This window comes from Centroberyx affinis, unplaced genomic scaffold, assembly GCF_046629955.1.
Source record: "Centroberyx affinis isolate AG114_WGS23_722 - 3 ecotype Tasmania unplaced genomic scaffold, CSIRO-AGI_Caff_v1 ptg004228l_1, whole genome shotgun sequence".
NCBI classification, from domain to species: Eukaryota; Metazoa; Chordata; class Actinopteri; order Beryciformes; family Berycidae; genus Centroberyx; species Centroberyx affinis.
Genome location: NW_027281970.1, coordinates 102996 through 167500, shown reverse-complemented (window position 1 = coordinate 167500; position 64505 = coordinate 102996). Strand labels below are relative to the sequence as shown.

The following is a 64505-nucleotide window of genomic DNA, read 5'->3' as shown; positions in this document are numbered from 1 at the left end:
ATCACTTACTGTGTGTGATGAAAGTGTGTTTCATATTAATATGTCATTACCTACTCTTGAATACAGGTATTTCCTTGACGGTAACACAATTCAAAGTCAGAGAAATCAGGTTCCAGAGTAGTATTTATCAACTGAAAGCTGAGGTGAATGGTGATTTCAAGTAGGAAGCTTGTATTTAGAGTCTTTCCCTTGTGAAGTGAATGCAGCATTAGCTCCCAGAAGTGGAGAGTAACTACATGCAAATACTATTGTTATCGTACTCATGTAGCTTTTTTTTTAGTTCTCATACTTTTGCTTCTGATTCACTACTCTTTCCACCTCTCCCGGTGCTTTCTCTGCCTCCCACAGCCTGTTTCCCAAAAGGGTCTTAAAGCTAAAAACATCTTTATTCTATTGTGAGCCGATGGACTAAGATGGCGTCAATGCTCAGATGTTTTTTGGAAACCAGGTCGCTGAATTCTCTGTGGAACACACATGGTTTGGGTGAGAGTCTATTTTAGTGGGAATTCAATGAGCACCTATTTTTAGTGTAGGACAGTCAGTTCATTGAAACCAAACCTGTGGTGACAGTGCTGAGTACCAGCTGCCAATTGTCAAGCTTATTGGAAGTCTATCATTATTTCAAGGCAGGATTTGGTGGGCGACTTTCCGAAGGTAATTACAAATTACTGATTACTTGCTTATTAATATAATCAGTATTGTAATCCAGGAATGCAATCCAGTAACCTCTAGATTACTTTGCTTCCAGAATTACCGGAATATTAAGTAAAACAAACTATCTAGCTGTACCTGTATGTTTTCTTAAAGGGGCATTAAGTAATCTATGAGCTTTATTGACCTCCATTGGCGACCATAGGAACTGCATCAACACTGATCGATTTTATCTCCTACACAAGTCTCTGGCAGACACACCCCACCCTCCTGTCCCCTTGAGCTATGGCAGCCTGTAACTGACACAGGCAATAAAGTCAGGTTTTCACAATAGAGAGGAGTAGGCTAGCTAATTAGAGCAGAGATCCAACAGAACTTTCTAGTGAACTGGTAGTATATCACCATGCTAAATACTGGAGTGATAATGCTGCTTTATAATTAGATTTTTTGGTTTGAGGACGAGGCTTTTAGCATTCATATCTGAAATTCATATCTTTATAACAGCCTTATTCCAGTGTATTATCCTGTGTATTAACCTATGGAAAAGTAATGTAAGTACACAATGTACTTACAATACTTTTTACAATACTTTTTAAGTACACATGTACTTACAATACTTTTCCATGGGTTAATACACAGGAAAATACGCTGGAAAATGTTTTTATTGTAAATTGTAAAGTGTTACCATTTGTTGCAATGTCAGTCACTCTCACAGCATCATCATCATCCTTCATAATTGTGCAGTTGAAAATACAAGAAAGTGTGTGTGTGTGTGTGTGTGTGTGTGTGTGTGTGTGTGTGTGTGTGTGTGTGTAATTGTAGGCTACAGTATGTTGAGAAAGGAGGGTTGAAATGTGGTGAGATTTCAAACTGTGCAGACTTAAGCACATATCACAGGTTATTATTACTTGTTTAAATGTGGTATGAACAGTTCATTAGTGACTACCCTAATAAGCACTACAGATTCATGTGTACAGTTGTTGGCTCAATTATTTGTAAAAATAAAAAAATATCAAAAGATGCGTGAGAGACATGGATCAAGAGAGGAACGGGGCCCACAGAGACTGCTTATGTATAGGGCCAAGAATCTTGTGCTACACCCCTGTGTGTGTGTGTGTGTGTGTGTGTGTGTGTGTGTGTGTAGCAGTGTCTTAAAAACTCCAGTGGGCGGGGAGTTTTGGTTCCAAAACAGATTCTACGGGCCGGAAAGTGAGTGTGGAAAGCCAGAAATCTCAGCACCTAACTAAGTAATCTTTGAGTCATTGCTATTGATCAACAACCCTATTAGCCCCCGCAGATATATTATGGTCATTTTGTACTAGCCGGCAGTAAAAATGTTGTTTATTGCCCCTTGAAGTGTCTGTAGTCTGATTACTGTGGGTTTTTCTAAGCAGCTGTAGTCCAGCAGCTCAATGGACGGAGCGTGGCTCTAATGCTGCCAAGGCTGGTGATCTTATTCCCACATGAGTGCATAGAGTGCTAAAATGCACTGTATGCACTCATGGAACTGTAATAAAACACTTGGAGTTAAAGCGTCTAGCAAATGGCATATGTTAAATAGCATGATTAACTGCAACTGATTAAAGTTGCCCAATTTTTCTTATCAGTTCAGAATTTTTGTGCGTAATCCATCACTAACCCCGATGCAAAAGCAATGCGTCTGGCCCGCGCTTATCCTTTATTGCCCCATCGACCCGTCACGTCACATGCTAAATCCCATTGATATGTACAAGGAAGCATTGATTACATTTCGTCTTTCCATCTAATCCCGGGGAGTACATGAGCCGTTAATGTTTAAATCAAAATCAATACATAACTTAATCATTCAAACTCGTCTCTAATTTGTTTGTCACAATCGATTGCCTCGGCCCGGGCGTGCTGTCTGCCTCTCTCCCCGTCAATTAAGGTGTGATGTGAGCAGACTGGAGCTGCCTGAGGGGGGTTTAACCGCTTAATGGGGAAGGGGGTTTACAACCAGCCCAAGTGACATTATGATCTATCAAATGTTATGACCTTGGGGATATTAAGTAGAACTAATATGGAGGGAACAGTTGAGCTAGAACGTGGAGAGTGATTCCTCGCTGCACAGACAGTAGTGAGCGTTTGATGGAATGCAATTAGAACATGGAAATTGCTCATTTACATCGGTATCACTCATTTGTACACTGATATTACTAATGTATAGTTTTAATATATTATCCCCAGTAGAGTACTTAACCTCACTCTAAGGTACGGGAGCTGCTATAAATCCATAAGCCCACGAATATCCATGCAGTATGTGGCCATGGGTATGGATAGACTTAATCTCCATGGACATTTAATAAAAGGGTTAATTCCAAAATGCCATATATCCATTTTAGAAAAGAAAAAAGCTGCATTAAATTCTCTGTTCATTCGTTCAAATGTACAGTTGATTCTATACTCAAAATTTTTCATGTTGTCGATCATTTTGTAGGAGTAGAGTCTCACTTTAAATCGTGGATATCTCATTTTGGAACGTTACATTACTTCACATTTAGCTGGCACCGTTATCCAGATCCGTTTACAATGAGTGTATCTAAAATAAGCTTCAGTTCCTAGATTAACATTACAAGCGACCAGTAATAAACAGTGTAAAACTCAAAGCCACTGCATCTTGACAATGGATGAAACAAACAATATACAATAACAACAAAACTCTTCAAACGATAATCCATTTTTTTATTGACAGACCAGATCCTTTCATCCTCTCTGTTCCCACATGAAAATCCTGTGTCAGCAGTAGAGAGGCGATGATAACCTCAGGCAGCAATTATGGTTCACATAAAGCCATGCCATGAAACAACTCTTTTCTTTTTTTTTCTTTTTTTTTACTGTACTGCGTTCGTCTGAGCAGCAGTGCCCAGAGGACACGGCCACGGTTTCTCGTGCCGCACGCTCTTCCGACGTCCAACAGAAGTCCTGCACTCATTTCGAACTCATCTTTTATTAGTCCCTTTGAAACAAATTAAACGGAAACTCGTCCGTGACGTGGAGATTTAGAGGTATCGAGCCAGTGTCTTTTAACGACCTGGGTATCGGAAAGCCCGGCGCTTTGTCAGTGTTTTGAAGGCTTTGAGGGATTGTGGTGTTTGGTTCCCAGTTGCTGCGGCGGTAACAAGGGGTGATCAGTCGCTGATGGTGTCCAGAGTCAGTGAGGATCTCTTCAAAGAGGCAGAGTGCTACATACTTTACTTTCAAAAGAATGTTGTTATGTCCAGACTTGATGAGACATGTGGTACACTTGATTTCTGGGCATCGCAGTAGTTGATTTGTTACTTAACCCCTTGCACCCTGAGTTTCCTCTTAAGTAGCTTCAAAGGTAGAAAAAACATTTTGTCCTCACTGTACATATTCTGTATCTGTTCATTCCAGCGCTTCATTGAAGCTATAACACGCTTATATTGAGCAAAATATTCAAACACAAAATGCCATTTTTTTATGGCTGCACCATTACATGAAATAGGAAAAATCTAGATGTCTTGTGCATCATTTTATACACATTTCCCTGTAATTCAGCATGACATGTTTGGCATCTTTGGAAACCTTGGGATCTAGACTAGAATTTAAAATAAAGTTCTGCGGGTTTGAGCAAACCACAAAACATGTATTTGTAATGATAAGGGACTGCAGCGTAGAACAAACATAACATATTGCTGTTGTCATGTGAAAAACTCGTAACTCCGATTTTGATGATTTTTTAATTGAAGGATTCCATGGTCTTCTATGGGTTGAGAAAATTCTGTGAGCTTTGGGCTTCTGTAACCTGTTCAAAACCCATTGGATAAACTCAAAAAATGCATGATGGTCAATCTGAGAACAAGGCTCTTTTTCTTACTTCCTGGAAAGCTGGCCTTTGGGAGATACGAGGTTTTCAACATCGACAGCGACGATATACTACCCGCTGAACTCTGAGCCCATGGCCCCAAACCCCATCTACCCTACTGCAAGATTCAAAGACATGTAAAGGTCTCCCTGCCTACTGAATGGAAGTAATATGTTGGAATCGCGGTCATAAATCCAGTGGAAGTGTCGAGGCTTTCTGAGGGATGTTGCGTTTATGTACAATTTCTCAGTTTTATGTCAGGCCACGTCAAATGTATCTCGGAATCGTCTCTGTCTTTTATCTTAGGTCCGACAATACACACTACCCGCTGTGATGAGGCCAAGTGTGTCAGCGCTCACTGCAGATTGAGACAAGAGGTAATCACTCGCTGACTGTGTGAATCCATTGAGGATCCTCTCAGAGAGGCAGTCTCAATCTTTCTATGTCCTGTCGTGATGAGAGATGTAGTATACTTGAATTCAGGGCATTGCAGTAGTTGATTTGTTACTTAGCAACATATTCTACCCCCCTGAATTTTGAGCCTGTGGTATAGTTTCTGAACTCACAGGCACAAAACCCCATTTACCCTGCTACAAAATTCATGTATCCGAAGCTGCTTTGATCTATCTTTTCCTACAGTATTATCATTATGAATTAAATAGTTATGGTATCTTTATATAGTACTTTATCTACTCTACACTTAGGCAGTAAAACTACAGTTGAGTTCACAGGAGTTCATTTCCGAAACACAGTATATCCATTTTACCCAAAGTTGTTCATCATTCTATGCCTCTAAAATGTAGAGGATCCAGTCAGGAAAAAACATGTTATCATTTTGTCAACCAAGGGCTTGACTTACCTGTCCTTTAAAATGGATTCATGTCCACAGATCAGTCAAATTGCGGAAAGCCTCTGAAATCGTAATTGTTCCCTACAAGGGTTGAATCCCACCCAAAGCTGTCAAAAGTAAAGAATAGAAACAAAAAAGGTAAGTGGACTGCCCTTTCTCCGTTTTATAAAAAAAAGTACCTTTTTTCAATCTTGAGTGCATATCTCATTTTGGAACAAAACTCTTAATATGAAGATAACCCAATCTGCCATGTTGTGTGCTCTGTAGTTTTGTTCTGAAACTTGTTCTGACAGTTAAAGAAAAGCCCTTAATGCATTTAAGGAGTACCGACTCATCGTTGTGATGAAGAAACTGCACGCATGCAGTGTGACAAAGCATGATATAAAAAGAGAGCGGTGTACTCACAAGGTGACAGCTTCTATTCTCCTTAATTGGAGACAAATCTACTTAGGGGGTCCATGTGCTGATGTGTGTTGCCGGGGCCGTTACAGATGAAACGTTTTGTCTCTTTTCACTTCTAACCGTTTGCAATGCCCCCTCCCCCCCCCACACACACACACACGCACACACACATCTCGCTCCACACACACACATATCTCGCTCTGCATTCACAAGGTGACGCAGAGATATGGCAAGTGAAGTTAGAGGAGGGCGGGCAGGGGAATGAGCAGCGGCCTTCGTCTTTGAGTGGAATCGATTGCTTGTACATGTCGAGGGAAATGAGAGAGATCTGACCACCCTCCGATTGGCTGGACTCACTCATGGACAGAATCATAACGAGGGAGAGAGCTTAGAGCCTGTGTGGTTGCGTGTGTGTGTGTGTGTAATAGGTTGATGGTAATAGTGTCCACATTCTTTTTTGGTTCTGTGGGTGTGTGTGGTGATGGATAGATACATGGCCTTTGTGGGTGAGTGTGTGTGTGTGCGTGTATGTGTGTGGGCTGTGCGGAATGCCCGAGGGGGTGTGTGTGGGTGTATGTGATTGTTTTTAGATGTGCGTTTTCCTGTGTGTGTATCTGTGGCTGTGAGCAGCTTTGTGTGTGTGTGTGTGTGTGTGTGTGTGTGTGTTGGCATGCAAGGGATAACTTTTTCTCTTATCTTTCTCTCATGTTTTCTTCTGTTGTGCATCATTTAGCATGTTCACAAGCTCCACCGGAGAATATTTTAAAAAGGTATCCAGTCGTCGAACAATATAAATCTTTAAGTGTGATCTAACTAATGAAAAGGAAGCTGGAAATGCCTGCTAAGGTATATCGTAATCCACTGGAGAGGGCAAACCAATTGAGTTGCACCTCTCTGGATATTGAATTATTAACCGTAAATGGACGAGCTACTGTATGGTAGTGCGGTCTCAGTCGTTTCATCTTTAATGACGGGGGGGGGGGGTTTAAGAATCGTCGCAATAGGTAGTTTGAACCGTCTTTAAGCACCGCTCAAACATGCCTAACGCTCGCTGAGCTCAATTTAAGGAACTACCAGAGCCGAAAGGACTTCCATCCCCTGACTGGGTTAGCGGAGGGGCAGAGACTTAACGGGAGGAGACGGGGGGGGGGGCAGAAGGGGCTGCTGGGGTGGTTGCGCTGGAAATGGAGGCCATAGATCTGTTTGTTTGGGGATTAGGTCGGGATTAGGCCCCTAATACCCTTCCCCTCGTGTGCATAATTGAAAAATGTGTCTGCCCATCGAAGGAAGATGAGAGGCCGCTGAGCTTGAGCCCCTCGCAGCGCTCGGGAGGAGAGGAACTTTTCACAATGCGTTTTTTTTTTAAGTCGAGCAAAGTCCACAATTGAATTCCGCTCAATTGCGCAGAGTCGGTCTGTCCCTCCGTGTCTGTGAGCGAGGAGCTTTCTGACTGCGGCAACAATGCGAGAGACAGCTGCATCCAACCAGCTCTTTGTTCTTCGGCCGTGAGGATAGAGTGGCTGTCATTCGAGTCTGTAATAGAGTGCCTGTCTCCTTGGATGCTTTGTATTTTTTCCTACAATACTGTGTACTTTATCCACCCCCACCCCCCCAACTACACTAAGCACAGGCATTTGCTGGAAATTTCCTGTATGGTTTTCAGTACGCAACACCTCGCTACACGGCACAGCCATGTAATTGTGTCGCTAATGCAGAGATCCACGGGAACGTAGAGGCCCTGAGCACACTCGAGGTGTCCAGAATCCACTGTAATTGTGTTTTATATCCCTCTGCTTTTTGGGCGTATCTGGTGCTGAATGATGACATCGCCGGCTGGATGATATAGCGAGCAGAGATGTATTACTATAAATCAGATCAAACAGTGCTGTAGAGCTGCGTGAGGCTTGAGCGGAGAGGTTATCTTTTATTTGTCAAAAGGACATGTAAAGATCTCCCCGCCTACTGGATGGAGGTAATATGTTTGAAATGCGGTCATAAATCCGGCCGATCTGTCAGGACTTTTTGAGGAATGTCGGGTTTATCTGCGATTTCTCTGTTTTTATGTCAGGCCACGTCAAATGTATCTCGGTATCATCTCTGTCTTTTATCTTAACTCCGACAATACGCGCTACCCGCTGTGATGAGGCCGATTGTTTCCGGCGCTCGCCGCAGATTCAGCTATCACTTCTCTTCCCCGCTGCTGAAGAAGAACAGGAGTGCAGTTCGAGAACAGATATGATTGCATTTGGACTCTGACTTCCGAATACCACTCATATTACAGGGACAAATAGGATTGTGTTATGTGTTTGAAAACTGAGGCTGAGCAATGAACCGCAAACATATTTTCCCCAGATCTCCAGATTTTTTCATTGAGGCGGTGGCAGCATGTAGGCAGGAATCTGGTGGTATCTGGATTTAGCACTAATAGACAGCAGTATTGCTTCAACTTTTGGTGGCTCAGTGGCAGTGGTTCTCTATGTGGGGTCCGGGGACCACCAGGGGTCCTTGAGGGGGTTCCAGGGGGTCCCCAGCAAACTGATGACTTGTTAAACTTTACAAGAATTTAACACAATTAGAGAATGTAGAAGAATAACTGTTTTGATCATAGTTTCACTGTTATCTCTCGCCCTACAATACAGATAGTCATGGAATTCTGGACAAAATCATATCTGACAATAAAAATATTCTCAGATTTGGGTTCGAGAGACAAGATTTGATATGAAAAAGGTTGAGAATCACTGGTCTAAGGCATGTACCTAAACGCAACGTTCTGGGTTTGAATCCGGCCCAGGACCTCTGTCTCATGTCCTCCCCCTCTTTCTCCCAGTCTTTCCTGTCTCCCTCAACATTGAACTGTCTAATAAAGGGGAAAATGCCAAAAATACAAACAACTACTTTCACGATGCCCGTTAGCAAGGCTGCACACTATAGTAGCTCCCTGTTGTGAATGCATGTAACTGAATGAATGTAAAGCAGGTTGTTGCTGGAAAAAAGAGCAAACCTTCCCTGAATGAATAAGTGTAAAAAAAAAAAAAAAACCCGCTAAGATTATCTTTGTCCATTGGCTAGTAATAGAATTAAAATTATCTTAGATGCTTCTGGGAATCCCGGACAAGCAGCACTAAATCCCTGGCTCCATTCAGCTGCAGCTGAGGTGTGAGCCTCAGACTGCAGACCGTATCATCGTCCCGTTGGGCCGCCAAGATAAGGAAGGTGTCTGTGGAGCCTAAGATATTTGATCTCTTCTACAGTTAATTATGAGTTAAGCTATTAAATAATCCGTTGTATTTGCTCAAGCCTAATTAATTACATGCATGTGGCCACTGAACCGCAGTTATTTAATTGAAATGCAGATTTGAAAAACTGAGTTTGTCAGGATGGCAGGAATGTTTTCACCTTTTGAAAGAGTCTGAGAGGCGTGTGATTAGATGAGAGTGAGTGATGACCTTTTTTGAGTTTTCAGTACACCTTAATTAAAATTCATCCTCCAACGCCAAAAGACTTCTCTCATTTGGGCGATGTATTCCCTTGAATGGAAAGGCCGATTAAATGTGACCAATGCTACATTTAGCAAATGAATAGCCAGCGCTATTTTACTTGGCCGGGGCTATATGAAAGTCACAGTGAGCAGATTGAGAGTATCAGCGCTCTTGATTTGATACGGTCTCAAATTGGTTAGGTTAGCCTCCAAGAAACCACCTGAGCTGAATATCTTTTCAAAGCTCATGAATAATGCGAAGCAGCAAACCAAGTAGGAATGTGTCATTTTCATAATAACTTGCATTGCTCATAATAACTGCCACGAATCTTCAAGTTGTGTAAGAACATATAGTGTACAATTGATGGGTAAGGTGTAGATGTTGTAGTACTATAAGATGATGATGTTATTGTACGCCTGCTGTTTGTAGGATTGTACAGAGGTTTTGCTCAGAACTATGGGCTTTCTGATCAAATTTCCCCAAAGGAACAAAGCACCTTAAACAGAAAACAGGCTATTAACCTCGACTTTTTGCAGTCTCCTCCAGCTTGTGGCTCTCTCTATCATCACTACCATTCCCCCTGGCTTGCTACACCCGCTGATTGCTTGCATGATTGTATGATGGAGAGATGGACCACAGAAAATTTTCCTCTAGCCTCCAGGTTTGGTTTCATCAAGGTTATTTGTACAATAATGGCGCATGCTGCAGAAGTCTTACTGTTCATGTTATAGAACAGAATGCGGCGGTTGTGTGTGTGTGTGTGTGTGTGTGTGTGATTGTATGTGTACATGCCGTCCCTCCAGTGTAGCTGCAGGTTTACACTGTGCACATTATGGTCTTATCAAGCCGATGACAATAGACACACTGCATGATGGTGGCTGCAGGCTGCTGTAATTGGAACGGACAAGGTCAAGTATGGCACTCCCAGTTTTGAAGAGAGCAGAGTGTGCTTTTCTCCTACCCTAACTATGACGCCTATACAATCTGACATCTGTTGATATAACACCGGGGCCACGCTGCCAGGCAAGTATCGGGCGATAGCGGATCGGTGCCGTATAAATCTCCACTCACCGAAAAATGAACTGGACGTGTTTACGTAGCAGAGAACTGAGGAAAAGTGTGAAATGTCTTAGGTGAGAAAACATGTTTACCAGTAGTGGGAAATCAGGATAGCATATTTCATCAGAGATCATAACTTTGTAAACATGTTTACTCAACAGAAGTGTTTGTGCTGGACTGATAAGGGTTTGTCCTAAAACGTTATGGAAGGCATCAGGGACCCTGGGCATGTTGGCAGTTGGCATCGGGGGCCTCAGAGTGGCATTTTAAGAATGCTAAGGGTGATGTGAAATTCGTATAAACAACTACTTCATGTTTACAGCCTTATGGTGTGCTAGGGTTAAGATAAGAGTTCACATGAGGTACATAGGAATCTAATATTTTGCTGTCAGGGTGATTAGTATTCTGAGAAAAGGTAGTGTGACGCATAGGCTTAATGACTTTGCATTATTCATCAGGCCTGTGTGCAGACGCTGTGGGAAGCCCCTGTGTTTGTTTGGAGCCCATGGGAAGCGGCTCCCCAGGAGCTCCTGCTGAATAGCGGTTGTCAACCTTTTTTTTTGCTGGCAACCCCTACGATCAAAATGCTGTCGTCAGCCAACCGACATGGACGCACATGCCTGAAATGGCGAACTCTGACTTAAGGTGATGTTGAATTCTGTTGCTCCAGTAGCGACGATTGGAGAATTGCATTTTTTTAATCTCTCCATTCACTGCCGTTGTGTGGCGAAACAGGTCTGAAAATCACACTTCTAGCACTTAAACCAACACAAACAAAGCAGATTCTGACAATAAAATTCAGCTGAATTTGTTTTACATGAATCGCTTTCTTTATATTCATAAAACCTTTCAGTTTGAACAAGTGTAACACAGAAATTCTTCCAACCGGATTTTGGTGTTACATAAACTGAACGCCGAAAGGAGAGAGAAAAAATCTCCAATTTTAATTTTGATATGTTTAAGTTTGCTAACTTTATCTCAAAAGCCTGGAAAAGAAGGCACGATAGATTGTTTAATTAATATTTATTTTGATTTTTCACTAACACATAGTAAGCTTCTGTCAGTGATTTAGGAGTTCTGCCCTACTCAGTGATGGTCTGAAGATTTGAAGGTGAAAGATGCTTTAGTTTCTTTATTTTCTTTCTCTGTAGTTTGACAATGTATACGCTGTACTCTGGTCCTGGCTTGTTTGAATTTATGGTGTCTTGTAAGCCCATGCGGGCTGGGCATACAATTGTATGCACGACACAATAATAAAATTTCATTCGTTCATTCATTCATTCATTGAGCACCAGAGCAACAGATAACAGAGAATCACCGATTTGGGGGTTATATCATGTCCAGGAAGCTGCACAACCCAAGGTACTGCCAAAGTTCAACATCACTTTAAATGGCGGTGGCCTGTAGGTCAGAGGTACACAGATCACAGAAGGTCACAGACCTCCTTGGGGCAAAATGCAAATCCTTTACCTGTTTGTTTATTATAAGTCACTACGTATAATGATGTCAGCTAAATGCCTACAATGTGGATGTCTTTTCCCCTTTTCTGGCTGTTGCATGGAATTAATTACAGCAGGAATACAGAGGCTGTGTGCATGTATTACGTAACACAAAAGTATTTCTTGTGAAGTTGTCATAAATTGTGTGTTTGTGCATTGGAATATATTTTTTCCACATTCCTTATATCACCATCTTATATCAGCTTGTGACCGTTCTGGTGGTTCTAATCTAATAAAAAATGTGGCGAAACAATTGTTGAAGGACAGATACACACAGAGAGCTGGAATGAAACACTTACTGTAAACACACTGGTTCCAATTTCCGTCGGCATCCACATCACAATTTACTCATGTTTTTTACCTAGTTGTCTGTCTCTGTTGCCTGCACTGTCGACACACTGTAAAATGCTACAATTTCATAACTGTATTAACACTAGCAGACATTAAGACAAGCTGGTACCAACACTAGGAGGTTAGCTGTATCCTTCTTTTCATGGTCCTTGTGTATCTCAAAATCCAGCAAACACCTAGTTCTGCTGATGTGCGGCAGTCATGCAGTAAACATGTGATGCACAGCATGTTAGCAACAATACTTCTGCAACCTGAATCTGAAAATCCTTTTCTGTGTCTTGTGATGCATTAAATCTGTATATTTCCTGAGGGTGAGATTTAGTCCCCCTTTTGTTTTTTGACTGATTCTCCCAGATTGTGAGTCAGTGGATCACGGTGCGTTAGATACCATGGCTGAACACAATCTTCTCATTGTCACATTGTAAGTAGATGGGGAATCGGAATGAAACATGACGAGGCATCAATAAACATAAAACAGCCTATTTTAGTCAGGCATGCTCGTGTCTCTGCGTGGTCCCGCATTGCAGGACTCCATTGTGCGGCGGATGGATGGAAATAAACAAGCAGGACCACGGCTCTTTATAATGAGTTTTGTCTCAGGAGATTATGAATGGAGACACTCCACTGTGGTGCTATGTTAAGAAAAGCTTTTCTGCTGGGGAATTGGATATGCGTGTTTTTTTCAAACCAAGAGGTATTAAAAGTAATTATACCAGCAAGATAAACATAATTAGCACAACATGGAGCTCCATGCCTTGTCCCGTGAATTTTCCACCACTAATTATCTTGGCATGGTTCAACAGTTTGTTGGCCTGTTATCGACAAAGATCCATGTTTCTGCGGGCATTGTCTGTCCGTGATACTTAGTGATACTTTCTTTGCACTCTTGACTTGATTCACTCTTCCACCAGTTATCACTGAGCTAATGTGTCTTCAGAGAAATGGCTAACAACAAGGCCATTTTACTTCATCATTTATTCATCGGAGTGTGCATCAAGTTTACCATGAATGAGGAACTCTTTAGCCCTGAATCTTTGCTTACATTTGACTCTCACCGCAGTGACCCTGGATGCAACAGGGAATTCAAGTAGCAGTGCACTTGACATTGTTTTTTCGCCGCCTCTTAGGCTTTATATGGTTACAGAAAGATTGTGGCTGGTTTCCAAACTTCCCTCTCGCTGCCTTCGGTGATGACAGCCAACAATGTTCCCGCATGTCGGCGACTCCCTCGCAGAGTCAAGTCAAGTCAGATCTATTTATAAAGTGCTTTTAACAACCAGGTTTGTCACAAAGTGCTTCATGGAGGAAGAAAGGGCATAAATACAGAACAGCAAAGATAAAAACAAAATGAACAGGCACATCACAAAGGGGATGAAGGGACGGAGGGATGAAGGGACGGAGGGAGACGGGGGACAGGGATACATGGTGACATCAGCTAACGACACCCCCTGTGTATCTGTGGGTCACAGGCAGAATAGGGGATTCTTTACGTTAGCTGTTGTGCAGATCAGCTGTGTTTACAGTAAGGGTGTCAGTAACTATATTTACTTATTTAAAGTCAGTCATTTCTAAAGTACACATTTTGTGGCTCTGCATAAGCCACAGAAACTGGACCACGGTAAATTGACAAATTACTACACTACCCACAAGCTTGAGCGAGTTCCCACAAATTGGAGAGGTTGCTGTTACCATGGAGACGTTACCTGCTCCAAAGTTGCTTTTACTTCTCCATGTGTGAACAACAGCGCTGACCTGCTGGTTGGAGTACCGTAAAGCAACCCAAAATAGAGCATGGGAAATTATAATTGAAAACTGTTTAGTTTAGTTTATTCAACAAAGACAAGAAGCAGGATTACCTTACAGCTTATTAGTCAAGGATAACACAATAAAGTCACAGACTTATTTCCATTGTGGTCCTTGATTTGTGGTTCTAAATCATGTTTAACAGCACCAAATTATTATTTTCCCATTCTGGCAGCTTTGGCACTGGCAAATACACTGCAAAAATTCTTTATGCAGGAAAAACCCCTTGCTTGCAATGCTATATGGGATGAGTACTTCATTCCCTCTTTAAAAAACGCTATGTCTTGTACCCTTGCCTTTTTTCATTTTTCATACATATATATATATATATATTTTCTGAATCTATTGTTATAAGCTTGTGATTCATCTTGTAGCTGGCTGGTTTGGGTAAAAGCTTAAAACCCTTTACATCAGGATCTTCTGAAATGTACCAAAAAAGATGTAATAACGTTTCATCAAATGAATTACAAAAGGTCCATTCAGGTTATATATTTGATATTTGAGCTTGTATAAGGCTAGACTACTTTTTACAGGTAAAAGAGACTCCAGTGACTTTGTGAATGACTATGAAGTGTCTGGGTTCTGTTCCAACAAATGTTATTAAAAAGGCTATTCCAGTAAAAAGATAACGGCTGGAGTGGTAGTCAGGTGAGGAGATGTAAGAGGGCGGGTGGGGGAGGGGGGAGGGGGGTTACGGTGACATCACCCAGCAATAGCCCCTACACTTGCTGTGACTCACAGGCAGGACAGGGGGGGGGGATGAAGAGACAGCGGGACGGATGGACAGAAGAACAAAAGCGGTTCTCGGTGCCGTCCCGTCCCGGCGCTGCCGACACTGCTGCCTCAGCCCCGCGTGTCACTCTGAGCGTCAACTTGATTAATGAGGCCCCGGCTCCCATGAGTCCCTCTCGCAGGGACACCGCAGATCAATACGCCGCTCGACACCCTCCTTCCCTCCCACTGTAGGGCCGCTCGCAGGAGTGAAATGATTGAAAAGTCCGAACAATGGTTCTGCGTTGCTATCGCATCGACTCAGAAGCGCTGTAAACGCCTCGAAACAGTCCGAAGTTTGATGTAGCGGTTGATAATAATCTGCATCTCAAGAGAAACCCGGCGTGCGCTGTGGCTTGTTTGTTATGAAACACAGAACAGTATGAGAGATGCTTTTAAGCTCAAGTGTCCTCCCAGTACAAAAGCATGTGCCGGCGTGTTCTCCAGAAACGTGTCAGTGTGTGATTTTTGTCCCGTTACTCTCTCTGTCTCAGTGGATCTCCTTAATGACCTTTTTGTTTCCCTGTTATTTATATTGATACCGCCTGTAAAGGTAAACCGTTGAAGGTCTCGCCGGGGTTTTAATTGCTTTGCTTTGGCAGGGGCACAAGTCTGTCTCCTGCCCAGATTTGGGAGCAGTCGGGGTCGATGGCTCCCGGTCGATATTGCTTTGTGTCAAGGAGAGAATGGGGGGTAGACAATGTCGGTATTTACGAGCCCCGTATTGGAAAAGGATTTTAAACGGCGGGGTGATTGTTGATATTGGACATCTGTGCATTCTAAATGGGGGCAATTTTATTCCTGCAATTTCAGGGACAGAAAAGTGATGCCAGTTGACTTCCTGCTTGCTGTAAAAGCCCGTCCCGCTGCAGGCTGCGGGAATCCAGTGGAATCTCCCCTGGCTTTTGCTTTCAGAGTCGTCATTAACACCACAGGGGTGAAACAGATCAGATTTTCTATGTATTCTTAACTGTGCTGTTCGTCCCTCAAATTTTCCCTAATATTGGAAGAGTGAAAAAAGTTAATGTTTCCGATCTGTGACTAGCCACGTGTTTGGGATCCTCATGACACTCAAGCAGGCTGAAAATCCATCCCTTCTAGAAATATCAGCTCTAATTCTCTCTTATTTTTTTTTTTTTTAAACCATCTTTTCCCATGATCAATTTATGATCGCAGGAATATCATGAGGGCAGTATTGCTCTGACCCCTTGCACTGTTTACAATTGGTTGCTTTAAATTCTGGTCATGTAGGAATTGCAGTTTATTCTACTGTTGAAATCACTGTAAGTTGCTGGAAATAGAAAACATCCTCGTTCGGGTAAAGCTCCCCAAACTTTACTGCATCATTTCTTCATCATAAACATCATTTCACCCAACCGCATGAACTTTAAGTGTTCATGCGATTTGTTTCAGTAGAGAGAAGAAATAGACCCTACACGCTTTACTGTGGTCCCACCATGTATAAATTCATTAACACCCCTGAAAGTGCCATTTCGACAAGTGGCGCTTTAGGTGTTGGAGTGGGAGTGCACCGGCTCTGCTTCTTCATATTGTTTGATTATTTCCTGCACCTGTTACCGGGGATTGGGATGTGTGAGTGTTTGTTCTTTTTGTTGTCACTGGAGAAATAAAATTTGTTATTTACTAAGAATAGTAGAATAAAATAACTAGAGGGTATATTTAATAACAGCCTTGTTTCCGCATACAGATATAGCCGTTTTAGAAGTCACACCTTTTTGCTGCAAACTCGCTGCTCTACTGCTGTGAAGGAAAGGTGTGGATGTGTTTGTTTGCTTTTTAGGTGTCAGACGGCACATAATAATAATAGTAATAACTTTATTTGTAAAACACTATTTAGAACCCTTTACAAGGCGCTTTAGCAATCAAATTAAAGTAAATGTCATAGTCATAAAAACAAATTAAAACAAGTGAAACAAGAAGGCACCACAAGATAAAAGGATACGAATAGAGGGTAAAAGCAATTTATTCATTCACTCTGCGATTAACTGTCTCTAATTGTATGTCACTTAACAATGAACATTACCTAAGGTCTTTTGAAAGTCTTGAGGATAATGTGAAGAAATAAGACATGAATCTAGAACATCCTGGTCTACTTTTGCCTACATAAAAATGCAAAAAAGTTAATTTGAAATGCCTCTCTCTATTACATTTGGCACAGACAGTTGCTGCTAAACAAAGTGGTAGTGACAGAGTGTCCCCGGAGGCGAGGAGTACACATACCCAATCATCTGGAATGGTAGCCGCTCTGACAGAGACACCGAGGCACGGACCGGAGCTGAAATTCCCCAATCTTGTCAATATTTTAGTACCCAATTTATAATTATCCCCACTAGCTTATACCTTTCCATCATAGTGCAGCTCATCCTTATTACCAGCATGTTACATCATATATAAGGCTGTATGGGTCGAGGTCATATGTCAGTTTATGTGTTGTGGACCAATGCACAACACACACACACACACACCCACACACCTTTCAGCCCCCCTACACTCTGTGGCCACAGAATTCTTCTTTTGCCTGCCAACATCAAAGTTACATATCCCTGAATTATATAATCCTTTTCCTTGCCCATGGGAGTCTTTTGAATAAGCCTATGGCAAGGCCTCATAGTAAAAAATATTAACTTTCAACTTTATTCGGGTCAACAGTACACTACATCCCTTATTTTGGGCAAACAAAAAAATAAATAAATAACCATGCTGGAGTGCATTTAAGAGCTCATTTCTGAAAAGTCTTTTGGGAGTATTTTATCAGACTTCCCTAGTAACTCTTTTAAATTGAATGCATTAAATCGGGCTTTTTCCTTTTGAGCTAAAAATGCAAAAGGGCTTAATATCCTTAGCAGAAAAATAGCATTATGTGCAGTCGCAAAGCCTTTTGTCTCTTTTTTTCGAAATAAAATGTTTTGCCGGTCCAGAGATAAAGCCTTCTGAAGGGCCGCTGTGGCGCGGTTTGCTGCAGTGTGTGTGGAGAACTTGTGTAGAGCAGCGTCACAGAGTGCAGTTCAACATGTAAACACTCTTTATTTCCCCTTCATGATACAAACAAAACCAAAGTCTTACACAGTGGCTCACTTGGGCTTTGGTGTAGCAGGATCACGGCTCCCAGGGTTTTTCTCAGTATGTGTTCTTGTGCATTCTTGTGTCCTCCATGACCCATTTGAGGTAATATCTAACAGCTGAAAATACTATTTTACAAACAGAAGAATGCTGAGGACGGAGGATGGATAAAGATCCTGGAAGTTTACTTGCCACCTGAAGAAGCATCGCATGGCGACTCGGTCCCAAAGATTCATTGCGAGAGCGATGCATCACATCGAAACAGGGTCACAGTGTAAAGAGATTTGTTGAATCAGCTGGTAAAATGAACATCTGTGTGCATTAATTAATCATGCAATGTCAAGTGCACAGCCCATCTCACACTGGAAAAATGCTCTCTGCTCCTACATTCATGAGAGCTTCGTTCTCTCCAAGATAACTTGGGAAAAACGTTCTCCACAAGGAAACAAGTATCCACTTGGCTTTCTTGGATTTGATAATCACCTCCAGTCTCCTCCACCTTCTGACATACAGAAGGGTCTATGTAGGAGAGGGTTACTAGGGTTCAAGTGTCGCTCTCCACCTCAATGCTTGACTCCACCCCCGATTCCCACAGGGACTTTGGTATTATGTGGTTCTAGTTCCCCTTTTTTAGCACCATTTTGAATTTGCAGGGTGATTCATGGGGACTAGACACCAGGCAAGTTCCAACTGACATTTTGCTCAAACATGAGATATAATGTGTCTCTACAAACAGGTTTACATGTGTCAGACAGTTTTGAAAGCATTCATTTAAGTGGTTAAAACGTACACATGCAAAACTACTATTTTTTTCACTGTAGAGAATGGCACTACTTGAAGGCTCAGTATCTCAAAACTACTCTGCATGCAGATGGAACCTCATAATTCCAAGCTCATGAATTGGTTCCACGAGGCATCTGCATATATACACTAAAGCTGCATTCACAATAAAACAGAAACTCTAATTTCTTTAACTCTTTGAGGCACCGTTTCTTGTGCCTTTGCAATCTGATCTCGGAGGAAATCAGATTCCATGAGGTTTTCCTCTGTTGAGACAGGGATGACGAGCAGATTTGGATCAGATTTGGGCCTCAGAGAGTCAAAACCTAGATTCCGTGTGGTTTCTCCTTCTTTACTCAGCTGTGAGAGGATCAGACCTGTGTCACAAAGACTTAAAATCAGATCTTGTGTTCTTGTGCAAATCCAGCCTAAATTGTTTGTTTCATCACAGCGCTTCGAACCAACAAATAACAGGTGTTTTCTCTTTTACCATTTGTTCAATTGCGCCCAATCTGTGCTGGATTTAGATAGTGTTTTGGTGAAAGTGTTCCTATCCTCTCCACCTCTCTCCTCACCTTACTTGCTATGCAGCCGCCCACTCTGCACTCTCACATATGGAAACAACGTAAACACACACATACACACACGCTTGCGTGCACATACACTACCAGTCAAAAGTCTGGACACACCTGATTGAATGTTCTATGTTTTTCATTATCTTAAAGCCATTTTGATCTAAAGGCTTCTGCTTAAATGCTTGAAATGTGTTTCTTAGACAAATATAAATAGTGAAGTTGAACCTATGTATGAATTTCTTTCCAAAGCCTTTGCCTTTCCATCAAGGCAAAGGGCGGCTACTTTAAAGAATCTAAAATATAAGATAGTTTTGATTTGTTTAATGCTTTTTTGGTCACTGCAGAATTCCATTTGTGTTATTTCATAGTTTTGATGTCTTTACTATTACTCTAAAATGTGGAAAATTATTAAAATAAAGAAAAATGTGGTGTGTTTTTTGACTGGTAGTGTACACATTCACAAAACACTATAAAGGACCGAAATTGGAACATATTTGGAAACATATTTAACTTTATAGTTTCTCCATCCGCAGGAACTGTACAATCTTCGTCTGGCAGGCTACTGTGCCTCGCTGTACCATCTATTCTCCTACCTGACATTATCATCAAAGACGGCCTGTCTCTGTAATCAAAAGCCAGATGGTAATCACTTGATTAAAAGTGCTTATGGGGTGAACAAAACACCACCTTGCGTCAAGTGGATCGATGACTCGAGCGGTGCTGTCTCGCTCGAAATAACATTTGAGCTGGAAGAGGTTGAGCCAGTCAGTTACAGTGGAAGCCTTCACAGAAACCCCACATTTATGCATTCCTGCTGCATTTATCCTTTATTGATACTGCAGACAATTCTCTCTCCAATGTCAGTAGAACCAAATTAGTAACACAAACTCTAGTATTTCTCAACAAACTAGATGCCAGATCATTTAGCTTGAATCTTCCTACGGCTGAAATAAGAGCAAAACTCATCCTTTTCCAAGCAAATGCTGTTTGTGATGAAGTCAAAGAGCAGCAATATTTGAGCAAACATGCTGTAAAGCATATGACTGATTTTACTAATTGGCATCAGAATCAGAAACACATTATTCGCCATGTGCAATAAATGAACAAGAATTTGTCTTGGTGGCCTAGATGAAGGAACATTCCTACATTCCACATGGCAATGCCCTAAACTTCAGGGGTTTTGGCAGGGGGTGTGTGACACCCTATCCAGTATTCATGGTGTTATCTTTCCATTAGATCCGGAGGTTTGTTTACTGGGTAATTTTACTAACTCCAACCTTAAAAATAGCCACGCTATAAGGCTCACAGAAATTTTGCTGGCCATTGCTAAAAAATGTATTGCGTTAAAATGGAAATCGGATGCCCCCCTCCCAATTGGAATGTGGCTCTCTGAAATTAATAGCTGTATACCCCTAGAGAAAATAACTTACTGGTTGAGGAATAAGAGTAAAACATTTTACAAGATATGGCAACCCTTTGTGGATTATATGGAAAACCTCCCATCACACCAGATTGATTGTGCCTCTGTATAGTCTTCCTGTATTGAGGATGTGCTTGACCATGTGATTCTTGAGGTGTGATGTTGCCCTGTGTCTCTCAATGTTTTGTTTTGTTTTGTTTAGTTATATTATTTTGTTGTTATTGTGGACGGTGTCTATTTGATTTAACTTTGATTTGTTTATTGATTGCTGTCTTGTTGACTTTGTACTGTCATTTGTTAGTTATTTGCTGTTTGTTATTGTGTTTGGTTTTGAAAAAGCAAAATAAAATATTCAAAAAAAAAAAAAAAAAAGAATTTGTCTTGGTGACGTTAGTGATAGTGAACACTGGGTAATTACAGTCAAATTGACAACTTATAAAAGTCCACAGTAACACAGTACAGTTATAATATAATATGATGATAATATATATCACTCAACACATGAGCGTTATATTCCAAATTGCTCTATATTGATATAGGAATAAAACACATTACGTGAAGGTTTTTATCCAACAGATGAACCAGTCTCTTTAAGAGTGTTACAACTTTGTTTACCAATGGTTTAAGCAATCTTTTCACAAGTAATTTACCATAACTTCAAGTAGTTCCTGAGTAGATATCTCATTTTGTAACAAAACTCTTCATATGCACTCGGTGTCAGCAGCAATAAGGCTCTCTGCTCTGCCCTGCCTGGCTGCAGCAGCAGTAGCAGAGCGCTGCGTCGCCTACACACTCACATCCATGCCAAGAGAGAACTCACTTCCAATTCCTCTCCTGTGCTATGTGTGTGTGTGTGTGTGTGTGTGTGTGTGTGTGTGTGTGGGGAGCGACTGTAGACCGGCGGTCCCTCATACCACTGAACAGTTAGAGTACACCGCTCTGTCTAGGGGAGCTGTCACCGTGCCTGAGAGAGTTTCATCATTATTGGGTTCATGGGAGAGATTTTGTGAAAAAACCTAAATGCTGCTTCAGTGGATTTTATTAGCGCTGGGTTACAATGGAGGATTTCAGTGTCACGTGGTCTAAATGCTGTTTCAGAGAGTTTCATTTGTGTTTCAGTGGAGAGTTTTAGGGTGAGATCACGTTTACAGTTTGTTTTCTTTGGTCCGAACCGTAGTGGAAAAGTTTACTTCATTGCACTTGCGTATTTGGTTCGTTTAGGTTCACACTACCCAACAAGTGAACCAGGGTTTGTAAAATTTGAATTAACTCTGCAGCTTTAGTGTCATGTGGGGTAGCAGGGCGGCATAGTGAGCAGGGAGATCACTCTACAACAAGATGATCCAGGTTCAAGCACCTGACCTCCCTGCAGAGAGGGGCAAGAGAAATGAGAATTTCACTACGGGGATGAGTGAAGTATTACCTAACAGAATATTTTTTATTAACATGATGCATTCGTATTGGTTTCAAAGGAGAGATTTTGTGTCATATAGTTTAAATGTTTCATAAAATTGCATTAGTGTTGGTTCAGTGGAGAGTTTTAACGTCTGGTGATCTAAATGCCATTTCAAAAGCTTTTCCACCCCAGCAAGAAAACATTTCTGGGTGAAATGCCGGTGTGGACGACTGGACGGAGGCTCTCAGCATTCCTGTGTTCGTATGAGTGAACATGAAGAAGCTTCTCTGTGTTCCCAAACCTGGCAATCTTCAGTAGGCACTTCAAATTGCTTCTGACACAAAGAGAGCCTAGCCAGTCATTTGTGTCTGACTTGATCTGTCTCTACAGGGTGGCAGTGTATTACTGGGTATCTGTGCATGTGTGTGTTTCAGTGTGTGTGTGTGTGTGTGTGTGTGTGTGTTTGTATGTGTGTATACAGTAGGGCATGGTACTAGCTGGGTCCAGGCTTGGATCAGGTCAGCTTGCCCCTGTCACTGTGTCCCTCTTCCTCATTAAAAAGACGCCTCTGGCTCTAAACTCATGACCAGAGAGCTAAACTGGGAAAGACCTCCTCCAAGTGACAAGGACCACATTAATACTGTGATGCGCTCTGCTCACTAGGCCACATTAGCCAGAGAACAGTGACGTTATAAACAACACCAGCAATGCCAGCAGAACGGAGGGGGGGAAAAAGGAGCGGCCGAAATTCAATTTCAAAGTCACTCTTGCACATCGACATCAAACCCAGCACAAAGCCCAACCTTATTCCGTTGGATGTAGCCAAGAGATCGAAAACGATAATGTGCTCATGCAGAATGATATTGCTGTGAATGTGTGCGAGAGCACAAGAAAGCAAGTGAGAGAGATAGGAGAGAGGAGCGAATCTGTCAATACACATTATCATTTCATCCCGATCTCACGGAGCATAATGCTCTCTCTCGCGTCTCAGATAAGGGGACGCCGAAAACCATCGGTGCATCTTCTAATCTGCTCCCTTACATAATGAAACATCAACTCACCTACTTGCTCATCACGGGTCATCTCCCAAGGAGCGTGTGACCACAGAGCTTTGCCAAGCAGTAACATCAAAGCCCCGTCTATTTTTATCTTTTGGAACGACGCCGTTAATTAGGATGCGTCCACAATCAGTAATTAATGCGGAGTAGAGTCTTGGCCAGTGAGGGCATCTGCAGCAGAGAACACAAATGATAACATAACTCGGTAATGACACTGCCGTCGCGAAGCCTTGAAACCATCTCTCTGAACAAAGAGAGTTCCATTTGTCGGTTTCAAGGTTGGTTTTTCGCTCTCATTGAAAAGTTTTTTTCACTCTAATTGTCTGCTGACCTGTGCCCTCCAGGTTAAAAACACATTCGGAGAGCTCTCCGTAAAAGTTATAATTATGTGCTGGCAATGGATTCACAGCCCAGGCGAGCAATCAGCGTGTCCTCACTCTGTCACCTTCTGTCACAGGCACACGTACAAGCACACACACACACTCTCACACACACACACACACACACACACACATACACATTACAGTACGGACAGGCAGTTACACACACCAGAAGTCACACCCTACAGAACAAGGACACACACAAGCAGACAAACACATACATTCGCATTGTCAGATAGACACACACTCACTCATGTTCATGCATATGGCAGATTGGAGTTTTAGTTCTGCAAACATTTCTTGGCTGCTCTGGAGGCAGAAATAATCTCATTGGTTGAGTTAAACCTCAGTGGGTGGAGCCAAAGAACAACAGTTTTTCTGGATAAATAACATTAGACTGAAGCCCAGTGAAAAAGATGAGGTAAGAGAGGAGGAAGCTAATATTATGAAGCCTAAATGCAGTCTAACCATACTAGGTTATCTAGGTTAGCTAGTTAGCCTAGCTGACCTTCCAAGTTCAAACTAGCCATACTAGCCTATAGCTATCTAGGTAAGCTAGTTAGCTAGCTGCTGACCTTCCAACATCATGAATGTCATGGCCATTGATGAATGAAAAAGTCACTGCCATTTATATTTTTAGTTATATTTTATCCAGAGTTCCTTCTTTGCCATTCAAGTTTGTTTACCTGCGCTCTGAAAAACTGATTATTTGGCTCCGCCCACTGAGGTTTAACTCAGCCAATGAGATTATTTATCAGAGTAGCTCTGCTTCTGAGAAATATTTGTAGAACTAACACAGCTGACAAATGTGCAGGTGCATGCTTTGCGCTCACACAAGTAGGCAAACACATAAAGATGCTGACAGAAAGACACACACATTCACAGTCACAGAATATCATTTTCAGCACACACACATAAGCACACACTCGATCTTGCGCACACACACACACGCACACACACACACACACACACACAGTGGATGAACACCCTGGGGAGGTGCAGTGGCCCTGGTGAGAGGGAACACGGCTACCTGGCTCCCCGCTCACCCTGCTGTCAGGAAGAGGTTCGGCTTCAGCAGAGAGCATGTTCAGAGCTGTTGAATCTCTGGAAGGTGAGAGAGAGAGAGAGAGAGAGAGAGAGAGAGAGAGAGAGAGAGAAAGTGTGAGAGAGAGAGAGAGAGAGAGAGAATTTTGGTGTTACAGTAATATGCACACTGTAGGTGCAGGCTGGAGTAAGAGAAATAGTAAGAATGAGTGTGTGTGTGTGTGTGTGTGTGTGTGTGTGTGTGCAGGGAAGAGAAACAGAGGAAGAGAGAAAAGAGAGAGATTGTACATGTGTGTGCTGTATCTTGGTATTGGTATGCGTACTGTACAAACAGTGCATACAGCAGGGAGAGAAACTGCTCTGTGCATTTTGGTATTTGTGAGTATCCATGTATGCATGTGTGTGTGTGTGTGTGTGTGTGAGAGAGAGAGAGAGAGAGAGAGAGAGATGGAGAGAGAGATGAGAGACAGAGAACAAACCCAAATGTTTCTGACAGATATTGCTACTTTATTCCAGCCTCAGTTTATAGTGCTGTGTCTTTGAGGACAGAGAGAAAAGAACAGCAATGCAACAGAATAACATCATCATCATCATCATCATCATCATTATCATCAGAGTAATATGGCAAAACGCTTTGCCAGAAAACAGCCATATACCTCAGTAAAGAGTGCCAAAGGCCAGTAGTGACAGTCGTTACAGTATGTTCACATGGTGCAGTTTGCCTCCGCAGTATCTCCGCTTGGACATTCCCATCCAGATTCTGTATTTTTAGATTGCTGGTGAACCAAATCTGAACATCGATTTTGTATTTAGCCTGCCAGGATGTTAGCCATATTGGATTTTACATAATTGGCTGTCTCCGCTGTCAACCAACTGTAAAGCGATAAGAATTTATTACTTTGTATTGCTAACAGGCATGAAAAGACACCGCCAGCCGTGCCACAGCAGTAAACTAGCTGTACTATCCGGATGACCTGTGTGTATCTGGTGCTTGTGCTTCCACGACGTCTTCTGTGTGGCAGCGGCCCAGTAAATATGGCTGCAGTCACACTTGCAATTTTCAATGAGATTATTGGGATCGGATTCTAAAGATTGGATTTCATGAGATTAGATCACTGTATGTCCACACTTGGCGTGAAAATGGCTGTTTTGTGTCTGCGTTACCTTTTTCCCGCACTCCCACTCCGTCTCTTTACATCGATTGTGTGCACATTGTTGCTGGATTATGTTCAGACTGCATAGATGTTCCAATCACAATGCAATCCAGACCACTTCCATATCTGGCCTTGAAGATCCCATACCAATGTGAGCAAAATCTGATTTCGGCTCCATCCAGCCCTGTCACTTGATGCACCCAGGTGTGATCAGATGATAAAAGTCCCATTGAAACGATGAGTGTAAGTGCAGCCTTTGTATTCTGCAGTAAACTCTCATAGCAAGTGCATGTTAGCCTGCTGACAATACCTTTTACAACCTGAATGGGCATAAGGAGAGACTTGTAACAATGCTAGCCAGTTAGCTGTACAATGAGAATACCCAGATGGATTACATGTATGTGCACAAAACCCTAGATATACTGTACTTATCACACTTAAAGCAAACACTGAATGTACAAAACACTAGGGACACTTAGTCTTTTCAGGAAGTGAATCCAGGTAAAAGCCATTATCCCTTATGATTTCCCTTATCAAAGGATAAGGCTGGTGTTTTTTAATGCATTTCTTACTGTCAACAAATCCTATGAAAATAACAATATCAGCAATGATTTTGCTTTGCCAACAAGTCTCGTCCATGTAGCCAATGCACAATGCAGCCATGTCCCAGCAGCCATAGAACTCTATTGTATTAAAAAAACAATTAAAAACACGTCAAAGAGCCATGCTGCTGCTCTGCAGCATATTTCATCATCACGATGCACCAGGCCAGCCGACTTTTTCCTCAAATAACTTAATAAGCCGGCTGTAAACATGTTTGCGATCTCAGGAAAGTAGTTCCGTAGCACCAAAAATAGTCCCCGGCGTAATGAAGAATTTGTTCCCATTTGAATTTGATTTGGTAATAACTACAACAGCCTGAGTTTTCATGGTAACAGTTAGCGATTTTTAAAATTGAAACTATGTCTTTGTGAGCTGTATTTAAAGGATTTTAGCTTACAATTGGAGCCAATGACTTCCAGGTTGACGGCTAAAAAGGAAACGTGGGAAGTCGGAAAGTAACGGGAGTAGAGCAAACGCATTGTTGATTTTGTTATTTTCATAGGATTTGTTGACGGTAAGAAATGTATTAAAAAGCACCAGCATTATCCTTTAAATATATAGCTATCTCAAAGGAGGAGATGTGGATAAAGAGAAGCAGACGAGTTAGGGGAGAGTTTTTAAGCTTTCAGACAATTGAGATGTGGATTGTGCAAAAGGGACTGCAACTCAATATCAACAAGATGTCTCTAATATTGTGTACATTCAGTGCAGATACAGTGCACTATTGGTTATGTTATGTTATGTTATTTTAGACTCATACAATATTTAGTATTTAAAGTAGTGATTGTTATTTCTGACCCGTAAGCACTGATAAAAATGACTCTTAAGTGAATGTCCTCTCGCTGTTTTCTTTGCTCCCAATAGTGCCTTTTACATTTTATATTTTCGGCATTTAGCTGGCACTTTCATCCGGATACTTCCAATGAGTACAACAGTAGAATAAGCTTCAATTCCTACTGTAGATCACGGACATTACAAGCAATCAATAGTAAGGGGTGAAAGGGTCAAACCCGCAGCGCTGAAACAAGAGTTAGGATTTTAAGGGTCAGAACCACAGCGACCAGACAGTAGATAAAAGTAATAGCCCTGTTTCCCCCAGATTGTTCTTTAACTGAGAAAATTGGCAACAATTACATCTGGACTGACATTGTGCTCTTTGATCAAGCCCCTGGATTTACTGGCAAAAGCAGCAATTCTAGAAAATATCCTCTCCCTAGTCTCTCGCCTCCTGACAGAGAATTGTACTCACAAACACTAACATTTCCAGTGTGTCTTTACCAACACTGTGGCCTTCAGTGGCGTCTAAATCCCATATTTGTCCCAATCTGTCTCAACATTGTCAGATAAGGGAGGGGAACACCTGTTCTGTGCGTCACATTAATGAAACCAAAGAAGGGGAGAGCATAATGAGAGCAGGGGATAATAGGATGTGTTGCTGACAGCCAGTTGTTGCGCGGTCAGGATCATTGTCATCTCGTTGGACTCCCTCGCCGTGTGTCTTGGCACGGCCCGGGCCGGGTGCAGCTGGCGGGGCGGGCCTGGATCGACACGCAGCCGTCTCTGCCCTCTGATGGGCTGTGAGACCAGGCTGCGGGACAGACGAGGCGTTCAGGGCCCGCTGGAGCTCATTTATGACAATGTGCTTAGATTTATTCTTCAGCGCACATAGTGATAGAGTGCTGAGGGTACAGTGGATTTGCACGAATAAACAAATCATGGTTTAAATTAGCGTTAGATAGATACATTGTTTGCTGATATATTGATTGCTGATGTATTGTCTTTTTATTTATGTATCAGATATCGGCCAGACATGTCGTCTACTTCTGATATGATGAAGGTTCCTCCTGACCACAGCTACAGAAACATGCAAAACATGCAATAAAAATGTATTTCATTGTGCCAATATTCAGTATCTGTAACATGGACCATTTTCATGCCAACATATTGAAGGATTATTTGTTTCCCCCAGAATTTTATTCTTGGCAAGATGGGAAAGTCTCTGAAACAGCATTTAGACCATCATGGGACACTAAAACTCTTAACTGTTAAGTAACACTTAAACCCAGACTGATGAAATTATTTTAGTGTTAGCAGCTCTTTAAGGCAGGGAGACCCCAACTCTGGATACATTACTGCCTTTAAATAAAGAATTAATTCACAAAAATATTATTGAACAGTTACATGAATAAATAAAATGTGCAAAAAATGAAATAAAATGTCACTCCAGGTTCTACAGACTTTATGTTGCTGTGGTCAGGGAGGAACCTGTCTGTCTGTCTGTTGTTGATTGTTGTTTGTTGTTGTGTTTCTCTTTAAGCTTGTGTTTTATGTGTTTTTATGAGCCCTCACCAAATATCATTTTCTGTCATGGGATGGACAATAAAGTTTTGTGAATCTGAATCTCCATCATATTGGCAGTGGACAACATGACTGGCTGATGTCTGATATTTAATAAAAGGCCAATACCAGCTAAAAGATGTATTGGTCTAACCCTACTCACACAAAAAATACAAATTTGTCATTTGTCTTCTTACTCTACTTCTGTGCAATACTGTTACACTCTCATATAACGCCTTTTCTTCTAAAGTTATGTGTATTCATGACCATAATATCCAATTTAGACTTTTTAGAGCTACTATAGAAGTCATAAGCCTTTTTTCATTTTCAGTTCTTTTTTTTCTTTTCATTTATTAATACAAAAATTCATTCCACCATCATTCATACCACTGAGCCACTCAGCCCAAAATCAATTTATTATTGTCAGGCAAAAAATAAAAACGTATCTGCAAAAAAAAAAGTACGCTTTCCAGTGAAGAAGTTGGCTTATTTTCTCATTGGCACAATGGGGTTTTGAAATTGTACAAATAGGTTTTTAAGAGATCTTAAGGGCCCAATGGTCATGAAACTCACTGACGATATACATGACCACACACACTTTCAATTCAGCTAAGACAATGAAAAACGGCCAAATTGCAGTTGCGTGGTTTCCCTGCTACAGCTGCGGAATAGTATTGACTTTCTAAGGAATGGATTAGTCATTGAGGGATCCGGGGAGGAAATTAGTATTCTGCATCACGGGTGGAGTGGCCTCTTGGTTCTCCTCTAAATTTCATCATGTTTTGCTGAATCAATGATAAAGACCAAAAGGACCCCATCACAGCGTATTTGGAGAACCAATTATTGTCCAAAGAAGTCTTGCTGCAAACTAAAGTTATGATAAATTGTCTCTATAGTTTTTCACTTGAAGTGATTGTGTGCATCTGTGTGTAAGTGGTTTGTGTATGTGAATGTGGAAAGTCCATATGATTGTGTGTGTGTATGTGTGTGTGTGTGTGTGTGTGTGTGTGTGTGTGGTTGTGTCTGCGTGCATGCATGAGCATCTGTGTGTCTGGCATTCGTGTGTGTGTGTGTGTGTGTGTGTGTGTGTGTGTGTGCAGTTGTGTGAAGAATATCGCTGTTTTGTCTTGGCAATACTGTGGGGGAGGAGAGAGGGCATTATTAGTAGTTGGGAAAACAGAGACAACAGAACAGAGGAAATCCCAGCAGACACAACAAGTCATCTTGGTTAAAAAGTGTTTGGGGAGGCACAGTTAACTAATAGGGAACTATGATATAACAAAAGCACCATCCCTTGGTAGCACTGTCAAAGATTTGCCAAAACAAAACAAGAGCCTGTTATCTCTAATAGGATGCATCACACTGTCTCCAGCAAGACACTCGGCTCTACAGCAACTGATGAATAGAAAGATGTTTTGTAAGTAAGATCTAGTCTAGTCTAGCATCTTGATAAAAATAAAAGTTGCAGACAAACAACAACATGTATATAAGCAGATATACAGTAGAAACTCAAAACAGAATTCACTTAAGTTACTCTTATGAGCTCAGATCTTGGTCAGCTCGATCAATATCTGTGAACTTAGAGTTGCAATTTAGAGTTGAACCAAGAGTTGCTGCTGCATAAGACAGTTACTTCAAGACTCTGTGGACTTGAAGGATCTTGTTGAGCGTTAAACCCCCTAAGCTCCACTACAGCCATTAGCATTAAGCATTAGCCATCAGCCATCTTGGGAATACTTCCTTTAAAAACTTTGAAAGCTGCTCCACTGCCTGCATACACAACGCATCCAATGGAAGTGTCAAAAAAGTTAAAAAATGAATGAGAAATAAACTTGATATTGGGTGTTTTCTGGGTTATTGACTCATGCAAAAGAGTCAAACTTACAGTATTTGGGTTGCCACTTATTTTCAGTTTTTTTTTAAGTGATGAACAGGCGCATCAGCCATCAAGAATTGCGTCTCATCAGTTTGTGAGCTCGACCGCTTCCTTTCGGACGTGATGCAACAGGAACGCAACGCGGGCAGCCGAGCGGCTTTCATACATTTCAAAGGAAGCGTTCCCTCGATGGCTGGTGGCTAATGGCTGATGGCACTGACTGATGCCCGATGGCTGCAGCGGAGCCCGGGGTTTAGTCGGGAGGCAGAGAGACGTGAGGAGCCACCTGATGAGACGAGCGGGTCCCGAGTCCCGTTAGCCTCCCTGCATCTGTCTCCTCTGCCTTCAGCTGCTGAAGTCTGGGGAATGAGATGTCAGATTCTGAAGATTTATTTATATCAGTTGTTTTGTGTTTGTTAGTGAAAGGTACTCTTGTTAATCTCTCCCCATCGCCCAGGTTGTTGGTCTTTATTTGTGCTTTTTACACCCAAGTGATAATCGTGGATACTTTCAACTCATGTCCCGCCTCACTGTTATTCATTCATATTCATTCATTCATACTAGATCATTCTTCAGTTAATGGTCATTGGGCGAGTTCCAAGCTTTGTCTGTCACAGATTTGTCTTGGCTCTCGTTTTCAGCTTTGGGAGAGACTTGATCACAGGAAGATCAGAGGACTAATATGTAAATTCTGTTTCACAGAAGATTTTTCCTGAGATATTTCTTTAATTTCAGAATCATCTACTCTTTGAACTCTACCAGGTGTGTTTGTGTGTGTGTGTGTGTGTGTGTGTGTGTGTGTGAGAGAGAGAGAGAGGAGTGAGGGGTTAAGAGAGAAAGAAATGGAGAGAAACACAGGGAGAGAAACAAAGGGAGAGAGGGAAGGAAAGAGAGGAAAAGAAAAACAGGGAGGAGGAGGGCAGAGATATGAAGAAAGGAAGAGGGCGAGAGAGAGCAAATCAGAGGGAAACAGAGGAAGAGAGAAAAAGCAGAGAGGGAGCTCAAACAGATTATTTACCTCAGTGGGATAAACAGGGAGGCACATACGATGGAACGAATTTGAATGACAAGGCAACTGATTTCCCCTAATTGCTTTTGACTGTCTCTCTTTGAACTGCCGGTGCGCCGCGGCTCTGTTTCCAGGCTAACAGTTATCTGCCGCAATCTGGAGTGCTGCTTAATTTCTCAGACAAATATCAAACCTATCTCCACACTGGATTAGCTGCACTTTAATAAGATTTGCACTGCCGCTGTACACCAGGGGCTTTTTCTTTAGCCTTAAAGCCAAAGGATGCCAAACCTGGCTTTAAGGTTCCTCTCTGCCCCACCCTCCTTATCCGAGCACCCCCCCACCCCTCCACCCCTCCACACACACACACACACACCCTCCCAAATCTCATCACTGCTTAAACCCCTCTCTCTCCACCTGCAGTCCCAGAGACTTGCATAACAGAGGGAGATACACTGCAAAAAACAAAATTCAAAACAGTGTTTGAAAATGCTGTTTTTCTTAAATCAAGTGGAGGAAAAAAAAAATGCCAAAGGCATAAGACAATTTCACACGTTCCCAATGCAAATGAACTTGTTTTAACAGTTTTCTTGGAGCAAGTGAAGTATCTTGAAATAAGGCAGACCACTCTATTTTTTTTTCATGAGAGTCCCACTTGATCCAAGAAAACTCTTGAGACAAGTTGATTTGCATTGGAAACGAGTGACACTATCTCACCCCACTGGTAGCTTTTTTTTCTCCATTTGCTCTACATAAGGAAAATCACATTTTAAGACAAGATACTGGAGTAAGTGACTTGTTGAGAGGGACCTTTATTTTGTAGTGTTGGACCGAAGTGGCTCACTAAGTGCTGCCTGTCAAGACCTCGACATAGATGAGCTCTGCACTGGAGTGGCAGATGCTTTCTCTCAATAGCGTCCACACACAGCCCAAACCCACAGCAACAAGCTCCTTGCCTCACTGTCTGTCTAGACTGTTATTGACAGCTTGGAGCTAGATTACTTGACTCCACTGGAAGGGTGAGAAGTCTCCTGCTGCACACGTCAGTTTAACCCTCACTTCACAAATGGGCCTCAACGAGGGATGCTGACTTGCATCAGATATGTTGTACCCTTTTCTGTTTATCTGATCATGTATTGAGTGTCACATAACCCAGGGAGAGGCAATGTAACACTGACTAGAAATTCCAATGCGATTCAAATGAAGACTTAGACTTCTGACAGGGAATAACAGTTTTGTCAATCTGCCGGTAGAAAATCAGTGTGCATCATGCTTTTATTGGGCTAGCGCTTTCGCTCCTTATCATTTGATTGAGCTGTGATGGGATGAAATTTGATTAAGTCGTTCAACGGAACCTCTCTAATTGCTAAACTAACTCGCTGCACAGAAAGAAAGTCTTGCCAACTACTCACTGACTCACAGAAATGCCTTTGGACATGTTTTCTGGGAATCTGTCATGCAGTGGATAACGAATTCCTCTCAATTGTTTAAAACTAATCTCTGTCAAGTTGCATAGTTTCAACTGCCTTCTAAAGTAGCAAGAAAGCAATGAAGGATAGTGTCCTCTACACAACTAGATTCTTGAGTTTAGTTTTATTTATTTATAGCCCAATATCTAAAAGCATACCTAGGGCTTCACAAAATAATAAACAAGTGCGAACAAATACAATAAAATGTACAATCAATTAAATAAGAAAATTAAACATGATAGAATGTATATACAATCAGAATTAATCAATACAAAAGGCAGTAACATCATTTCAGTGGGTCATTATTGTATGACTAGGTAGACTTGGCCATACATTCAAGAAAACAAGTGCGTTTTAAACCTGCTTTTAAAAGATTCAGCATCTCTGATTAGCACTCGGAGACTGTTCCACAACAGTTTGATTTTCAGCACATATTTATGTGTATTTTTGAACAATGTATATTTGTGTATATGTAAAACTAACACAAATGTTGTGCCAGACACATGTACTGCCCATAAGGGAATTTAGCTTGCACACAATTAGTGTCACATAAGACAACAGTAAACATGTTGTGCCCCACAAATGATGCAAACCCCCCATGGGTCAGTCAGTGACAAATCTGTCACCTTGTTTTGACTGCAGCTGTAGCAGTGTAGTGTTCAATGTAATTTTGAATATGTCAGATGCAGTGGTGAGGTGCATCATCTCAATCATCCCATCAATGGTGTCTGACATATTGCATGTGACACCTGGACGAACCAATGAATGATGTAGCGCCTCCCTTGGGCCAATCACTGCAAATCTGAAAATACTAGAACACAGTGGTGAGATGCATCATTCCCACAACTTTTGTCAGTATCCGATCAGCGGTGTCTGAGATATAGAGTGACAGGCAGACTAACGATTGGTTTAATTCAGTCAATGGTTTTATTTCTGCCTCCTGAACAGCTTTGCCTCTGAGAAATGTTTTTTTAGAACTGAAACTCCAATCTTTGAACAAACAAATGAACGATCCCTCGACTAGTCCCCCTCCCCCCTGATTTCACCAAATGGAGGACAAAAACATGACGCTAACCTTTGTGTGTGTGTTTGGCTTGCAGGCGTCCCACGTGTGGCTCTGTCTGCGGGTGGGAGGGACTGCCTGCGAGCTGGAGATACCTGCTCCAGCGACGACACCTGCAGCCCGCGGCTGCGCACCCTGCGGCAGTGCGTGGCGGGCGACGGCAGCGTGAAGCTGGGGCCCGGGGCGCGCAACCAGTGCGAGAACGCCATGACGGCGCTGCTGTCCACCTCTCTGCACGGCTGCCAGTGTAAACGAGGCATGAAGAAGGAAAAGAATTGCCTGAGTATCTACTGGAGTCTGCACCAGTCTGTGCTGCACGGTGAGGCCGACGAATTGAATCTGGTGTTACATTTCCTTGTGCTAGGTGGGTGGGAGGGTGTACAGTATGTTATTGGGATTATCAAGTGGGAACCTCCCATTACACATGATTCGCTGAATTAGGCCCACAACGCCTCCAGAGAGCTCAACAGTAAATTCCAAGCTCAAAAGAATAGAGCGATTATTGTGTTAAAAATAGTTAAACTGAAGCTCTGATTCCTTTTGTTCCACCCACACAATTTTGCAGCTTTTGTCCTGATTCCAAATGCTTTGCACCTTAACTGTCATTGTAATTTTTTAAACCTTATTCTTTGTGGTATATTTACATTTTGATTTTAGGCATTTAGCGTATACTTGCATCCAGAGCAACTTGAAATGAGTAGTAGAATGATCTTAAATTTGTGAATTGACAGCATTGCAAGCATCCAATAGTAAGAAGTACAAAAGCTACAGTTTGTAGATAATAAACTAGTAAACCAAACAATAAAGCTCAGCTGCTTGTGTGCTGGTTCCAAGCGCTTTGCTATCACTGTAGTTTTACACATCAAACATCATTCTTCCCAGCATATTTACAGCGCTGGCCACTGGAGAAATCCTTCTTGCTCTGCATCTGTCATGCAATAGCACTGCAGGATTTTCCAAACAATTACCCTTAAGGTTGGAATGACAGTGTGCAACATGCATTAATAAAGTGCAACAATTATGTAAAAAGTAGCACTTCATCTGTATATGTCTTTTAATTACAACTACATTTAGTCAATACCGTCTTGTAGTTTCTTTTACTATACATTCTTTCAATGTTTTTGGACACTGGAAGGACAAATTTGCAATTGCAACTGAATAAAAGTACAAAATTATCTTGTTTGGGATTCTGTAACAGCATAAAGTAACTCTTCTTCGTTTTCTGTGTTGGCAGGACTAAACCTAGTGGAGAACTACCCCTACGAACCAGAGGAGAGGGGCTCCGACTACGTCCGTCTGGCCTCCATCGCTGCAGGTGAATATGGCTAGCTGCCACTGCTGCAATTGTTTCTCTGCATCTGCCTTCAACTATTTGGAATATTTAGCCAATCGAGAGCATAATTTTTTGCAAAACAAACAGCTCGCCGTGGTACGTGTCAAAGACAGCAAATCGGGATGTTAGTCTGCATGGATACGAGAGTGACTAGATGGGTGGATATAGAAAGTGTTTGATGAGCAGCACTCCTCACTTTGCTTCTGTCGTGCCTCTGAGCCTGTGGGCGAGCCTGAGGGCTGGTATGTGCTGCTGTTAGCCCCTGAGGCACAGATTAATTACCTATTTACTTTAATGCAGCTGGAAGCCTGAAAACTGAGGGGGGGGGGGGGGAGGCAAAGAGAAAGACAGAGAGTGAGAGAGAGTAAGAGAGGCATAAAGATCAAACAGAGAAGGAGACGGAGAGAGAGAGAGAATGAAAGACTGAGTTAGGGAGAGAGAAAAAGTCAGAGGGTGAAAAGGGGAGAGAAACAGAGACAGAGGAAGAGAGGAAAGAAGGTGACAGCAAAAGAAAAAGGGAGCGAGAGAACTGGTTTGTTTACTAAAAACAAAAAAATTTGTTGTTGAAGGTTTGGAAAAGAGAGAAGCTGCACACAAACGAGGCTTTTTTTTTTTTTCCTGTGGAGAGGACATAAAGTCAACTATTTTGTTTTCTCCAGCAGCAATTATATTCTGGATGAGCCAAGATGAGATGGAGTGTCTGTGAAACTTAAATAATGGCTTAAATGAAGTGATTAGGATTGAAGCCATTCATGCATGGCATACAGTATAATGATAGCCTTACTACACAAAAACCACTTTGATGGAGTTTATAATGACAGCTCAAAGGGGGGATACTGCCCAATTTAATGATTCAAATATGTTTTCAGGGCCGAGGGCGGCCCAGCCGGTATTTGTGAACATGAACAATGCTGTTCGAAAACTAGAGACCAGAGGAACAAAAGTCAAATTGAAGTTTTGTTCCGTAATGAGATTTCCCTCATTTGAATATAATGACGCCTACTCAAAAAATATTTGCTGACATGAAGGTAAAGCTTGTTTTCTATGAATATTAAAGGTATTAGCTATTTTAAGCCCTTCGCCTCGGAAATACTAATATTTTGAGAATGAAATAATCCGGATTTTTATATTATTGAGTAATGAATTGCATTTTTTTTAAATGGATATAGAGCCTTTTGTGATATATTGTGACAGATTGATGTTCAGCTCTGAGCTGCTCTGGAGAGAATGAATGGGAAGCTCACTGTGGGTTTGTCAGAATTTTTGCAATAAGCTTTATTTACCAGTACACAGGATCTGTTGTACTATCTCTTGCAATATTAAAGCTGCACTAGGCAGTTTCACACGTCGGCAGTCCCAGATGGCAGTGAGAGATAACAAATTAAAATTTAAGGATTTCAAGACCCAGAATCAATCAACCCAAAATCCTGTAATGTCACGTCAGTAAACTTTACACAGCTCGCTCATGTTTACCAACCAGCCAGTCTGTGATGCTTTATACCAAAGAAACCGAAGAGACGAGAAAGGAGAAGATCTAACGTTGGTGAGTCCAGCTTTCTCTGGACGGAGTGCTGCTCACTGCTGTTTAGGAGACAGTTTGGATTTTGATCTTAAGTTTCAAGTGTCCATACCAAACACTAGAATTTAATTTGGGCAAACAGGGGACGCTCCTCTCTATTGCACCCCCCCCCCCTTTTGTTTTAGACAGGTGTATTTTTTATCTAAAATCCTTGCGTAATACAGCTTTAAATGAGCACAGCCTTAAATTAGTTTGAGTGCCTGCGTAGAAACCTGGATGTTACAGGAAAGGGGGGGAGCTGGGGGGGGGGGATTTGTCATTGAGGTTGTCAAGTGGGCACCTCACATCAAGTTGTTGTCATTGAATTAGGCCCACAACATTTCCAGAAGGCTCAACAATAAATGCTGGCATCCCAGAACCGCCTCCGCTCTAACCAATCCTGACAATGAACAGACCTACACTCACCTACACAGGAGGCGCTGCGCACTAAACTGACACCGCACCTACACTTAGGCTTTCATGTTCGTGGATGTTCCCACGACATCCCAGCCAATCATTTCCAAACCCACCGTGAATCTCAACAATATATTGTAATTGTGATATCTGTTCCGCACCAGAAAGTGTCATCGTTCATGATGCCGAGAAAATCATGGTGGATGCCGTGACGCTCACCTTAGTCTCCTTAACTAATTCATTTTCTATAGGGTTTTAATGTATAACTGTGTGAGATCACAGATTGGGATAAGCTCTCTTCTCCTGCTTGTAGGAGACAGCATGTGGCTATGAATGTTTACTAATGCATACCAAACCATAAGCGTAATAATTCCTAATGTAAACACTTAAATTTAGTGGCAGTCCCCTTTAACACAGCAGAACATACATTTCGTGACCTCATACATAAGCTGCTTATTCAAATGACACCACTCATTTGAGGCTGCATTGAATTACAGCAGTGCTAGACCTGCAGTGTGCAGCCTCCTCGTAAATTTCACTCACAATGACTACATGGGAGGTCAGAGTTGACATCCATGCCATGCATCTTGACAAGTCAACTGCCAAAACAACAAAGACGTGATTAATGGATGTTTTTCCGCCCTTACAGCATCTCTCCCTCAAGCAGAATAATGACCCTTTTCAAAGGCGTGAGCAAGAAGCACAGCTCATCATATTTTGAGGGGTTTTCTACCAGTAGTTGAGTGTTTCTCCCTGCACCAATTAACCAGTAAAGCCAAGCCAAGTCAAATTAATTTAGAAAGTGCTTCTGTTGGTTTTTCTGTACTAAAGATACTTTTTAGCGCATCCATTAGCCTCCAAGAGAAGCTGAATTAGTTCTTCCTCTCTAGCTTTCACGAGTTCATGCACCTTGGTTATAAGGTGAGGTAGCAACGGTTTTGTTTTCTTTGTGAAGTTTTTCTGATGCAACAGGTTGGTCACAAAGTGCTTTAAAGAGCAACTAAGGACACAAATACGAATCAAAAAAGGTACATATGAGATATGAGAAGGCGACTGAGGGTGGCAGCAGCCTGTGTGTTAAAGAACCAGGCTTGTGACTGGAAAACAAGCTAGAGAAGCAATGCTCTCTGTACCCAGCGGCTCCAGTGAACTCCCAATGGACAGTAAAGGACTGTGGTTGTACTGGGCAGCCTGAAGGTCTGGATACCAACAGTAACAGGCATGAATGTGAAGTGGGTTTCTGGAAACAAGCATGCATGCTCAGCAAATCCTTTCTGAATAAATTATGGTCAAAAAAGACAATAACAAGCATTTCACATGAAAAATATGTGCATATGCCTTTTCCCAAGCATATGGCCACTGGATGCATTTTGTCATCCCATCCTGCTGTTCCATCAGGTTTTCCCACCTCTCCCCTCCCCCCATGGCTGCTTAGCAGCTAAATTGGGAATAACCTATGCCTTGTGATGGGTTGTTAGCTCGCTCTCCAAGGCCATTCTGTGAGGGAGAAACTCAGAGTCTGGACCCAAATGCAAACACCGGTAGACACATAGGCTGAAGCAGAAAGCTTTATTTGTAGTTTTGAGGCAGTAGTATAGTTGACAACAGGTAATCCGAAAGGCAAACAATCCAAATCGGCAGGCAGGCGAAGGGAACAGTGAATCAAAAATCTGACAGGTAACAGGTCTTAGAAGACAACGACACTAATACAACTCTGATGATCTGACAAATACTATAAACACTGAGACTAATGAGAACAGGGAACAACTGGCTGGATGGGATGAGTCTGGGAGCTGATTGGCTGATAGCAGGCAGGTGAAGGCGGAGCAAAGTCACAGGACTAACTGGCTGATGGCAGACAGGTGTGTAGGTGCAGGAGGAGGGAACCCAGAAGGCAAGGCAGGAACTACAGGGCCTGAGAGAAACAAAGGGAACACACAGACACACAGAACACAGAGACAAGACTAGGGAGAGATGGAGGTAGATGCAGGTGTAGCGATGACACATTCATATTTTATATGACAGCTCGGTGAGAGCCACACTCACCAGGAGACACAACTACAGGCAGTTTACAAACTAATGAGCGGCACTATCTGCCAGAGGAGTTGAGCGTCATCATGGCCGTATTGATTGGGAGGTCACTTGGGAAAAAACACACATGATGATGGATTGGGAAATAATGTGGCAAAAAAAAATAAGTTACGACAGGGGCTTTCCATTGACTCCCCAGAGATGGCTCATTATAGAGGAAGACGGGGGGGGGTAGATGCACGGAAGGAGGAGGGCAGGAAGGGATGGAGTTGAAGACGGGTGGATGGATGGAGGGAGGGAGGAGACGGATGGGGCAGGGGTACAGAGAGTGGAAGGCAGACAGGAAGGGAGGAAGGAAGTCAGGTGGGTGAGGGATCGATTCATAGATGGAGGGAGGGAGGGAGTGAGGGAAAGATGGATAGATGGATGGAGGGGAAGGAACAGTAATTACAGGCCTTGTTGTGAGGTTGGGGAGATGGAGGAGCCGCTTTTTTTCGGCGCTGCCGCTCTGCATTAACCCGGCAGAATGAAATATTCAGCCATTAGGCCTCGGCTGAAACACATCTAGTGCCCAGGCTCATTCAACATTTAAACACCATTCATGTTCTATTCATTACAAGGGGGCCTATTACATATAATCATCATTTTGGTTTAGTTTGTACTTCAAGACACAGAATTTTTTTTTCTTTTCATCTGTAAGTGCAACACTGCGTCTAAGTCTGGAGGCGAGAGAGGCAAGTCAATACTGACTCCAATTAGGCTTTGGAATCATTGGTAAACATTGCCTGGGATTTGATTTTCTCAAACCACAGAGAAGGATGAAACACATTCTGCCTCATTTTTTGTGTCTTCTTCTCCTTCTTAAGAGTCTGAAGTAACAACGGTGAACCGCTGCCTGGATGCCGCCAAGGCGTGCAACATAGATGAGACGTGTCAGAAGCTTCGTACGGAGTACGTCTCGGCCTGCATCCAGCCGTCGGCGCGCTCGGGGCCGTGCAACCGACCGAAGTGCAACAAGGCGCTGAGGAAGTTCTTTGACCGCGTTCCCCCGGACTACACCCACGAGCTGCTGTTCTGTCCCTGCACCGACACGGCCTGCGCAGAGCGCCGCAGGCAGACCATCGTGCCGGCCTGCTCCTACGAGGACAAGGAGAAGCCCAACTGCCTGGCTCAGCTGCGCGTCTGCAGGGCCGACTACGTGTGCAGGTAGGAAGGACTTCATTGTCTGAGTTGGCATCACTCGACTCACTGAACTGACGAGTTGCAGTAACTGTGATTGCTGTTAAAGGAATATTCCACTTAGTTTTAACATGGGTGTTATTCGCCACTTGACCGCCTTGAAAACCAGAAGATAATCTACTCACCAAGATCAGATGCAGCTGCACGAGTTTGTAGCGTTCGGATTTTTACTTCCCATTCATTTGAATGAGCCACGAAAATAACCTGGAAACTGACATTTAACATGCTGATGAACAGATTCAACAACAGAATGGACTGTTGGTCCAGCATTTTAGAACATAATTTTGCCAAATAGCATTTTTATTGATTGAAAAGAACATAGCGGAGGGATACCATTTACGAGAGATAGTACCTGTTTGGGAGACCAGATCTACTTTTGTTTTTAAATACTAATTTTAGTGTAAACCAAGACTAGAAATACAAAATGACGACAGACCCAGGGCTGCTCTGTAGACTTAAAAGCAGGATCTGTTGTTGAATCTGTTCACAAACATGTTAAACGTCAGTTGTTCATTCAAACACTACAAACACAACAAACTCGCCCAGCTGCATCCAATCTTGGTGAGTAGGTTATATTCTGGTTTTCATGGCGGTCAAGTGCCAAATAACCCCCATGTTAAACTAAGTGGAATATTACTTTAACTGGTAATGTGTTGTTGTGTTGTTTTCCACTGTTGTATATAATGTGCACTGTTGCCTGCTCTGGCCTCACAAACTGCATTTCCCCCTGGACAACAAATGGTATTGTGTATCTCGTAAGGTGGGTCTGGCTGGTATGATATGTTCATTCAGATCTAATTTGTCAACTGCGTTTAATTAATTCAATTGTTATACTCATTAGCTGTGTTTAATTAGTTCAATTAAACTCTGCATTCATTTTCTGAGGGAAGCAGCCAGGCAACAAGCAGCCATGTAAAATGGTAATTATTAGAATGATCATTATCACTTGGGATACACACATGAATTTCCTGCCAAAGCGTCATGAAAATATTTGTCAGTTTACAGCCAACACACCATCAGCATCAGTGAATAGTTTGCTGAAAAGTTGACACCACTGTACACATTCAAGATAAGTTGTTATCTGAATGAACATATTTATTCTGCATCTGCGTGTGTGAGACGCTGATAAAAACAAAGATTTCATTCAAATCTAAATTGAATGTAAACAACCCCACTCCCAATCAGAAAACTAACAATGTCTTCTGAAGGCATTAAAATTCTGAGGGCGTATTTCACTCTATCACTGGAGACTGAAAACATGGAGTTCTCAGACCCATCCAGTCGGCCTCTTCTCTCTGACAGCAAATGGTCGCCAGCGTTTAATCTAGTTCCTCTTCAAATGTCAGGAAGACAAAGGGCTTCATCTGTCACGGCTATCGATCAGGCATTATTCTCCACCGGCGCTCCGATGGATGGAGCGTCCCAAGGCCCCGCCGCGGCCCGCCAATCCCGCACCAGTCAGCTGGCATTAACCGCCAGCCTGCAGAGGATGCCTTCACTTACCTCACACCCTATGAGTTTTTACGCACATCATTACAATGACATGACAAATGAGCGGGGAGCGGGGAGTTGCGCTGTCCCGAGGGGATCCCGTTGCAAATGCCAGTCGACGGGGCCGATGATGCGATATGATGGCCGCGATAGCCTTGTATGATGATGGTGATGAGGCTGGATGTCTGGGCGGCTGGCAGGAAAGGTGAAGGAGGGAAGGCAGAGCGGCTGTGGGAGGATGTATTTATATGGTAGATCCATATTTGTCTAATCTCCTCGCGGCCGGGCCTGCCAGACAGCGCCCACGGTATTTGGAGAGCGGAGCCAAGGCCTATCTTTGCCCCTCATTGACTCTTTACAGCCTGGCAGCCTTCCAGAAGATGACTAGCTGGGTCATCAGGGGGGAGAGTGGGGAGAGAGGAAAAGAGGGATGAATGTCACCGAGGGCGACCGGAGTGGGGTTGAAGAGTTGCAGGGCGGGGGGGGGGGGGGGGGGGGTCTGGAGCGGGCGGAGGGTGGGCGGGTGTTGTGGGTTACACATCCATGTCCACTCACGGGGAGAAAGTGCTGGCGCCGGCCGGGCCCTCAGCGGCGCGATCTGTGCCGCGGCCAAGCGCGGGTAAATGATGGATGGCATGTTATCGCTCCCACAGGTCTCGCTGGGCACAGTTCCAGTACGACTGCCAACCCTCCGAGAAGACTGCCAGCGGCTGCGAGCAGGAGAACTACGGGGCATGTCTCCTCGCGTACACCGGCCTGATAGGTAAGAACTAAATCTCTCTGCGCCAGCTCCGGCTCACCCACCTCCCTGATGGATAGGGAACAAAAAGGTGTTAGAGGGGGGAAGGCGGAGAGCGCTGAGCGGGACTCAAAAGAATGAATCCAGGATTGTGATGAGAAGCGTGCTTCGATGATCGATGGAGCGCTGATTAATGTGGCTGCAGCATGCCCAGACGAGTTGTTGGCATTGTAAGTAGTGCAATTACAACTATTGACCGCTGTTTTGGGAGAATTATCCCTGACGTGACGATGAGTGGGAGAGGGCAGAGGTGGGGAACGCGGCTTATTGTAGTTAAGATAAAAACTTAACAAAAGATTGCATAACGCTCGGGACGTTGTTATAAACCTCCCGGTCTAAACACATCATTATGAGACAACAATACCACCCTGAAGTGCTGGAAGAGAGAAAGAGGTTCTTTGGTTTGTGAGGGAGTGAAGGAGACAGATAAAGGAGGACAGAGAAAGAAAGCTGTGTAGCAGTGATTGGCCATTCTAGACAACTGAAGTAGAAGTGAGACTCAGAGGTGTTGTTGTTTGGAAGTCTGGGACCCAGAAAATCGATGGAGGTAAATCAGAACTTTTTTCGCCACACTGCCTGAAAGTGCAGCAATTTTATTTCCCACCTCCTTTAAAAAATACAACCTACAAGGCTATATTACCCTTCCCAGAGAATGACTTCCCAATCATTTCCTGCTGAAAAGCTCCGAAGGCAGAACAGAATAAGAGTGCAACTGAGAGACCTCGGTGATTGTGCCTGGACTTTGCGCTGTGGGTCGCTGTACTTATCAAAGCACATCAAGCTGTCTGCCCCAATGGATATGTATGTCAGAAAATCAGAAAAAAAGGAAAAAAAACTGGAAACAAATGCTCCATGCTGTTTGGATTTGATCTTTTCTAGCACCAAATAAGACTCCCAATGGCACTGAGAGGTCAAGAGGAGGATTCTCTATAAGCGCTCATACACAAGCAAGCAGCAAACTCTCCCCTCTCATCAGTCTTTCTTTCTTTGCATGTACATACATAAATACAGCCTCAAAGAAAATCATATTGGAAATAACTGCCTGTTGCAATGCATCACAGTATCATACTATAAAGCAAGGAATCTCTGTCTGTATGTGTGTCCTTCGCATATCGCGAGAACCGTTCGTCCGATCTACTTCACACTTGGCGGGTTCATTGCTGGGGACCCAAGGACGTGCAGTGTCGGATTGGACACGCGACAAGTTCAATATTAATAAACTTTGAATAAACAAGCGAACAGCGCTCTGTGCAGCAGCGGGGCTCAAAGCAAGCGACTGGAAGCACAGTGTCAAGTGTGAAGTTGTTTGGATGAACAATTCTCGAGAAAGCTGCAAGCAATCGGCCCGCTCTGAACAGGCATGTTTTGAACAGGCACTGCACTAGTTTTTAGCTAATGTTAGCTAGTTTCCAATACCATCCTTAAAACAGGATGGTACGCATATACATGGGAGTTCGGTAGGGATGGGACGATATATCGAAATTCAATATCACAATACAAATTAATGTAATGTAATGAGAGATATTGTAAATTAGCATTTAAGATATCTCTTATTACCTTATGACCAACCGAACAAGATATCTCTAATTACATTATGACTAGTCTACTTGAGGTATCAAACACAAGGCAGAGTCCAGTTTGGGATGAGGTTGGGATATGATTGGCATGCTTGGTGATTGATGACATATGTGGTTTCGATATTATATTTCGATTTCCATATCACAAACAACCTGAATGAGATTGAAAATGACATCCATTTTGTTGTATTGCCCACATTACCACGATTTAAGAATGAGGCTGTTTAATAAAGTGGAGCCAGAGTTGGGTTTCGTAGCCCAGAGGCTCCTCAGAAGTGTTGAACTCTGTCAGCAGCAGGGATCCAACCAGTAAACCCTTGATTACTGGGCTGCAGCTTAACTAACCTGCCAGTCTGTCTCTGTTGGTGCGCCTGTCTCTGATCTCTCTGTCTTTATCCATCTCTCCCTCTCTCCCTCTCTCCCTCTCTCTCTCTCTCTCTCTCTCTCTGAGTTCATTTATATGCAGACTAATAATTTGATTTTAACCTGATTAATCTTATCTTAATCGGAGTAAGGCCATAGTCAGACTAAGCATAACACAGTTAACACTAGAACACTATGCTCAATCTTTCCATTTATCAGGGCATGTAAATGCCTGAACATCAGAGAGTCTTTTGCTTTTTTTAAAACAGCGCATATCATAAAGGTATTTATGAACAAGCATAGCCAACAAAATGGCACAGTGCAGCGGACTGATGAATGCTACTAAAACAAAAGTCAGCATTTTTGGAGCGACAAAGAAACTCTTCATGTTAAACAAAATGAAATAGTTTTACATAATTAAGTATTTCATAGGATCTCAACCAGGTCTGGACCTTCTGTTTGATTATTAAATGAATCCATGTAAACCAGGTTATTCCAGAAATTGCCTATGTTCAAATCATTTAAAGCTGCACAAAGCAACTTTGCATGTTGGCAAATAGAGTGAATCTTTGGCTTCTCATATAGAGTGGATGGGACACACTTCTCTGTTGCACCCCCACTTTGTGATTTAGCCTGATAAAAACGATAAAACGGGTGTATTTTTACATCAAAATCACCAAAGCATGCATATAAACATACTGTGTGTCTCCTCTCCTCCCCTCCCCTCTCTCCCTCCTCCCTCCTCCCCTCCGCAGGAAGCACAATAACTCCCAACTACCTTGACAACTCCACATCCAATGTGGGACCCTGGTGCTCCTGCGCAGCGAGCGGCAACCACAGGGAACAATGCAACGACTTCCTGGCTTTTTTCCACGACAATGTCTGCCTGAGTGAGTAACCGCTTCAGAGAAAGACCAGTGACAGCACAATAACAGCTCTAACACTGACAAACTGCTCAGCACAGCCAGAACAGGAACGGGCAACTAGTACGGGAATAAAGAACCTCTGTACTTGTCAATGTAATAATCTGTGACATTTTCATAGAAATACATTTTTGCTTTACTGCTCTCTATCATCTATTGATATAGCACACTAGTGATTTAACCTATGTCCCGTTCATGAAAGCCTTTACATTTGCTGTTCTAAACACCCAGTAGCTAGTAGGGCCCACAGTGATGCGTTTTACAGTTTGTTTGGAATAAACAGAAGAAGAAGAACTGGGTAGTTAGCATGAGCAGCGATAGCCACCATGGCTGAACAGACAAAGAAAAGAAAAACTCAAACTGCATCAACAGAAAATCCAAGCTCCGCCCACACTGTGTGATTGCCAGGTGATCTCTGGGAAGCGCAGTGCAGAAACACCACAGTGATGAGGCTGAGCAACAAAGATGCAGGCAAAATAAAAACAAAACTTTGAAAAGATCATGCAGATTACCTTATGTTATTTCTTATCATAAAATGCAACATTTATGATAATAGATAAACGTCAGCTTGAAGGACTAACTGCACTAACGACAAATCAATGACAACATTTACAAACAGCTTGTGTCACACAGTCACTGAACAGAGACTGCTGATTTCAGTGATATTAATGTGTTTATTTGCACTTATCTCTGCACATCATAAATACAGGAAAACAACTCCCTGAGTGATGGCACTGGAGACAAACTATTAACATCAGTAACATTACTTAAAAACTACAGCTGGTGTCACACAATAATAATACAAATACAAACTAGAAAATGTGCTCAGTAGAGCGCAGACCTCCTCCATGTCTGCCTCCATCAGACATGGAGGCTGGTGTCACATAGGAGCGGTGCACTGAACCTCTGTATTTGTTTAGTTTGCATTTGGTTATTTATTAATACTAAAAAAATATATATGATGTTAGAACAACATTCCTCTGAATGAGTGATAGCACCAATGACAGAAGAATGACACCAGTGACAAAACAATACAAACTATAGCTGGTGTCACGCAGTCACAGGAGACAGAACCTCTGCACTGTAGTTTATGTCGGGTTATTTATTTGCACAACAAAAGTCAATTGTGCTCCTAGAAAAATGTCTGCATGAGGAACAGCACCAGTGACAGACCAATGACACCAGTGACAATACAATACAAACTGCAGCTGGTGCCACGCTGTGACGAAACACAGAACCTCAGTATTTGTTCAGCTTATATTACGCTATTTCTTAGCGCAGCTATAACAAGAAAAACAAAACTCTCACTACCTACTGCTACAACCAAGATGCATGAACTAGGAAAAGGTAAAAAGGAAGAACAAATCCAGCTACTCCTGGAGAAAGCCTTCATCAGGGTTATGTGACAAATTCACAATGGACCTTAAATACCTTTCCAAAGTGGCCACCTTAGTGGACTTAGACCAATCAGAAAACACATCACATGCCTCAGAGTGAACACTGAAGCTTTAGCTGGTGGTATGAACAAGGATTTTAATGTGAATGATTTCTTTTACAGTTTCTAATGGTTATGATTTTTATTCTAAAATTTGTATTATTTTATTTTGGATCTAAGGAGGAACTAATCAACTGGTGTATTGTTAGTTGGAACAAAATCCTGCAGACTCTCAGCCCTCCATGGCACATGGTTGCTCATCCCTGATTTATTGTGTGAGAGTTTTATTGTTTTATTGTTTTATAGTTTTATTGTTGACTCCTATACATTTTACATGTGACATACACAGTGCTGGCCACACTGTTTGATTGACAGGTGATCTCTGGGAAGTGCAGTGCAGAAATACCACAGCAGTGAGCGCTGAGCACCAAAGATGTGAACAAAATCCCAAAAAACAAGGAACTTGAGGATTATCACTTTAATTAAAGCGGAAACGAGGATGTGATGTGCTTGAGAAGGAGAAAAGAGGATCCCGCTCCTCATGAAACACTAATAGACTTAAATTTAGATATTTCTCATTAAAAACATTCATGAATCAACAGTTATTTTTCACTCCGATGACAAAAATGTTTTCGCCGCTCCCTAATCAACACGCTACATCACTCCTATGAATGATGTGCCAAAAAGGGGATCACCACTTGAAGTGCTGTAATCGGTTTTAATGAGTTTGTCAGTGGGTCAAATTTGCAGCTGCAAATTCCCAAAAAGCAGGAAAAAGATACTCGCTAAAACTTCTGTGGCTGATGGAAACTTCTGGCTCTTTGACTGATGGAGCTGGATGTTTTTGTCATATGAGATAAAGACCTGCCAGACTCATATGCCAGTAGGCGGATTATGTTTTTACATGACAAAAGTGCATCGGACCTCTTGAACTTGATTATGAGCACATTATTATACTTATTAACATATGTCGGAACGTAGCATGATTGCCTAAAAAAAAACGGTTGCCTCAAACTAGACCAGGTGAACCCTGACCCTAGAATGACTCATCCTTTATAAGAGTGAACTATTTGAAATCGGTGGCGACTGGATTTCCTACCAACTGTCCGGAAGTGTTATAACAAACCCACTATATTCAAGCAGTTTTTCAGACATCCGAGTCAAAAAATAAATTATTTAAAAAAAACAGTGGGTAGGTGAACAGTGGGTGAATATATACATTTTTGGAGAACAATTGTTACCTGACATTCATTGCTCAATATTTACAAAAACACAGATGATTACATTCTTTATATTGTTGATATTCTGTAAGTAACCACCTCAAAATAGCAAATAGTCTGTTTTCACTGGTGAGTTAAACTCTCATGCCAGCAATCATTTTGAGTCGTCATGTATGTCATGTTTTTCAAATGGTGGATGGATATCTTGTTTTTCAATGAAACCCCTCATGTGCAACCTGCATCCCGGACTGAGAGTTGGGAAGGCAGCTCCTCACTGCTGTTTACTGTAAGCTCCTCAGAGACCCAGAAAAACAAACCTCAGACTGACTGGCCTCATTTCCCTGCGTATGAGCAAAGAAAAAAAAAAAAGAAAGCGCTCCTCTCTTGTTTCCTGAGCAAACGGCTCATCTCAGCCGAACGGCATATATGTGATAATAAGGATGAACAAGTTTCTAATGGGAAAGGCGATTCATGGACCAGCGGTGCGCATCACACTCTCATCTCAATTGGAGTTCAGTCTCGTTTGCCAGGCGCAGGCAGACCACAATTCTATTTCAGGGAGAAAGTGTACATAATGATTTGGCAAGGCGAGTTTGGATACAAGCCAATAATTTGGGGAAACAAATCTGCCCTGGGAGAACTCCTGAACGTTTTTCTTCCCCCCCCCCCATGTTACTCATGTAATCACAGTGTACAGAGAATACAGTTTTATTAATTGTGAACAGAGCCAAAGCCTCTCCTCTCTGGTGATGTGGCTGTTTTACAACTGAACAGTGGCATTATCAATTAAATAAAGCCTCCCCTTCTCCTCTGGTGCTAGTGTCTTTTTACAAGTGAATCCGGTGTTATTTTGCACGGCGGGCCCCTAGTGCTGTTGTGCCGGGGCCGCTTGCTGAGACAGGACTTCAGATGGCCTTTGATGACTTTGTAATTGAGCGTAATTTGGTTTCCTGCCGCCGAACTAATGAGGTGGAGAGAGAGAATAGCGCCGGGGAAGAATGCAGTCGTTTGCAGACAGGGGAGGAGGAAAACCGCTCAAAAACCTCCCTCTCCGGAGCGAGCGCGCTCAGGTTTTAAAAACAGCTGTCACCCCGCCTTACCTCCTCATCACAGCCATAATAACCACATCACTATGCAGAACGGCTGCTCCGGACTTCTCCGCTTTCTGAAAGCTGAGTGTGTCAGGGAAAAAGGAGAGGACAGATGGAGGTGAAGCTCATTTATTTCCGCAATAATTTTCATGTGTTTTTGTTCCGGAAGTTAAATTGATAGTATAACAGAAAAGGCAAGGGCAACCAGCGATACGTCAGACGGGGGGCTGGGTTACGGCTAGGTTAGGGCGGGGGGGGGGTGCATGCACGGGACCGGCCGCTCCTCCGACCGAGCGTGTGCTTCTGCAGTGCGGCTTCTGGGAACCTGCGAAGTCAGTGGAAAAACCCCCTCAGGGAGAAACTTAAAAGTCAAAGAGATGCGAGATGGCGGTGCTTAAACAGCCGTGTCCAAACATTTACAAAGAAACTGTCACAACAGCTTACCGCTGAAGATATCAATTGGCACTTCATCTCCGCGTGACGGCGGGTGGCAAGCCGCGGTGGCGAGCAGCTGGAGTAGCACCCCTCGCCTCTCTCATCAGTCAGCCTGCCAGGGGAGCGCCGCACGCCGCCGGCCGCTAACTGCACACTTTGAGCGAGGCGGCGCACTTCCCCACCTGTCCCACCATCACTAATGACCCACGGCACCATTAGCGCACTGGCCCACAGCTTTATTGCGGTGTGCGGATATACACACACACCTTCAACAGCGCTCAATCTGTCTTCCTCGCTATTGACTCGTTCTCCCACACAGTGTTGTTGTGTTGCGATGTGCAGCTTCCCTAATTAGCTGCGGCGCTGGCGTGCGGGTCACCCATCCACCCGGTCCGTCCGCCCGCCCGCTCCTAGTTGTTGCTCAGTGTTGCAGTTGTATTCAAGTGGAGGGAGTCATGTCAAGGCTCTACATTGATTGCTGCGGGATTTTGTTTGCGAAGGCAAACTACCTTAGAGCGTGGATCAATTTGTTATGATCCTGTGAGAAATCAATGTTTGTGTGTCACGCCCAGATACTCGACTGAAGGCTTTGAAATCCCATTACTAATAACCAGTGACTCGCTTCTGAAATTTCTGAAACATTCTTTGCTGGGAACAGATGGAATAATGGTGTGATTTTTGTGTCTAAGCACCGACATCCATCATATAGTATAAGCTGGGGATATTAATTGATGGATCTCTCATTCATATCTTCATTTGAGCATATTTTAATTGAAGTGACTTTCATGCAAAAGTAATTGCTGCCGAGTAGCCCATTAGCCGAATGAAAATGAATGCTTATAGAATATTAATTCATCATATGATCATAAGTCATTCTGGTTGTGCTAAATGCAAGAGCTTGTGATGTAATGGGTTTCCTTTGGAGTGTATAAAACCATGTAAATCCACCAGACTGTAAATTATGCATAGTGCAGAATGCACATAATATTCTTTGCAATCATATGGTACATTTTACAGCTGTAGAAAGTTGTAGAGCTTTTTTTCATAGCATAAATAGCCACCATGATCATTATGTCATACTATTACAGACAACTGATTAAAAATAAAAGCAGACTGGCACATTTTGCATTTTGCACATTTTGGAAATTTGCGGGGGTTACATTTTCATTCCATTTTGAGGAAAATACATTAAAAAAAACATCATGCAATATCACTTTTCATTTTCGGAAGTTGAGTTATAGGTTTGCTACACCTTAACAACATCCTGCTTTTCCCTGTTAAGGTTACAAAAAAAAAGTAACCGGCCGTCCAGGGAATCAAGGCCATTTGCTTGTATCTCACACTCCCAGCATAATAGTTGCCAGCCTGAATCATCTTAGTTATACACTTTGCACCGCTGACAGCAAAGGCGTGGAACATGAACTGTTTCAGTCGGGTGAAGATTCAAACTTGAAACACTGAAAGCATCTGTTTATTTCATTGAATTGCATCCAAACTTGAACATCTGTTGCTTTTTCACCTGTGCAAGCAGAAAATAGATCTCCAAATGTTTACATTTCATTACACAGCCTGGTACAAGTTCATGATCTATGAAGGTTTGGGAGCCTTTGGGACCTTGTGAACTGCAACTGATCTTATTGAACGATAAAAAGCTAGGTTCGTTTCTGAGAGTTTTGTTGACTGGCAGCATATATGAGAATGTGGCCTGATGGTAGCTGGATGCATTTTGGAAGAATAAGCTGTATTAATGTAAGTGCTGTCTTGCACTTGATGCCTGTTCTCACCTTCTTGAAGGAACAGGAACACAGTGGAAACAAGTCCAAGGCTTTTGTGTCATCCTTGACAATTTTTTTTTCTTCATGGGCATACATGATGTGTGAATTAAAGATTTTCAAATAAAGAAAGGTGGATGGATGCATGGTGGATCCCAGCATTTCGGTTAATATTAAACCCATTGAACCTAAGACGAAGGACCTTCAGTTCCTTGATAATAGCCATCCTGTGGGTAGGCTCAACTGTCAGTGTGGAGCAGATTGTAGTTTTACAGTCTGTGAGTTTTAGTTATTCAAACAATTCTGGGAGGCAGAGCTGCTCTGGAGCCAGAAATAATCTCATTAGATGAATTAAACCTCAGTGGGCGGAGCCAAAGAACCACAGTAAAATCAACAATTCCATTTAAAAGCTATAAGAACAACACATAAAACACAGAATATCATGACAGTCCAGTGCACTACAAATAGGAAAAGTCAAGAATGACACAACAAAACCCAAAGGCTTATTTCCATTGTGCTCCTTTAAAATTGTGTGTGTGTGTGTGTGTGTATGCTTGCCAACGTGGAAGAAGGGACAAACAGTAGCATATGGCAAGACTGGCAGACAATACTAAAGTCATACAGAATACCATCCAACATAAATAAATACTCTTGGTATGGACACACAAGAATAACAATAGAAACTACATAAAACAATATAATGAACTCAACTCAGTGAGCTCTCAGCCATATTTTAATATTCATTTTAAAAGTGTCCTTGCTGCTTTTTAACTTAAAGCTACAGCTACAGGCAAACTATTCCACAGGCTACACATATAAGAAAGCTTAATTTCCTAGTTTAGTTTTAAATCTATAAGGTAGAGTGGAGTAATTATGGACCTCCCTCACTAATTTAAAATAGCTGAGTAGATAATTGGGAACAACACCATGAGTGATTCTGTGAACAAGGCCCAGTTGTATCTGTGCAAGTCCATCCTGTCAGAATGAAGGCTCTCCAAATTATTTCTAATGAGTGAATTCAGAATAATTCTAATTAGCTTGTTATGAGATGTCTGCAGCTTGTTTTTAAGGTACTTTGAGATTCCATTGTACAACATAGTCATAATAAGGCAGAATAAGAGCTCCAGTCAGGGTCACCATTGCTTTGCTTGCTGTCTAAGTATTTTAATATTTTTGCTAGAAAATGTGTTCTTTGATTCATTTCTAAGAGTCCTTCTCCTGTCATGAGGCAATCTAAAACCCAGCCAAGATAGCTGACAGATTCCTTAGCAGCGATCACTGTGTCCTCGACTGTGACCTGGAGTTAGGGGGCCTCTTTTATTTAGTTTATTTAGTTTATTTCTGGGACCAAAGAGTATAGACGCTGTTTTCCCTAAATGCAGTGAAAGCCTGTTATCAGACTGTAGTTCAGCACTCAAGGAACTCTCTACTGTATTTAAATCTTTATGTGAAACTACGTAGTGCAGGATCATCTGCATATAAAAAAGCTCAGAAGAACATGCTGATCTCAGGTCATTAATATACAAAAGAAAGAAAAGGGGTCCCTTCAGTAGACTGAGACGGAGTCCCTCCAACATCCTCCACCTGTTCTCACCCAACTATCTGCAGCGTCATTAAAACCGATAGCTTTTAATTCCATCAGTAAAACACCATGGTCCACAGTGTCGAAAGCCTTCTGAAGAGCCAACATCTCCACTCCACAGAAAGTGCCTTCATCTACCTGCTTTCTAATGAGGTCAGTCAAAAATAACAAACATGTCAGTGGAGTGAGAACTACGAAAACCAGTTTGGAACTCATAAAAAGATTATGTGATGTCATGTAATCATACATTTGTTCAAAGATAATCTTTTCAATTAATTTTGACAAGGTACATCAGATAGACACAGGCCTTTAATTTCCTTACTCTAATTAATCTGTATTCAAGTGATGTCGGGTCGTGCTTTTCTCCAAGTCAGGAACAACTCGACAATCCAAGACGTTTGCGTTCATTTGCTTTATGGTCAGAAAATTGGAGAACGTTTCCTCAACTGTTTACACACACTGCCAACCTTCTAAGCTAACGTTAGCAATCGAGCTAGTGATAGCCTAGCTAGCAAGAAATCTTCGGCTATTTCAGGGGATTATGAATGTAAATACCACAGGAAATTGAATGACGTAGCACTATAAATATCAAGGGATATACATGTCTTTTAAATTTGTACTTGTGGTTCATTTTCAGCTTTATTGTATGAAATGTCTTATGTTCACGTACGACTCTGTGCTCTGTGTTGGAAAGAGCGATTACGTCACGACTCGGCCAATTCGTGCTGCATCTACAATCCTGATTTCTCTGACATCCGACAGAATAAGGCGTTCATGTGGCACTGACTGGTCGGAAACTGGTTCAGACCGTAAATCTCGGCACCACTTGAATGCAGCGTTAGGCTACTCTACCCTGCTTAAGGTCCTTTGGAAATGTACTTTGTTCACTAGTCAGATTGATAATATGGTTAAACAATGGGTAACTATTTCTGATGCATCAATCTTGCTGGAATATTATCAAGCCCGGTAGCTTTAAAGCAATTGAGCTTGATAAGTTTCTCAAACACCACTGATAAAGAGAAGCCATCAGATAAAAGCCCAAAACCCCATGCGGAGAATCATACTATAAAGCAAGGAATCTCTGTCTGTCTGTCTGGGTTTACTTCGCATATCTCGAGAACCGTTCGTCCGATCGACTTCACACTTGGCGGGTGTATTGCTGGGGACCCAAGGAAGTACAGTGTCGGATTTGGTGCAATTTCGATACGCGACACGTTCAATATTAATAAACTTTGAATAAACAAGCAAACAGCCCTCTGTGCAGCAGTGGGACTCAAAGCAAGCGACTGGAAGCGCAGTGTCGAGTGTGAAGTTGTTTGGATGAGCGGTTCTCGAGAAAGCTGCAAGCAATCGGCCCGATCCGAACAGGCATGTTTTGAACGGGCACTGCACTAGTAATGTTGAAGTACATGATTCCCTCCATGTTGCCCTGAAGCACTGGGACGCTTCTCAACCAGTTTCTGGGTTACTGATGTAAAATAGTCATTAAAACTGTCTGCAACCTTCATCTTGTCCGCTGATAACTCATTCCCAATATTTAAAGTGATGTCACGGTTTTGGTTTTTAATCTATTACTGGAGGCCAACTGCTGGAGAGACTTCCACATGTCCTTTGAGTCATTCTTGTGTTCAATAATCTTGTCATTGAAATACGCCTCTTTAGCACTGCTGATTAACTTCACTTCTCTGATCATCCCTATTTTTCTTAAAAACACTGTACTGTTTGTTCCTAATCCTAATAGCTTCTAATAGCATCAGGTTTTGTTCTTTTTTATTCTTAAAATTCTAAACAGGGGCTAGTTTATCTGAAAAACGTTAGCGACATCTTTACAATTCAACGCTGTATACCAGCTGAACTTATCCAGTCATTAAATGCATTTTTGTTGTAATTCTTAAGAGATCTAGTTTCTATAGAACTATGGCACTTTAAGTTGTAGCACCGTTTTCAACTTTTCCGGTACAGAAAATGATAGAATGGTCATTTAACACATGACTAATAACCTCACTGTTAACAATCTTTGACTTCATGAGATACTAAAACAAAGTCAATAACAGTTTGTTTAGAAGAATAAACACGTGTCAGCTCATTAATCAACTGACATAAGCGAAACATATGACAGAAATTTTTAAGTGCCTTATACTCAGAAGAATCAGATTTTAAAATATCGGTATTAAAATCCCCATTAATAATGAGTTCAGATTTAACAAATTACATACAATTTATACAAATCTCCTCAAAGTGTCTGGTAAGGAGGTCTATAGCAATTTCCAATTAAAAACTGTAGTTCTTTGGCTCCGCCCACTGAGGTTTAACTCAACCAATGAGGTTATTTCTGCCTCCAGAGAAGCTCTGCCTCTGTATACCTAAAACTCCAGTCAGCCAATGATCAAGGCGTTCATTTGATTTGGCCATGCAGCATGCTGGTATGAGGTTGGTTACCATAATAAAAGCTTTTTCACCTCAAATTCACAGCTCATAAATAAAAAAGTGACTCACACACACTTAAAAACGTTGTGGCTATGGGAGACAGTTGCTACAGTTCAAGAATGCAGAGCGCACTGTCTCATCCCCTAGAAATAAAACATTTATACTTATTTGTTGGGCATAGCAATAATATATTTTACACATTTTTTAAAGCTTCACAAGGCAGCTTCACACACTGGTGGCCCCAAATGCCAGCGGAAGGAAAAATTTAAATGATACAACATGTCATAAGTAAACTACACACAGCACGCTCATGTTAACCAACCCGGCCAAAGATCTAACGCTGGTGAATCCAGCTTTCTGTGGACAAAGCGCTCGCTCACTGCTGTTTAGGAGACAGTTTTGGATTTTATGTTTTATTTCCCTTCCTCTGGGCGGAGAAGTGTCCATACCCAACAAAAGAATTTAATTTAAAAATCTGGCCCAGTGCCGCTTTAAACTGAGAGAGACCGTAGATGTACTCACGGTGGAATTGTCCTTACTGCCACGATCCCATCATAATTACAGTCCGGCCCATACAGAATCATAAAGTGACCAATTATATTACAAAAAGAGCCACACAGGAAAAACTCGGAGCAATACCAACAAAAGCAAACTAGAGGTCACGGCTGATGTGAAAATGAGCGTAATTTTTCCATCACCCCCCAGATGAAAAGAGCAGGACAGTGTGGATGTTAAACTGCCAGTCACATGCCTTCACACACAACCTCTGTTCCCATTTTTGTTGTCCTAGAAAATGCCATCCTGGCTTTCGGGAACGGATCGGATGTGAAGACGGGGGCCGGCCAGCCCGGTATGCCCAGTCCGGCGACAGACAACCACAGCCCGCACTTGGCAACCACCGCCCCTGGCGTCTCCATGGAAACGGAGCAGAACATTCTGAGAGCACAGATACCTACTCAGGTGAGACGAAGTGGAAGACTGGAAATGTGACGTACGACCTTTTTCCAAACAGCGAGGCAGAAACGGAGGAGGCCGCGTTCAGAACTGGGTCAGATAGCTGCAGATAGTTCAGGCTGTTTGTTTTATCCTGCTGGGAGAACCAGATGGGTGGGGTTTACAACATCTGGACGACTCAGACAGCATCAGGTAAGCAGTCAGTCACACAAGAGTATACTGAAGTGAACTACATAAGATTAGATGAAAGTTTATTGATCCCAGTGGGGAAATTAGATCAAAGTAAAATGATTCAGCAGGGAAAAACACAAGTAGGATATAAGCACACAAGTAGAGCAACGAAAAAGGTAAAAAAATAAATAAATAAGACAAAACAAGCAATAAAATAGAATGTAAACAATTATGGGGTTGTATAAGCATAAGCAGGTGACAATTTAAACATGTACTGGTGCGGGAAGGAGTATGGATTACTAACATTTCTGCAGTTGCTTATAGTTCTTAGGTATGGAAGTTACTAGCAGTTACAAGTCCTTACTTAAATATGGATTACTAAATTAGAAACGTGTATGTCTACATATATAAATATATGTGAAAACATGATGCAATAAAAACCTTAAAATATCAGTGTGTATACAGTATGAAATAGTGGAACCATTATGAAGATTTCAGCAGCTACTACTATAGCAATTATACTGAATACTACAATTCAGATCCTTTCCTGTGATGGTGTCAGATTTCTGGACTCACTGTAGCGGCCAATGTGGCAAATGCCACCCATCTGGCACCTAGCGGGCAAAGGTATTAGTACACGGCACAATTGTCAGTGTTAATTTAACTCTGAGTGTAAAAATCAACACTATGTCAGTGTGTGTTTAAGTTCACACCCATCAGAGTTAATTTAACATTTTAGAACAATCAACACTTATTAACAGTGGGAAACTTGCAGTGTATTTAACCTGGGTCTGGCTTTGTTACAGCTGGCAGGTTTGTGCACAGGGAAGACGGGCTTACTTACTGTTAGCATCTCTCACCCGTCGTTGTGACTGATCCACTGAAAGCAGCAGGGATGAGTAAATTAACAGAAGTTAATTCCACCCTCCAGTTGCTCCTCAGTTCCCTCGGCTCACAGCTCCATCAGGCAGAACAGGCCTCGCTCGTCTCAGCTTGGTTCGGTGATGTATGGCTGCCGTAATGGGCAGAGACCGGACCGTGGCGCAAACCACAAAGAGGAGGCAAGCGGTTTCGCTCGTCAGCGAGGAACAAGGCCGCTGCTAGCGAAACTTGTTCTTATCGGGCGCCGGCTTCTGCACCGTGAACGATTACAGCCACCGCCAGAAGCTTCTGTGGGACAAAGAGAGGGAAATAGGGAGAGACAGGCAGAGTGGGTGAGGGAGAGACGGCGGCAAAGAATAAGAACGAAATGGAAAAGAGTGGACTCGACATCTGATGGGTTTAGGAAGTTTTAGTGTGAAGGATGGACAGAGAAGAAGGGAATAATCTAGAGATGGAGCTCCGCTGATTGAGGAGTTTATTCTGAACATTTCCGCGGCGAAAGGCATCTCTCGCTGTGAAATTGCGTCTGGCTGATAAGTGGCAATGTCCTCGGCACTGCTCATCTTATTTTTCAACCCTGGATATGGAAAATTTAGCCATTATACTCACATAGTTGCTCATAAAACCTCCTCTCCCAGATCTGTTTTCTGCTGCTTGTGCTGAAAGATGTTTCCTGGTATGCATCTAGAGGCAGATGGGACCTGTACCCAGTTTGTTTTCTTATATACAAAAGCGGATGACTAATCGTTGCATATGTGCGCATCTATTTTCTTTAGGTAAACGAGAACGACAGACTGTGGGGCGAAGAGAGAGACTCCACCCTCCCCTCTCCGGGCCTGTCGGACCGTGGAGCCGAGCCCGTCCACCTGTCCCTGCTGCTGGGCCTGGGCTGGGTGCTGCCCACCCTGCTGCTGCTGCTGCTGTCCAACCAGTAGGAGGCCTCGTCCGCCCGGCCTCCACCGACAAGACTACAGAGCCGGGGGGGTGGGGAGGGTGGGGGTGGGAGAGAGCCATTTCTATGTGTGAAAAGAGGAGGGGGGAAAGGAGGGTTAAGCCTGCCCCGCCCCGCCCCGTCCTGCCCCCCTCCCTCTCTTTCACGAATCACAGTTATCTCTTTTTGTGACTCAAAGTGGATGTATTGTGCGCCCCATGCCCTTGAGGAGAGCGGTGGAGGGGTGCAGTCGCACCGCGGGGGGGAACCAGGAATTACAAAAACTCCCATTTCTCGCTTCATGCCTGCCCTGATATAAAAAAAACACACAAAAACTGTTACACACAACACACACACACACACACACACAAGAAGACTTTGTCCATCCAAAAATAATGTGCGTCCGCGCTGCAGAGAAGGGGCCGGGGGTTTGGAAGGTGTACAGAGAAGAGAGGAGCACTGTTTTGTACTGAAGATGCAGTGCTGTGAAACTCCTAACGAAAAAAAAAAAAAAACAGAATTTTTTGTCCTCGAACATTCCTTGGTGTAAAAAGAAAAGAAAAATATTCAATGTTAAGACTTTCCTCAGATGAACTGTGATATACGAGAATTCAGACGGATGTGTGTGTGTCCACATGCAACACTCTGGTCATCCAGCTTTGCTCTTTATTTCAATGTCACTTTTTTTTTTTTTTTTAATATAAACAAAATAAGACGTAACTTTGCTACCAGCTTATGAACCCAAATGTTAGATGGAAGCACATGTATTATCAAGTCAAATCACGATAAGATATTTTACTGTCATAGTGTTTTAAGTTGTACATATGAAGAGTTCATTTCCAAATAAACAATACATTCGATATATAGCGAAAAAAAGAAATTATTACCTGAAGTTCACCATTTACTGAAGAGAAAGAGTACAGTCTACAGTCTGTAAGAGTGTTATTTTGTCAATCAAGGGCCTAAGTTACTTATTAGCCTTTGAAGTACTGTAATTTGTTTTAATTTTGTGCTATCAATCATTTTGTATGAGTAGGTGTCACTTTTTTTCAAATGGTAGATCTCTCATTTTGGAAGGGAACTCTTCATATATTCATTTGCATTAGCTTTAAGTGTGAGAGGATGACAGACACCGTCCGCTCCTCCTGAGAAATGTAGATAACGTGATGTCGGTGATGCGATGAGAGAAGGAGACGTATATATTTTTTAATGTATGTGGACTTCGCCACAAAGAAAATATATATCTGTGGAGAAGTTTGTGACCGATCACGCGTCGCCGTCACGGGAGGACCGGAGGAAAACAGATGGTGTGAATTTTAATGGATGAACGGATGCATCCATCTATCAAGAGACTAGTGAGATGAAGGCTGTGACCCACGCAGGCCTGCTGGCCGCTGGGACGCTTCGCTCAACACGGGACACTGGACGGTTTCTATATGTTAAAGCACAGCGTTACTTTGTGAGGCGGCCACGTCTATAAACTGTCGAGATTTAGACACGTGGAGAGAGACCGGGGCAAACGCTCTGAAAAAGAATGTGTCATCTTCAACACATGCGTTCAATTTAGTAGTTTGAGGAAAAACACATTTGTGTCAAAGTGTTAATACCGCATATTTGACACAAAATATGTTGTTAACACATTGAAAATTAAGACAAATGTGTGTTTCCCCAAACTATAAACACAGATGTAATGAAAATGACACATCCGAGTGCAAGTTGGACCTAAAAAAAATCACACAATAGTCATAAAATCATAATATTGTCATAACAGCACAATAGCCATTGGATTTTGCCTGGTGTAGACTGACAGCATAATGCTGTTGTCAGACAAAAGCCACACATCTGTACTGTAAAAAGCAAGTTTTGCAGGAAGGAAAGAAAATGTGTTTTTTTTTCCCTCATTGACCTCCATGTATTTTTGAAATGATACAGTGGGTTTTAACAGGGTTTCAAGGACCTAAATATCATTAAATTCACTTGACACATAAATGGCCGTTTAACATTTCAGTTCAAGTAAGAAAAACACCAAAACTGCAGTTACGTGGTTTTCCAGCGACAGCGGCGATAAGAGTGTCAAAGTGATCGCTTTGGTTTTCTCCAAGCCTCTGTCTCTTATCACGATGTGACACCAGCTGAGCTCTGTTGCCCTGTTTTGATTTGTCCTGTGATTTATCAGTCAGCGGGCGTCGCGTCCTCTGGCGCCGTGAGGTGACTGGCCAACCTGCTTCCTGCAGAATGGAAGATGTGACGCGTGTCACTTCCTGCAAATAAAGACGACACTGTAAAGGGAGGCGAATTCTGACCAGTTTTCTTGTGAGGAGGGAGGGACTTTTTTCCCCCGTCAGGGATGCTGCTAGAAATTCTGGGTCCCCTGACAAGATGTGACCTTTGACCCCCATCTGGACGCGTCTAACCTGAGTTCAGCATCACCTCTCTTCATTTAAGGGTCCCATGAAAGCACTCTCCCTTTTCCTCCCACTAGCAGCGCCCCTGGCACTAATTCAAAAATGCATTTTACACCACACCCAGGGCCTGATTTGTAAAGATGTTATAGTATAGTGTATATACTACACAGTGTATACCATATATATGATGTCTATCGCATTCATACCTTGGGTAATAATAAAAATGATTTTATTCAAAGTTTTTGCTTTTGGTATATCAGACGATCGGACGATTGGATTGATTCTGACATCAAAACTTTATAAAGCACAACTTTGAGCAAAAACTTGTGCAAAAGAAACTTTAATAAATGAGACCCCTGGTGTAATCAAACCTAGATCAAATATGTGTTTCTTCAAAATGCATACAACATAGTTTATACCTTAAGGCAATGGTAGGAGAGCAAATTTGTGAGGCAATTGAGGTGAAGCATATTGCTGCTGTCAAACCTGACTAAATCTGTGTGGATGACAATATGGTACGCAAACCACAAGAGGACCATAACAAGATGTTGCAGTCAAAATGATCCAACTAAATGACCTCAGAATATCGCCTGCATACCATGATGAACAGTAAGAAGCCGCTTAACTCACACATATGAAGTCACTGTATGATCGGTTTCACCTGCAGGACGCGGTTTTCACATGTTCCGGTGGAGGAGAGTGACCGGCGGTCGGAGCAGCTGACCATCATCCCTGTAGCAGGCGAGGCTTCAGCTGCCTCCTTGCCACCTGTGCTTGCATATGGTGGCGATAATTGGCGCTGGTCTCCATGTTTTGGGTCAACAGCTATCTGGGACAGACCTCCCCGCTGTCTGTGGTCGGGTCCATGGGCGCTGCTGCTGCTGCCGGCTGATAACAGGCTCCAGATCTGACCACCAACAGCTAGCTGGGTGCAGCATGTGATCTGAAGCAGCTTCTGCTAACTAGTGTTAGACTGAGAGGGGCTTTTGAAGGCTGATACTGATATTTTTGGATGGAAGATGCTGATAGTGAATATTTTTTTGAATATCTTTAAAGATGCTATGTGTAAAGATGTGTTTTTCTTACATTTTATCTTGAATAAGTCATTACCACATTCATCCTGAGGGTTAGGGTTAGTTACTGTAAACAAATGAGGCCATTGATTAGCAACTTCTACTCTGCATTTTACTTTGTGAGCCACTGGGCCAGATTTGGCGTGAAATCAGCTGGCTCGCTTTATGGCACAAAACAGGAAGCGCTTTACTTTGCAAGTAAAACTCAACTTTATTTCAGTTCCACTATTCTAGTGGCATAATTTCAAGTGCATGTTAGCTTAGCTCCTCGGAATGCGTATTGACTGTAATGAAATGGCTCTTATTCATATTCTTGCACTTCAAAACAACTACCCCAGCGAGGGGGAGGGGGGACAAGTAGCAACGTCCTCTTTGTGACAGGAAGCAGTGGGGCTTATGAGAAGAAAAATTACAAGGTTTCAGTGTTTGTGTCAGCAATTTTTTCTTTGCAAGGTGGAAAAGAATCTAGATACAAGGGATAAAGGGAGGTAACAGGGTAAATGTTTGCTTTTTGAACTGACAGTGTAATCGTTTGACAACAAAACACTTGGATTAAGCTGCACAAGCTGTTTGATGGTCTTTTTATGCCCTTCTTGGAACTCTAAACAACCAGATCCCAGTGAGAAGGCTGAGAGGGAACAGCAGTAGTTAACTAGCTGTGTGTTTGGTGGTCGTACGAATGTTGATGGATTTTCAACTGGCATGGTGAGTAGAAAAAGACAGAATTTTAATTTTGGGGTGAACTGTTCCTTTAAGGCGGGGTGAGGCAGGGATCACTGCAGGTTTTACAGACAGCCACCCTGAAGCTGTCTTAGTAAAACTCTCCCACACCACAATAGGCTGATTTCTCTGGTCAGCAATCTGAAATAAAACACTAATAAAACCAAATTTACAAGCTGTGGTCAGGAGGGAACTTCCACCAGACTGGAGCTGGATGACCGATATCAGATTTTGAATAAAAAAGCCAATATCAGGGCGTCCTGGTGGCTCAGTGGTGTAAGGCGCTTACCATGTAACCGAGTCCCGGGTCCAAATCTGTCCCAGGATCTGTCCTTCGTCACGTTGTCTCCCTCTCTCTCCTATAGTCTTTCCTGTCTCTCTCTACTTTGAACTATGTGAAAAAAGGCCAAAATAATCTTTAAAGAAACCAAAAAAGGCCAATATCAAGCCGGAACATTGTTACAGAATATATACCGTCCACTTCTCTGTACTGTTCAAGCTTCAAGGTAGTAATTCTTAGGATGACGATCTTAAAAATAAGCCATAAAAGCCTGTGATTTAGAGTCATTTCAGAACAGCTAAGGCATCAGTCAGCGCAACACAAACTGCATCAAGTGGCTTATCCCTTTTATTAAATTGTGGTTAAGCAGCAGCGTATTCAAAAAGAAAGAATGCTCCAACACAATAAAACTAGATTTTTTAAGTAAGTAATAATTAAATGTTATCCTTCTGCCAAGTCATACGGTCCTTGAACAGCAGCTAAACAAAGTGGTTGCTAGGTAACACACAGAGTAAGTACTGGTATGAAGTTCTTGAAATTCTAATGGGTGGGGAGTTTTTGTTCCATAACAGAGAAAGTGAGTTTTGAAAAGGTGGAACTCTGAGCACCTGGCAGAGTAATCATCGTGTCATTAGTATTGATCAACGCTTTAGATATATTAAGATCATTTTGTGACATTAGCAGTGACATTTTAGGTGATATCTGTTATCATCCATCTGCTATTTTGGATTGCGTCTGTGTTTTTGTTTTGTAAGATTGACCACTGACTGAACATCAGATTTACTGTGTATTATTTATGAATGAAGCCCTTCAACTTATTACTCATTTACAAGCACTGGGTTAAGACTGGTGGGGAAAAACATCATATTTAAGTCAGAATTTGACAGCGCAGTATAGGGCAAAGCGGGGGAGGCGAGATGTGAGAAATGTTTACTAATTGTGATTATGTGTCTAATGCTGTCAGCGAGACGCCAGGAAATCTCTGCGATGAGGAAACACAAGTGCTGCATTTCTGACAATTACATTTCACCGCCTAACCTTTGTTCAGCAAATTTGAAATATGACAGGGGGAAACGTTATTGCCTGTGACAGCTTTGCGGAAAAACCAAGCAAATCAAAGCTGCGGAGAGATAATTACATTAAACAATAAAAACAAGATGACCTGAAAAAGGGGCAGACGCAACTCTGTAAACAATCTATGCTTACCCAGAATTAGACTGAGAATGAGAAGCTGGTTTCATAAACAGCTTCGGCATAATGTGGGGGAGAAAAAAATAAATAAAAGTAAGAGGCTCATTATCAACCAACTGCTACCAAGGAGCGCTATGCATGCTGTCAAAATGATCAGGATGGATTTAGTCAAAGACTTGGAATCAAAGGGCAACACCTAATCATCTGTTTATACCGTATAGGAGCTCCTGAGGCAGAGGAGGGAGAGAGAGAGG

The 64505-nt window shown here is 42.4% G+C and overlaps 1 protein-coding gene across 1 annotated transcript; it reads left to right on the top strand.

The window, feature by feature from the left end:
- The first annotated feature begins 33489 nt into the window (after positions 1 to 33489).
- gfra4a (GDNF family receptor alpha 4a) lies at positions 33490 to 58586 on the top strand. The gene is made up of 8 exons (XM_071543120.1): positions 33490 to 33493; positions 33992 to 34273; positions 35189 to 35269; positions 40157 to 40496; positions 42674 to 42783; positions 45515 to 45649; positions 56435 to 56604; positions 58428 to 58586. Exons 1-8 carry the CDS (start codon positions 33490 to 33492, stop codon positions 58584 to 58586), a joined length of 1281 nt encoding a protein of 426 aa, XP_071399221.1.
- The last annotated feature ends 5919 nt before the right edge of the window (positions 58587 to 64505 follow it).

Coding starts and splice junctions, on each gene's coding strand:
- gfra4a (XM_071543120.1), top strand. Junction 35,270..40,156: donor TCTGGCCTCCATCGCTGCAG/GTGAATATGGCT, acceptor CTCCTTCTTAAG/AGTCTGAAGTAACAACGGTG. Junction 56,605..58,427: donor GAGCACAGATACCTACTCAG/GTGAGACGAAGT, acceptor TATTTTCTTTAG/GTAAACGAGAACGACAGACT.